The sequence below is a fragment of the Leucopleurus acutus genome (genome assembly GCF_964270905.1).
Source record: "Leucopleurus acutus genome assembly, chromosome: 11".
NCBI lineage: Eukaryota > Metazoa > Chordata > Mammalia > Artiodactyla > Delphinidae > Leucopleurus > Leucopleurus acutus.
Window position 1 is genome coordinate 81,155,169 of NC_139152.1, and position 72,089 is coordinate 81,227,257.

At 38.2% G+C, this 72,089-nt stretch overlaps 1 protein-coding gene across 5 annotated transcripts; it reads left to right on the forward strand.

Moving 5' to 3' along the window:
• The first annotated feature begins 20,251 nt into the window (after positions 1 to 20,251).
• On the forward strand, positions 20,252 to 47,610 carry TMPO (thymopoietin). 5 transcript variants are annotated; one of them, XM_082850638.1, is made up of 9 exons: positions 20,252 to 20,800; positions 26,855 to 26,981; positions 29,224 to 29,382; positions 34,791 to 34,888; positions 42,615 to 42,734; positions 42,834 to 42,929; positions 43,345 to 43,455; positions 44,483 to 44,571; positions 45,356 to 47,610. In XM_082850638.1, the coding sequence occupies exons 1-9, from the start codon at positions 20,522 to 20,524 to the stop codon at positions 45,639 to 45,641; spliced, it is 1,365 nt and encodes a 454-aa protein (XP_082706764.1). In that variant the 5' UTR covers positions 20,252 to 20,521; the 3' UTR covers positions 45,642 to 47,610. The 5 variants fall into 5 exon arrangements, with proteins under 5 accessions (XP_082706764.1, XP_082706765.1, XP_082706766.1 ...); XM_082850639.1 differs by lacking the exon at positions 43,345 to 43,455; XM_082850640.1 differs by lacking the exons at positions 42,615 to 42,734; positions 42,834 to 42,929.
• Positions 47,611 to 72,089: the final 24,479 nt, after the last annotated feature.

Sequence of the window (72,089 nt, forward strand, 5' to 3'; positions counted from 1 at the left end):
TGAGATCATGATGATGTCACCATCATCTCAGTTGCTGTTCTAAAATGATTTCACCAGGAAACTCTGGAAGAAAAGTCAGACCAAACTAGCTCTGGAGAAAGTACAAATGACAGATACATATGAAAAGACACTCAACCTCTTTAATTATGAGGAAAACTGGAATTAAGTCAGTAGTAAGATGTCTTGAAAGAACTTGAAATAGAGGAAGGATGTAGTCAGAATGCTTTCAAAACATACGCACCTTTGTTTGATTTGAAATTTTAATGCAGTATGTAATTTTCCAGGCATATCTCCAGACATAAAACTGATTAAAACATATTGTTAAATTAAGGAAAAACAGTATTATACTAACAGATTTCAGTTCTTATTAATAGCACAGAACACTAGAATACCAAAACCTATATTGTAATCACTACTCATTTGTACCAGGTAGTCACTTTCCCAGACTGCTGGTGACCCAATAGGAGTTAGAGAAACATAGGGAAACAATGGTCAGAGTACTTCTGGAGAGGCTTTCTTAAGGGACAAATTCAAAAGGAGAGTTTACTGGAGCTGCCTCTCCTCATGCTCCAATGTTGAAAGTGGCCATAATGCCCGGAGCTGCAGCAGCTATCTTGTACCCATGAGGTGACAATCATGAAAAGAAAAATCAATTTGCTATGGGTTGCACAGAAGAAGACCCAGAGGAATGAGAAGAAAGAACCTAGAGCTCTTGACAACCTTGCTGAGCTGCCAGACCACTCCTAACATCACTTGAGAATTGTAGCTGTGGGTCAAAGATGGGAGAGAGACTTTCCTCTGCATACCCTTCAGAACTTTTTGAATTTCATACTATGTAGTTTCATACTATTTCACCATATGCCACCCCAAATAAGTACTATTTTGAGATTTTTACTTGAAAAACAACAGGAGAAAAAGGAGCTCTGACCTCCCCTTTTTTCTTCTTGAAAGCAAGGGGTAAAACTCCATGTGAAAACATGACCTCCCTATACCAGGAGGAAAGAAACATTCTTATCACCAGAGATGAGGTGTCAAGGCCAAGAGAATTCTGTACAAATAAACCTTGTTAAAATAACTCCCATCTTCCTTTGGCCTCCCCATGTATTTTGATTCCTTGTCCACAGTTGCCTCTCTTTGTTCAACCTAGTATAAAAATATTCAGATTTTGCCACTTCTATGTTCTTCATTTTCCTATGGGGGTTCCCAGATATATGTAAAATCTGTATACTTTTCTCCCCTAAATATGTCTTATGTCAATTTAATTCTCAGGCCCAACAGAGACCCCAAGAAGGTAGAAGTAAAGTTTTGTCTTCCCAACACCTATTCAAGTAAGACTGTAAAGCCTGGGACCCCATCAATCCTTAAACACTTAAAACAAAAATATTCTTTGTCTACATTGGTTGGTTTGTTTGCTTTTTAGTGGAAATATACTTTTAAAAAACATGTGGTTTGATGTTTACAAAGAAGTAAATTATAGGGCTTCCCTGGTGGCGCAGTGGTTGAGAGTCCACCTGCCGATGCAGGGGACACGGGTTCGTGTCCCGGTCTGGGAGGACCCCACGTGCCGCGGAGCGGCTGGGCCCGTGAGCCATAGCCGCTGGGCCTGCGCGTTCGGAGCCTGTGCTCCACAACGGGAGAGGCCGCAGCGGTGAGAGGCCTGCGTACCGGGAAAAAAAAAAAAAGTAAATTATAGACAAAAAGGTCCTTCGGTATCAACTCTCACGTTATATTGACAAAGCTCAAAGTGGCAGAAATCATTATCACCAGTCAAGCTGAAGCCTAGGTATCCAGACCCCTTTCATCTAATTTATTTGCACTCAATCCGAAGTACTGATTTATATTTTAATTATAGAACAAAATTTGACTTTCCTAGTTTTAGAACCCAGAAACCTGTGCCAAATCCTTTGAGAATTTACTTTATTACAAGATTTTTTTTAAATACCCAGATGCCGACTTTGTCTTTTAAGAATCACTTTCCACACCTATGGCTTCAAAGACTAAACCTGTCAGGCTTGTTGGTGTGTGACTCCTTCCTCTAAGATTCCAGACATTCTCGTCTGCGGCATCACGCTGTGGGGAGACCGCAGTGTGAAATGGCCGTGATCTTTGTGGGTTACTGTCTGGCTATACCTCACTGGGACACCAGAGGGCGCGCGGAGGGCTGGCACTTGTTTTTCTTTAAATCCTGAATCTAAGTCCGCGCGGAGAACAACAAAAGACTGGGAACACAGGGGCCGGGAGACAAAGGGACAAGGGAAAAAGGCTGCACGCCCTGTTTTACTGGCGTTGAAGTTTGCTTACTCATCCACCCACCTCCCCGCCTTAAGGAACTAGATATAAACAACTTATGCTGCAAAATAATGAAATCTTGGGCTAACAAGGAAAATCAGAGAATGGATTAGTCACCCTAGTTCTATGAAAGACTATCACAGGTGTGCGTTTGAGCTATTTGCTTTGTTTGATATTAGTAACTTACCCCCCCAAAATTTTTTTTTCTTGTTTTTCTGCGTTCATGAATAATACAGGTACATAGCAAAAAATTTAGAAAATACAGAAACGCAAAAAAAAGAGAGATCATCAACATACTCTAACCTAACATTTTCACATATTTCTTTTCAAACTTTTTTCAGTATATAGAAACGCACAGAAAAACAGTGCACTTCATATTATTTTGTGCTGGCTTCCTTCTCATTTACTATATCATCAACTTCATTTTTATCCATAAATTCTGATAACCTTGCTAGTCACATGAGTGAACCACAGAAGAATAAGAAATGTCAGAAGCTTTTTCCCTAAAATAGCAAATTGAATGCCAAACCCGAGTCGTGCATATGAAGCGGGAATTTTTCTGTTGCTTTGCATTTAGAAAAGGAAACAGGTAAAGATTAAAGAAAAGAAGTAGAAACTATGCCATCCCACCCCAAAAAGGGGGAATGAACTTGTCCTTCCCGGCTGTCTGAGGATGACTTAAGGTCAGACAGATCAATCTACACAGCCACTAACCGACAGGTCAGCAGGTGGCCAGCAAGACCCAAAAAAAGTTAGAAACAGGAAGGTCAGTGACCTTGAGTCTTGGGGCCAGTGCCAGCAGGTGGCTTCCTCAGAAATCGGAACGGAAGCTGAGACCAGCCCTGGGGCCGATAACCACAGCCAAGGTGATACCGAGATCTGATGCTCTGGAACACTGCCCGCATCACACACACACACCGAATCACTCAGCTCACAGATTCCCTTGCATTAGTACAGCAACAAAAAAAGAAAAGAGTGGTGTTCTCAGCCCTGGGAATTTAGGAAAATCACTGGAGCTCTCTGGGTCTCAGTCTCCTTACCCAGATAACTGAAACGGTGGAAAAGATCCAAGGTTCCTGACAGCCCCTCAAAGTCTGTGATCCTTTATGATCCCCGACTGTGCATAACAATGAAAAATGGAGACATTCTCTGCCTTCTGCAGCCCAGGAGCAGCAGACCCTCTACTTGCTGTTTCCCAGATCCCCACATTCTCCTTCACAAGCTCTGTGCCTTAACCATTAGTGCTTCCCCCTCGCAGAAGTGCTGGAAAACTTTTCCCCTTCTCTTTCAAAGTTCATCATCCTTTGAAGGCCCAGCTAGGTTTTCCTCAAGCACCTCAGGCAGAGGTAGTCCTCCCTTCTCTGTAATTCCATACTATTTTGGACATACTTCCATCACTTTCTACCTGTGTGACCGTAACCTTCCTGTGCCTCAGCTTCCTCATCTGTAAAAGGGGGAGAATTATTGTACCAAACTCAAAGGATTGTAAGAGGATTAAACGGTTAACAGAGCCAACATTTATCAGGTTCTCAATAGGCCTGGATTATGCCTCCACCATAACACTTAACAAAGTGTTGAATAATGATCAGTTAAAGGTCTACCTCCCCCATGATCTGAGTCCTCAAGGCAGGAAGTGAGTCTTATCCATATCTTTGTCCCCACTGCCTAGCTCCATGCCTGGCACAAAGAATAAATCAATAAAGGTTTTTGTTTGTTTGTCTGTTTTCTTAATGAGAAGGAAAAAAAAGACTGAAGGGTTGATTGAACTAGAGGGGGACACACTTTTGCCTCTCAGTTTTAACTTTGGATTATTGTTTAAATAAATTAGGCTGGGAAACAGTGAAGTATGACTTTTTTCCCCTTCATAATCTAAACATGTACCCATCCAGGCCCAAATCATAAACATTTATCTTTGAATTTTAATGTTTATGAAGGGTTAATTCCCATATTTGCAGGGGAAGTTCGGTGTTTTAATAGATATAATGTTTCAGTGAATGAACGATTACAGAATCCAAAAACTACTCAGGAGCAATTTAGGCTCTTTAATTATGGGGAGAAGGGAAGAAGAAGGTTGGGTAGTGAGCTAGCCCAAGTTCTTGTTTATATTATGTTCAAAGGCTGGGTTGAGGAAGTGAGCATAACAGAAAAAAGGGAAGAGACACAAGAAACTAGGTCATGCATCCTCTGATAAAAACAAAAAGTTATTTAAGAGAATGAAAAGACAAGGCACAGCTTGGGAGAAAATACATCTCCCAAGATATATATGTGTTGATATATATATGTATATGTGTATGTAGATATATATATGTGTGGGTGTGTGTGTGTTGATATATCCCATGATATATATCATATATGATATATCTGACAAAGACTAGTAATCAAAATGTACAAAGAACTTTCAAAATTCAATAATAAGAAAACATCCAATTTTTAAAAGGGCAAAAGATTTGGATACTTAAATAAATCCATAGAAAAATGCTCAGCACCATTAATTATTAGGGAAAGGCACATTAAAACTACAGTGAGGGCTTCCCTGGTGGCGCAGGGAAGAGAGTCCACCTGCCGATGCAGGGGACACGGGTTTGTGCCCCGGTCCGGGAAGATCCCACATGGCGCAGAGCGGCTGGGCCCGTGAGCCATGGTCGCTGAGCCTGTGCGTCTGGAGCCTGTGCTCCGCAACGGGAGAGGCCACAACAGTAAGAGGCCCGTGTACCGCAAAAAAATAAATAAATAAAAACTACAGTGAAGGGGAAGGGGGAGGGGAAGGGGAGGGGGAGGGGAGGGGGAGGGGAGGGGAGGGGAAGGGGGAGGGGAGGGGAACGGGGAGGGGAGGGGAGGGGAGGGGGGAGGGGAGGGGAGGGGAGGGGAGGGGAGGGTTAATTTGGGAACGTGGGTCTAGCAGATGCAAACCATTATATATAGAATGGATAAACAACCTCCTACTGTATAGTTCAGGGAACCACATTCAATAACCTATAATAAACCATAATGGAAAAGAATATGAAAAAAGAATATGTATAACTGAATTACTTTGCTGTACACCAGAAACTAACACAACATTGTAAATCAACTATACTTCAATTAAACAAAAAAATTAACACCGACATCACCAAAAAAACAAACTACAGTGAGATCCCGCTACACGCCTATTAGAAAGGCTTAAATAAAAAATACTTACAATATCGTGCTAGCAAAGATATGGGACAAGAAGAACTCTCATACATTGTTGGTAGAAATGCAAAATGTTACAGTAGAAAGGCTTAAATAAAAAATACTTACAATACCGTGCTAGCAAAGATATGGGACAACAAGAACTCTCATACACTGTTGGTAGAAATGCAAAATGTTACAGCCACTTAGGAAAACAGTTTGGCAGTTTCTCATGAAGGTAAACATACACTTACCCTAAGACTCAGCAGTCCCACTTCTAGGTATTGACCCAGAGAACTGAAGATCTATGTCCACACAAAAACATGTACGCTAATGTTTGTAATAGCTATTTTTATAACAGTCAAAAACTGGAAAAAATACAAATGCCCATTAACTAGAGAGTGGATAAACAAACATCCACACAATAGAACACTAATCAGCAATTTTAAAAAAAACTACTGATACATACAACAACTTGGACGACTCTCAAAAGCATTATGCTAAGTGAAAGAAGCCATATTCAAAAGGCTACAAACTGGGTTTCCCTGGTGGCGCACTGGTTAAGAATCCGCCTGTTAATGTAGGGGACATGGGTTTGAGCCCTGGTCCAGGAAGATCCCACATGCTGCGGAGCAACTAAGCCCGTGTGCCACAACTCCTGAGCCTGCGCTCTAGAGCCCGTGAGCCACAACTACTGAGCCTCTGCTCTAGAGCCCATGAGCCACAACTACTGAGCCTGTGCTCTAGAGCCCGTGAGCCACAACTACTGAAGCCCACGCGCCTAGAGCCCGAGCTCCGCAACAAGAGCAGCCACCGCAATGAGACGTCTGCGCACTGCAACGAAGAGTAGCCCGGCTCACTGCAACTAGAGAAAGCCCGCGTGCAGCAATTAAGACCCAACGCAGCCAAAAATAAAATAAATAAAATAAAATAAAAGGCTACAAACTGCACAGTCCCATTAGTACGACGTTCTGGAAATTGAAATCTCATCAGTGGTGCCTGGGACTGGAGACAGAGGACTCACTGCAAAGAGGCATAAGGGGACTTTGTGATTAAAGTGGTGGAAAGATTTTGATTATGGTCAAAATTCATAGAATGCTATGCCTAAAAAAGAATGAATTGTACTGCTTGTAAATTATATCTCAATAAACCCTAAAAATAATAAATAAATAAATAGAAATGAATAAGAGGCCGAAGTTCTTAACACAGCCTGCGAGACTTTGTCCCACTCCGGGTTGGCCTTTCAGCCTCGTCTCTTCCGTGACCTTCCTCTTGCTTCCTGATCACATCAGCCTTCTTCCAGCCCCTCTGCTCACCACATTTCCTCATTTCCTATAATCTTTGCACATCCAGTTCCATCTACCAAGAAAGCTCTTCCCTCTGCATCTTCTTCTTAGTAATTGTCACAGTGGTGATTTTACATTGTTGTTGTTGTTGTTACTATTCTGTGTCTCCTCCACTAAAATGGAAGCTCCTTGAGGTCAGGGTCTGTCTTTGTTCATCACTGTATCTCCAGCCCCCCCGCACTGTGCTGGTACAACGACCTGTACAATGAATACTCAACTACTACATTCAACTGCCTTCTCTATGTCTCAGTCTTAACACATCCCAAACTGAAATGCTTCTTATCCCCCAAAAGACTGCTCCGCAGGCAGAGCTGCTTCGTTGCACAGTTCAAGGAGCGCCAGCCACAGAGCGTCCATGGGAATGGCGCCGTGCTTCCCCCAAGCTGTGCCCTTCACGTGGACTCTCCACATGGATGCAGTGCTCCGAGCATTATTCTTCTCCACTGCAGTTGATGGCAACTCTATCCTCCCAGTTGCTCAGGCCAAACATTTTGGAAGCATCTTTGATTCCTCTTTCGCTCTCACACCTCACAGTCACTCTATCAGGAAATTTTACTGGCTCTACCTTTGAAATATATCAGCTCCTCTCACATTCCCAACCACTCCCACTCCAGCCTGAACCACTATCACTACCGCAGTAGATCTCTTTGGTCTCCCTGCTGCTGCTCTTGTCCACTACAGTCTATTCTCAACCCAGGAGCCAAGAGTCCTTTAAAACATAAACCAGACCGTGTCATTTCTCTTTTCAAAGCCCTACAGTAACTCTCTATTTCCCCTCAGAATAAAAGCCAAAGTCTACAATGAACTTTAAGGCCCCAAAGGCCTCCCAAATAGTTATACGACTACACCTCTTACCTCCCTCAAGTCTGTTCAAATGTTACCTTCTTAAAATAAAGCCTAGGGCTTCCCTAGGGCTTCCCTGGTGGTGCAGTGGTTAAGAATCTGCCTGCCAATGCAGGGGACACAGTTTCGGGCCCTAGTCCGGGAAGATCCCACATGCTGCAGAGCAACTAAGCCCGTGCGCCACAACTACTGAGCCTGTGCTCTAGAGCCCACGAGCCACAACTACTGAAGCAGGCGCACGTCACCATCTAACTTATTTATCTACGATCATCATTGTTTATGGTCTGTCCTCCTTCTGTTAGGAAATAAGCTCCACAAGAACAGAATGTGTTAACCGAAACCTCCTCATGCATCTAAAGCAATGTTTGGCATATTGTAGGTTCAACAGTGAATAAATAACTACAGTGTCTGCTAAGTAATTAGAGGTTAATAAATATTAGTACAGGAACAAGTGTGACACATACAAAGTGATAAAACTTTTTCTCTCCATAACTCATATTTCTTTGTTAATATACATGTATGTGGAACTGTGCAGCAGGGTGAAAACTGCACAAGATTTGCAGTCAAGGCTTGGGTGATTCCTGGCCTCTCACCACTTCCTACCTGTATAACTACACAAGATTCACGTATAGGGATAAAACACTTGCCCTGTTAACCTCCCAGGGCTGTTGGGAAGAGAAAATGAATGTGAATGCTTTTGCAAGCTGTGATAAGCTCTACAGTTACTTAGGTAAAGCAAGATTTGAAACTTTGAATCACATCAATTGCCATCGTGCTGTTTACCTCCAAGGAGAGTTCTATGCCCTCTGTACTGCCAGTCCGATTGTAACCTTTACTTTCTCCCAGTGCTGACAGTGAGGAATCTCTGAGCTGCCTTATCCTGTTCAGGTTAGTTACCCTCTCCTTTCCTTCCATTTTAGGAAGATGGACAGCAGGTGTTGTGTTCCCTGCTCCATAATCTCTGCTGACTCAGGCTGCTTCTTCCCATCCCTAGGGAGGATAAAAGAGGAGCAGTAACAACACATGTAGAGCCACTGGCATAGCTTTACAGAGCTTAGGTGGAGAGGATGGTGTCTCTTCTGAAGAGACAAAGATTAAGCCTCTTCTCCCACAGTGTGGAACCTTGTGCAAACAGTTCAGAAGACCTGGCTTCCCACTGCCCTGAAGCCTCTCCAACTGAGAGACCAGAGGGAAGTCTCTTCAATCCTACCCAGAAAAGGACATCAGCATAGTTATCGCAGGGCCCTTTGGACTTTACAAGAGTTAATGGAGGGTCAGAAGTAGAAGGAGGCCCAGGGACAGAGTTTTATTGAGGCTTTGGGTGTATTTAAGAGTGAAAAAAAATAAATGTGCCAAAACAGGCCTCAGAAATTGCCATTTTTTTAAACTCAAGATGGATTAAAGACCTAAATGTAAGGCCAGACACTATAGAACTCTTAGAGGAAAACACAGGCAGAACACTCTATGACATAAATCACAACAAGATCCTTTTTGACCCACCTCCTAGAGAAATGGAAATAAAAATAAACAAATGGGACCTAATGAAACTTAAAAGCTTTTGCACAGCAAAGGAAACCATAAACAAGATGAAAATACAACCCTCAGAATAGGAGAAAATATTTGCAAACAAAGCAACTGACAAAGGATTAATCTCCAAAATATACAAGCAGCTTATGCAGCTCAATATCAAAAAAACAACCCAATCCAAAAGTGGGCAGAAGACCTAAATAGACATTTCTCCAAAGAAGATATACAGATTGCCAACAAACACATGAAAGGATGCTCAACATCACTAATCATTAGAGAAATGCAAATCAAAACTACAATGAGGTATCACCTCACACCAGTCAGAATGACCATCATCAAAAAATCTACAAACAATAAATGCTGGAGAGGGTGTGGAGAAAAGAGAACACTCTTGCACTGTTGATGGGAATGTAAATTGATACAGCCACTATGGAGAACAGTATGGAGGTTCCTTAAAAAACTACAAATAGAACTACCATATGACCCAGCAATTCCACTACTGGGCATATACCCTGAGAAAACCGTAATTCAAAAAGAGTCATAAAAAAAAAAAAAGAGTCATGTACCACAATGTTCATCGCAGCTCTATTTACAATAGCCAGGACATGGAAGCAACCTAAGTGTCCATCGACAGATGAATGGATAAAGAAGATGTGGCACATATATACAATGGAATATTACTCAGCCATAAAAAGAAATGAAACTGAGTTATTTGTAGTGAGGTGGATGGACTGGAGACTGTCATACAGAATGAAGTAAGTCAGAAAGAGAAAAACAAATACTGTATGCTAACACATATATATGGAATCTAAAAAAAAAAAAAAATGAAGAACCTAGGGGCAGGACGGGAATAAAGACGAGACATAGAGAATAGACTTGAGGACATGGGGAGGGGGAAGGGTAAGCTGGGATGAAGTGAGAGGGTGGCATGGACATATATACACTACCAAATGTAAAATAGATAGCTAGTGGGAAACAGCCACATAGCACAGGGAGATCAGCTCAGTGCTTTGTGACCACCTAGAGGGGTGGGATAGGGAGGGTGGGAGGGAGACGCAAGAGGGAGGGGATATGGGGATATATGTATATGTATAGCTGATTCACTTTGTTATACAGCAGAAACTAACACACAGTTGTAAAGCAATTATACTCCAATAAAGATGTTATAAAAAAAAGAAATTGCCATTTTTTAATGTCTGCGTTTAAATCCAAAATCACTTTCATCAGATGGAAAACACCATGTAACCTATGATCTATAAAAATACTAATTCCTAGTACAAGGAATGGATTTCTTAAGACACGTAAGTTTAAGTTCTATAATAAAGACATTTAATCATGTCAGTTTGTGACTCTATAAATTCACTTATTTAGAGTTAACCTTAGAAGTTTGTAAGTGAGGCCCTCTTGGTCCCCCTGGGAACAGGCTTGATCCTGTTTATGAAAAGGCTCAGGATAATATAAATTATTATATTAATGTACTTTCCTAACCCTGTTTAATCAATGGCACATCCTTGTTTTGAATTATTTAAATGTATTATTATTTAACCATTTAAGTGTTTGTCATTTCCAAGTAAACTGTAGACGCCTCAGGAAAAAGACCTAAATACAGGAAAAATCAGCTAATAAAATTTCATTTGGCCTGCGTGAGCCCTTTTGTGTCTGAAAAGCTTACAAATAGTTTGAAGAGGCACTAGACTGTGGGGCAACTCCGACTGCCCCTGACATCTGGCAACCATATGATACCCTTGAACTTTGACTAAAGAAAAAATATATAAATTTGTGAAGGTAAAACTCTGCTTCCTAACACAACATTCTAAATCAACCATACTCTAATAAAATTAAAATTAAAAAAAAAAAAAAACCCTGTGTCAACTCGGTATTCTTGGTCACTTAAAACAAAAATCTCCCGCCAGAAACCTAAATCATCTGGAAAGCATGAAAAGTCCTGGCAAACTATGTTCAACAGTTCACCATCACTAAAACTGGAAGCGCATTTTGTTTCATTTATTCTAAACCATTTACTATTTTCAGGGACGAAAAGAGTCCAAGGCGCCCAGAATGGATAATGTGAGGAGCAACAGGCTATTTTCACACTCGCAGGTGAGTGGTAGGGGAAAAAAAAAATCTCTCCTTACCTTGAAGTAGTACTTGAGAGAAAGGGAGCGAACAGCTCCTCGTTAGTATAGTGGTTAGTATCCCCGCCTGTCACGCGGGAGACCGGGGTTCAATTCCCCGACGGGGAGAAAAGATTACTTTTACTAACCACTACTACTATTTTCTGCGTAATTCAACTGCCCAGCATGGCTGACAAACACAACATGCGGATATTTTTTATAAGTGCGTCTTTTCAAAGTGGTAACTTTTAAGCTTAATGCTCACCGTGAGATAAAAGCCAACTCCGAGAGTAAACGCTTTACACTGTTGTCAGAAGGGTTAAGAAAGACGAAAACGTTCGTTAAAAACCCACTGCGCGCTCCCAGCCGGTAGCTGACGAAGGCCTACGCATGCGCAGTAGCGCCCCCGCCAAATTCCAAACGGAGGTCACGAACTCAGCCCACTGAACGGGGAGGGGGTGGGGAAGATGAGGGCCGAGTCTCCGCCCCTAGCCGGGCAGGTTAGAACGGAAATCGCTTGCAGAAGAAGGGGAAGGACCGGTGTCCTTTGACCCTGGAGACTCGACTAAAAGGGAAACTCCATTCTCCCGCCTCTGCTAGTTCCATCCTTGCCTAGGTAGAGGGATAGCTGTGAGGAAAATCTTGGCACTAAAAGAATCAGTCTCCAGTCCGACCTAAACTGGATGGAGGGGCAGGGAGAGAATGGAAGACAAGGCGAGGCGTGCCCGGAAGAGACGCCATGTTACCGGAGTTCTAAGAAATTGCGTGAGCCACAGCCCAGCAGGACCTCGTGGCGCAACGGTAGCGCGTCTGACTCCAGATCAGAAGGCTGCGTGTTCGAATCACGTCGGGGTCATGGTTTTTATTTTCAGGCCCACTGGTTTCTATAAAGCTAGATGTGTTCCCGCCATTTTTTGAAAATGCCTTTGATTTTAGGATTAAATCTTCCTCATTCAAATGTTATCCCAGTAATCTTTAGTCTGCAAAAAGACAAGAATCACTATATATCGTGAAACGTTAAGGCTGGGGTTTTTTTTGTTTTTTTTTTTTTACTGTTTGGCCTTGTGAGTTCTCTGTCATTCAAAGTGCATAATGCATAGAGATGTGGGCTATTACTGTCGTGCATTCGTGGGCATATCAGCCCATGGTGGTCCTTAACAGGAAACATACGATACATATACCGTACAAGCTGTTTTTCCAAAAACAATTTTAGACCCGTTTGCCTTCGGAAAGCAAGTCCAACAGGGTACAGTTTCTAACTTTGTGTAATAGTTTACATGCTTTAGCCCATGTGCGAGGCACTGTAGACAACCCTGCAATGTGTGCACATTGTACACGCTTACGGATGAAACTGTGGCACACAGAAGAATAGCTACCCACCCGAGACTCTGAACCGCGTGACTGACCCCAGATCCTACTCTTTACTAAATGTTTTATAATAAAGGTGGAAACTGTTGAAAAAACTTGCTAGAATCCATTGGACCTAAGTGATACCAATGCATCTTTTATATTTTCACCAATTAATGTGAGTGGTGACAAATCAGGTACCACTTTCAACTATTAATCTCTCATAGCAGGGAGCAAAGTTTACTCATTCACCTTTGTAAGCTCCAGTACTCTTAGTAGTGAATAGTGCCTTAAGAGGCATGTGTCAAATGTCTGTTGTACAAAAAATGAATAGCAAGACTAGGAGAAATTAATTTTTTTTATTATTGGATATGTTCTGTGGAAGTCACCAAGTTTTCCTGCTCAGTATTTTGAAAATAGCAAATATTAATTTCTTATGTTTCAACCTAATATAGCATGGGAAATTGTGTTTTTATTCTGTGTAGTTTGTTCTTCCCTTTCTTTTTTGGTGGTCACTCATTTCAACAGATATTTATGGACCACTGATACTGTGATAAACACTGAGGAAAAGGATACAGAGTGAAAGTGGGGGTTTTTTTGAGCAGCAGGAAAAAGATACATTAAGTAACCAAACACCGTAATATGTTGGGGTGAGTGCCATGAGAGTAGCATGAACAGAGTGGTGTGAGGGTGCTTAAAATAGGGACATTAACTCCGCTTTGGGTAGTTCAAAAAGTCCTCATAAAGGAAGATCTTGAAAAATAATGGAAGTTTCTTTGTGACTTTAAGGCATTTATTCATCCAATGGACATACATAAATACCTTCTATGAGTCAAGGTCACCCTGTGATCTGACTTCTTCAACTATAAAAGTAGAGGTTTATATGTATTACCTTGCTAGGGCCGCCATAGCAAAATACCACAGACTGGGTAGCTTAAACAACAGAAATTTTCTGACCGTTCTGAAGGCTAGAAGTCCAAGATCAAGGTGACAGCATGGTTGGTTTCTTCTAAGGCCTGTCTTTGCCTCATAGATGGCCACCTTCTTGTGTTCTCACATGGTCTTTCCAATGTACGCACACTTCCCTAGTGTCTCTCTGTGTGTCCAAGTTTCCTCTTACAAGGACACCAGTCAGATCGTATTAGGACCCATTCTAATGGCTTCATTTTAGCTTAATCACCTCTTAAAAGGCCTCATCTCCAAATACAGCCACATTTTGAGGTAGCAGGAGAGTAAAGCAATATATATATGTCATTATTAATAGTGCTATAGCTCTAAAATTGTCACTTCACAGGTTCCAGCTTCTTTCCCAAGGCTGGACATTTGTAGTTTCTCAGAATGACCCATTTGCTAATTTGCTGTAACTTTGAAATGACCCAAAATCCAACACTTCATTTTAACTTAAACCTCTACGATCATTGTATAGTAATGATATAAGGAAAGAGGCTCTGGAATACACAAATTCATATTTGAATTCCCAAATCCTGACACTTAATAGCTCTGTGATTTTGTTCTATTTCACTAAAAAGTTTCCAGTGTATCTTTTATTCATACAAGTGGATTTATCCACTAGTACAGAAGCACTGAGCATTTATCTCACCTATTTAATAAGCTTTCTCTTTTGAATTATTTTTAATCATTTACCTAAGACTGATGTACTCTGGATAAACTGATAAAATGGAGACTTTGGAAATGAAAACTGAAAAACAGATTCTGAATTCTGATAAGCCAAGTGATTCCCCCGTTTCTCACACTAATTCAAAGTAGTTATGATTATAAAATCGTATGTGTTCATTGTAGAAATCTTGGGAAATACAGAAAAACATAGGGAAGAAAAGAAAAAACACCTGTCCCCATCACCTAGAGGAAACTACTACAAACATTCTGGTCTATATTCATGTAGTCCATTTAAATATACACATATCCATACACATTTCAGTTCTTTATAGAACTGAGATCTTACTCTAACATGGGTCTCTTTTTCTATTTGTATTTTACTTACTGCTGTGTTGTAAACATTCTCTCATATTCTTAAATAAATGTCAAGAACATGATTTTCATGACCATGTAGTATTTCATCAACTGCTGTTTCTTTATAAAACTGAGATCTTACTCTAACATGGGTCTCTTTTTCTATTTGTATTTTACTTACTGCTGTGTTGTAAACATTCTCTCATATTCTTAAATAAATGTCAAGAACATGATTTTCATGACCATGTAGTATTTCATCAACTGCTGTTTGAGGTGACATCCTTAAATCCACAACCAAGTCCTATACAAAACAGGATATGAAAAATAAAAAAGTCACCTGTATGTTAATAACATTAAGAACTCCAAAAAGGGAAATGAAGGCAGTTATCAAGTGTTTTAGGGAAAAAAAAGTTTTGGAAGAGTTTTCTGACAAATAGCATCATTAAAAAAAAAAAAATCTGTGGTTTCACATAGAAATATCCTTCCACTGTTTCCCAAAGTTTTGGGTACCAGAGCTGTAACATTTTTTTTTTTTTTTTTAGGTACGCGGGCCTCTCACTGCTGTGGCCTCTCCCGTTGCGGAGCACAGGCTCCAGACGCGCAGGCTCAGCGGCCATGGCTCGCGGGCCCAGCCGCTCCGCAGCATGCGGGATCTTCCCAGACCGGGGCACGAACCTGTGTTCCCTGCATTGGCAGGCGGACTCGCAACCACTGCGCCACCAGGGAAGCCCCCAAGCTGTAACATTTTAAAGATTTTTTTAAAAAAAATCTCTAATACCTGTTTCAACATCAAAGATAATTAAAATATTTGTTATATTGGATGACCGTAACACAAAATAAAACATCGTCTTTTTTTTTTAATTCAGAAATTTCACAGGAGATGACTGAAAGAATCAAGTCCTTGAGGACAGAAGGGTGAGATCCAGAGTACAACTGGTGGAATTCACTCTGATAGAAGGACACCACTTCAATTTAAGCAAGAAAGATGCAAGAGAAAATGAGTGCAGATTTGACCGTCTGAAGTTGAGGCATTCCTACAGATGGTTTCTATTTTCTCAAGTATGAAGCAAGGTTACCAGCTGAAAATGGGGAGAGGTACGGGGAAGGGATGTGAGCAATTTGAGAAGTGAAGATATGAATGGTTAATCCAGAGAATGAAGAGCTTTGTCAGCCAGTGTCGAGTGCTCCTGTGAGGTCTGAGGTCATGAATTAAAACCAGTTGTTGTATGATTTTTCTCCAGCAATCTTTGCTACTTGGGCGCAAGCAGTGAGAAAGTTTGTTCCAGCAAGGTTCAGTCCCAGCAAGGTTGAGGCTCTTCCAAGCAAGAAAGATAGAGACATTGGATAAGAGAGTTGAAAATGTTTGCAAAAGAGTGATTATATGGATTGATCAGGGAATCTACTTCAGTTGAGTTGGAATGATTATATGATGGCAGGAGCAGGATAATAGGTTTTTCTTTAAAGTGTTGGGGTTAATGAATTGCTGGTCAGTGAGAATACGATAAATGAGCTGAGGAAAAGAGGCTAGTGATTGACAATTGGGATGCTTGAATTTGAGATTTAGAAGGTAAAACAGCTATTGATGACAGGGTTCAGAGTCTTACCACTGGAGTGGATGGATGAGATGGAATAGAGGAACAAGTTATTGGAGATGAAGAGGTCAAAGACCTAAGAGGCCCAATGTCAGTGTTACATGGGCCGTCTGTTAGAATGTTGAATTCACAAAGAACGTAGACAAAAGGGATGGTGAGGAAAACTTAGAGTATGGAGCAATGGTCTAATTTCTGAGGGAGATTGGCCAAGGGTTGAGAAATTATAGCAGTAAAGAGGATGAGGTGTGATTTATGATGATATGAACTTCCAATGTTTTTGAAGGAGGAAAGAGGAGAAATCGTTTGGAAGTGGTAACCAGGAACAAAGAGGCCACCCAAACTCTGTAGCCCAACCTCTCGGCCTTAAGGTACATAAGAGTATGAAAAAAAAAAAACCCTCTACTTCGGAGCTCTACAGCAGAGTTAAAATCAAAATTACCTTCATCACTAAAAATAGTGGTGCTGGGGATATACCTGGATGCATCTAGGATAATTCCAAGTCAGAATTTGGTAACTCATGGCTTTGTGGATGATGTAGAAAGTCAATCTCACTGTCTGATAGCTACAACATCAACCATGTCTCCTGAGAAATGTAGAATCTGCAAGTAACCTCCTTTTGATAGTGTCCAGGGATAAGAAAAGGAGACAGAATTAATGAGAGGGAATGAGAATGTTTTTACTCAGGGAACATTGATTTCAGGCATCTAGAATGCAGTTCTTTGTGAATTATTTTATCTTTAATGTTGGCCTGTAGCGTACAGTACTGTGTATATTTAAAAGAACTTTCAGAAGACATACAGATGGCCAACACACACTGAAAAGGTGCTCAACATCACTAATCATTAGGGAAATGCAAATCGAAACCACAGCAAGATACCATCTCACACCTGTCAAAAGGGCTATTATCAAAAAGACAAGTATTGGCAAGGATGCGGAGAAAAGGGAATTCTGGTACACTATTTATGAGAATGTAAATTGGTACAGCCACTATGGAAAACAGTATGAAGTTTCCTCAAAAAATTAAAAATAGGAGTACCATATGATCTAGCAATTCCACTTCTAGGTATTTATATGAAGAAAACAAAAATACTAATTCAAAAAGATATATGTACCCCTATGTTTATTGCAGCATCGTTTACAACATCGAAGATATGGAAGCAAACTAAGTGTCCCTCCATAGGTGAATGGATAAAAAAAATGTGATATACATTGATATAGACACACACACACACACACACACACACACACTGGAATATTACTCAGCCATAAAAAAAATGAAATCTTGCCATTTGCAGCAACATGGATGTACCTGGGGGGTATTAGGCTAAGTGAAATAAGTCAGACAGAGAAAAATACTGTATGATTTCACTTATACGTGGAATCTGAAAAACAAAACAAATGGACAAACAAAACAGAAACAGACTCTCAGATACAGTGAACAAACTGGTGGTTGCCATAGGGGAAGGGGGATTATGAGGTACAAACTTCCAATTATAAGATAAATAAGTCATGGGAGGGCTTCCCTGGTGGCGCAGTGGTTGAGAGTCTGCCTGCCAATGCAGGGGACACGGGTTCGTGCCCCGGTCCGGGAAAATCCCACATGCAGCGGAGCGGCTGGGCCTGTGAGCCATGGCCGCCGAGCCTGCGCGTCTGGAGTCTGTGCTCCGCAACGGGAGAAGCCACAATAGTGAGAGACCCGCGTACCGCAAAAAAAAAAAAAAAAAAAAAAACGATAAATAAATCATGGGAATGTAATGTACACATAAGGGAATGGTCAAAAATATTTTAACAACTTTGTATGGTGATCATTTCATAAAGCATAAAAATATAGAATCACTGTTGTACACTTGAAACTAATATTGTATTGATGTGTTTATTATAACTCAATCAGAAATAAAATATAACAACTTTCAGACTCAACAGGTGACTTTTTTTTTTTTTTGGCTTGTAAAAGGTAGAATTAAACTGCCTGGAAAATTTCTGGTACAATGGCCCTATGAAAAAAGCAGAGTTCCAGTGCAGCACCCTCAGATGTCCCTCCAGGTGGCTCTGTGATTCCAGCATTGTACTCTACTGGCATCAAATTTACGTAGATTATTATTTTCAAAGTGTCAGTGATGCCTCCTCCTCTGAAGATCCACTTCAGGAACCTAGCTGCCCAGGTATCCTCAGACCATAGGGCAGCTATCAGAGGCTGGAGATTCTTCTATGTACTCCACCCTCGTCAGATCAAATACTAAGCCCTGGTAACTCTGACCCTTTTCAGTTAGAGCGGCAAAACCTACCTCTTAAAAACTGTTAGTACAGTCAAGTCAACCCCTTCAACTAGCAAGGTAACGATTTAACAGGATAACTTGCTAATTCAAATAGGATAGAATAAACCCGTTAACTGTGGCCTTGCAGATATTCTGCTCAGGACTTTTGCCTTGCGCGTAATTTGAGACTATACTGGAAGAAATAACTGAACTGTGCCAGGCACACTGCCTGGGACCATCCCACACTCACTGACTACATTTATGGGGTTACCAGTCACTGCGAAATTATGGTCGTTCGCCTGTCAGCTCAGTTCACCGTCTGAAGATGAAACCGTTGCCTCTGTACCTAGTGAAGCTGGGGGTGGATAGGTAATGGTTAAGGTAACTCTTACACAGCAACCTAAAGACCTACGAAACAACTGGCTAATTAAAATACAATTTTTATTTTGCATTTCTGGTCTGAATACTATTGCTCAAATATATGTAAATACTGATATTTTTAGAAAATAATTAGTAAAATTGCCTCTAGGAAAATAGACTATCGTTAAAAGAAATGTCTCCTCAATTTCTAAAAATAAAATGGCTTAATTCATAGGAAACATTTTTAGTATTTCCAGTAAATTTACTGGAACTTAAACAACCATGCAGAAATCAGATAACCTTTTTTTTAAAGTAGCTTATGAAACATAGTTTGGAGGTCAGAATCTGGGGAAATGATTAAGACACCCTAAATCCAAGATCAGCTTCTTTCTTTTCTTGGAAGAAAATATCTTGAAACATATAAATTCGAAAGGTATTTAAACGTTTGTCGTTAATGGTATTTGTTTTCAGAAAGACATTTTTACTGTAAAATTTCTGAGACTCCACCAAGTTTTAACTCGGATCTGTAATAGGGGTTTGATTAGGGTTTCCGGCCTAATTATTAGTCACTAGGCTTCCCCTAAGATTAAAATCTAGAATGCACCTGTCTCAGTTGTAAGTTATCCACTAAGGAATTCCTAAATCATTTCATTTCGTTGTATTATGAAGCATTAGGTTTAAGTTACGGGTAAGATACTTACGGGTGGAGGGATCCAACCCAGAGACGGCTCTGAACAAAATGCAATTGAGCCCCAAATAACTAAATGAAATAATTTAGAAAGGTCCCAACCTTCTTTAGGGTAGGAGGCAAGTGCAACATTTGGCAATACAATTTCGTCACAAATTCAAGGGTAGTTCAAAGTGCCCCGTAGTCAAGGTCTGGCTTTTTCCGAATTTCGGGAACAAAAGCAGCGTTCGCAAGCAGAGACGGAGATTTAACTGCCCGCTTTCCCCTTGCCTCCCCCAAGTAAATCAAATCGAGGAAGATGAGCGTCCACATGAACGCCTCACTCCTTTTCTTTCCCTTCAAGGCTAGCTTTTGGAGAGGAAAGGCTGCGGCTATTCTTCGGTGAACCAGTGTCCCGAGATTGAGAAAGGCCCAGACCCGGGTCCTCGCAGCTGCCGTGAAATCCGGCCCATTCGCCGGCGACCGACCCCGGAGAGAAAAGCCGCTTCGCCAGAGGGGCAGGGAGAGGAAACGGCGCACAAAAAGCAGTACGACTTGCCTCTTATCGCCATCCTAAGAGGAAGGACGGGGAAATGGGAAACAGAAACGAGCCGCGCGACGGAGCTCCCGCCCAAGCGGCTTTTAAACTGCGTTTCCACCACCTCTACCAGAGCGCCGCGGCTAATGGAACCCGCGCGAGGCGTCCCGCCAATCACCGCCGTGCTTCCTACGGCCGCGGGCCAATGGCGGCACCCGTTCTTGGGGCGTGGGCGAAGAGGCTGCTCTCGCTTGGCCGTGGGGTGTGCGCTGGGGTTGGTGCGGACTCCTGGCTTGGCTGCACTGGGCCCCGCTTGTTCTGCAGGGGCTTTTGTGTCCGGCGTTGGCTTGGCTTTGTGTGCGCGAGTTTCCGCTGTGCTCCGTGGCGCAAGTCCCGGCCGAGAGCTGTGAGACTCGGAGGCGGTAGCGCGGCCCCCCCACCCCCCCCCCGGGCAAGGAGCGAGCGCGCCGGCGTGAGCGGCGGGTGCAACGGCTGCGGGGAAGGGGATTCGCCGCCGCCGAGATGCCGGAGTTCCTGGAAGACCCCTCGGTCCTGACGAAAGAGAAGTTGAAGAGTGAGTTGGTCGCCAACAATGTGACGCTCCCGGCCGGGGAGCAGCGCAAAGACGTGTACGTGCAGCTCTACCTGCAGCACCTCACGGCGCGCAACCGGCCGCCGCTCGCCGCCGGCGCCAACAGCAAGGGGCCTCCGGACTTTTCCAGCGACGAAGAGCGCGAACCTACCCCGGTCCTGGGCTCCGGGGCCGCCGCCGCGGGCCGCAGCCGCGCCGCCGTCGGCAGGGTAAGGACGCACGGCCGGGGCCACAAAGGCAGGCGTTTAGCGGTGGGCGCCCCCCCCCCACCTCGCGCGCGCGCAGCCCTCTCTCGGCGGCGGGGCTATTCCCCCACCCGCCCGGGGGGCTGGCCTCTGGGTCTGCGGACGCCGAGCTCGGCCCCTTCGCCGCGGGCTCTCGGGCTCTGAGGGGGAAGGGTGCCGGAGAGGAGATCCCCGAAGTTAAGGCCGCGGGGCGCGCGTTTTAGCCGCGGTGTGTCGGGGGGTGTGAAGTTGGCCTTTGCTCTCGGGTTGCGCGCGGGTGATGGGCGCGCGCAGGCAGCTCTGTGTCCCTGGACGCCCGGCCGCTGGAGGTGGGCAGCTGAACAGGGACTTCCCTGCCCTTTTCGAAAGCCCTAAGGAGGGTCAGTTCGAAACGGCTACAGGTTACGTTTGAGCGTTTTCCCGCTTTATTAACAGAAATGACTAGTAACCGGGTCTCAGAGCGCTCCCTGGAGGGCAATTTGTGACATACTGATACCTAACCAAAATTTGAAATAAAGAAATTCCCGCCTTTTTATGTTTTTTGCATATGGAGGGCTTTTTGAACGGTTTATGTTTTTCTTGTTCGTGTTACTCCTTTCCAGCAGCAGGCCGTCTTTTGGCGGGGCAGCGTTACTCAAAATTAAACGAGCATTTTAAAATACACCTTTGAGTGGTTATCATAGACGCGCAAATATTTAAAAATTCTAGTTACTTAGGGCTTGGGTTTTAGGGGTTTGGGGGGTTGTTTTTCCTTTTGGTGTATTTGCATGAAAAAAGGAGAAGCTTCGGAATCAGGAGAAATGTTTATTTCATGACATTCTGCTCTGTCATTGTTGCAATTTGGGATATCTAATCCCGGGTAAACTCAGATTGGCTCCAGCAAATGCATATTTCGTTCGAGAATAGTTGGGTTTTGTTCTCTGGGGTTTTATGTGCTATTAGTATGAATCAGCCTGGTTATCAGGCTACAAAGCATAATAGAATGTAGTTAAAACTAGTGACTGGTGTAAAGTGCAATGCTTTGTAAAACATGGAAAGTGGAGTTTAGAGTTGTACTGATTACTAGTATAACTCAAAATGACTGTTTCTTTCGAAGTTATCTTAAGTTTTAAAAAATTTATCCAGTGTATTTTCTGGACTACCCAGATGGAAATGAAGAAAAGATATAATAGACACATGTAGATTTAATTAAATCTTAGCCTGGGCTTTAGAGAAATTGAAAACCTTATGTCTTAAATCGATGCATGGCACATAGTAGTGCCAAATAAATATTGGTTTGTTAAGTAAAAGATGGATCGCACCTTCTTGTTTCTCATGTCTTGTTTTTGAATTTGAAGAAAGCCACTGTACTCCATAAGAAGAAATTTATTTTTGAAATAAAGTATATCCCTTACCTGTTTCTCCCCAACCCCTCTGAAAACGAAAGTAATATTCAAACTATTAGTAAAAATTTGGTTGAAAATGAAATATCTTCCATTTAAATCAGCACATTTTTTTTTAAGTCTTCTATAGAACCTTATGTTGGTCTCCTGTGCAAATGTATCATTCTTGAGCTGTGGAAGTATTTGGTTGTATGTTTATGATAGGATTATTCATTCTTATTTTGATGATGATTCGCTGTCGACAGAAACAGTTGTCTTGGTTTTGATGTTTTTCCTTCAACTTTTTCAAAGAGTGTATGTCCCGATCTACCCTGTGTGTTCTTTGGGGTGTAAGAAGAACCTGAATGTAAAATTTTTTAATTTCAGTTCAATTATCCAACATTTTTGAGTTCCTATCATGCGCTCTTAACTGCAGGAGTTTGATTTCTGCAGACCTGCCAACCACCATAGTTAATTTTTTAAGAGAACCTCCTATGTCCAGTAGCATGTATCTCAATGTTTGAATCCATATAGATATCAACTGTGTCAAAGACAGCTTTAAGTTTTTTCTACCTTGTGTATTTAAAACTCAAAAAAGTGTACCCTGGGTTGGGTGCAGTGGTGTCAACAACTTGAAAAAGCTAATAGTGGTAGTTGGTCACTAACGTCACTTTCCTCTTTAAAGCACATTGAGTAAAAATGAGTCCTAATTTAACTAAGGAGTCTGATAAATTTTTTTATCAGGCATAGGAAAAAAATATATTGAATTTATAAGAAGACAACCTTAGACCATTTATAATAATTGGTATATAAAATTATTCTCCTTTTATATGTACAGTGTTTTATGTTCTAGTCATTGTTAGCCCTATGTGTAATAACAATATAGAGTCACATTTCTTAAAGAATATTTATGCTCTAGGAGAAAGCCAAATTATGTTTGACAGTTTCAGATAAGGCAGATTTTTTTAAATGGTGAATTTTTAACATTTTAAAACAAACATTAACATGGATTTGGCCAAGGACATAGCGTATACCTTCGATTTAAACATGGGTTTATGAAGAGTATTTTTAACTAAAGGAGAAATTGTTTCATTTCAGCCATTGCCATGGTCAGGTACACTTGATGTGATAGGGCAAAATATTTGCATGTTCAAAATTTGGTTTTAGTTTTCTTATTTCTATGCTTTTTATGCATCTTGATGGTAACCAGTATTTTCCAGTGATGAAATTATCAGCATTGTCAACACAAAAATAAACATTTACATACAGAGTTGATGGTCTGCCTTTTCGTTGAGGGTGCAAAGCAGTGTAGCTGTTTGGAATCCATTGGAGCATAGCATTCTTGAATGGTCTGATCTGATGAATTATGAATTCTTAACAGGAAATATTTAATGACATGGAACAGAACAGTAAAGAGTGTGTTAGGTAGTAAAAGTTAAATCATAAATTGACCACTATATTCTACACTAAGGTGTTAAGTATACAGACTTCTGAATCAGAATTATAGATTCAAATTCCAGTTCTGCCCTTATTCAGATGACCTCGAACAAAGAGCATTGCCTATCAGATGCTCAGTTTTCATCTGAAATAGGAATAATCTAATAGCAACTTAGAGAATTACTTGAGGTTGCATTTGTGAAGATGTCTAGTGCTCAGCAACTACAGCACATGTTAGCTATTACAATATGTGATTTCTGAATTTTGTCGTTTTTATTTAATGCCAGAACAATACAGTGCTACCATAATGTATTCAGAAGTGGATGAGGTAAGTTTGTGAAAGTGATATGTACGTAAAGTCTGCTCAAATGTTACCATATAACTGGGTATGCAGATTGCCTGAGTTACCTGAACAACTTTGGACTTGTTTCCTCTCTTGTAAAATGGGGATATTAGTATCTATCGCATAGGATTTTTAGGATTCAATAAGTTAATACATATAAGGCACTTAGAACACAATTTGGTATATATATGCTCAATAGAATCTGTTCTGTAGTAATAATTAGTTATACTTCAGCATCTTTGCTACTAATGGTAGAGATTTAAATAAGAGTGGTTCATAGGTGATATCACAGAACTTTTGGATTTTAAAGTTGAAAAAGAAATTAGAGATCATCTGGTAGTTGGGAAGAAACTGGAGAACAGTGCCTGGCATGTAGCTGGTACTTGGTATTTTGACCGAAGGAAACTACGAGATTACATGATTTGCTTAAAGGAACAAAGCTCTCTGGAGGCAGAAATCATTACAACTAATGGCTCCTTCTTCCTGGTTGAAACTGCTGGCTTGATAAATATGTATACTCCCAATTTTTATTCTTATTAAATTTGATATTTCATAGAATGGCATTACTTTTCTGGAGCTTTTCTCCGTAAAAATAAAACTCAGGTGGCCCGTTATGAGCACCTGCTCTATTTGACTTACCTTATGCCAGTTTATTGGCCTTTACTTAAAATTTCCTTGTACAGCTGTAGAGTTTCAATATGTTTTAAGAAAATGTGAGGGAGTTGGTTTCCTGCTTGGATATGCTAAATCTTTGTTTTTTCTTAATAAGAAATTGGTTTTTTAAAATAAGTGGCTAATTTCCCCCTCACCAGATGGTACTTTGATTCATTCATTCAACAAAACATGTATCAGGTACCTATTCCTGTGTCAGGCACTCTTTTTAATTTTAGCTGCTTGGGATACAATATGACAGTGCTCCTGCTTTGTGTTACCCTCTTAAATGCTACATCTAAAATCACCTGAGCTGTACATCAAAATACAGATTGTCAGGCCCAATATTAGGACTCAGAATGGGGTAAGACTTTTTAAAATAGAGGCAACTTTTCCTAAAGTTTTGAGGTTTTGATAACAAACCAGGCTTAAGGACTATTGTTCAAGGAGTTTACCATCTGGAGAAGGTAAAACATATGTACAGATAACTAATAAAAAGCAGAATGTAGTTAGTGCCAAAGACAGATTATTTCTTGAAAACCTCACGCTGCTTCAGGAAGTTGAAATTCCTGGATGTTTGGTTATAGGAGTAGGATTTGAACATTCTTATGGTTAGAGGGATTTTTTTCTACAAGTAATCTGTACCTGACTGCCTTTTTTTCTTTAAAGTATTTATGTTACACAATGGGGTTTTTCTTCCCAACCTGTCCACACTTTTGGAATATTCAAGTAGGTCACAGGATTAGGTCTCTTTGATTAAAAAAAAAAAGAAGTCTTTTCTAAAGAATTCAAGGATTTGATATATAGAACTCTTAGACTCTGGGCAGCTATTTTGACATCAAGGTGTGAGTTGCTTAAGATTTGAGCTTAATGATCCTACATTAGTACAATATTAAAGCCTTCTGAAAGTACCCTTGGTAACTTTTCACAGACATTTAAAAAATTGTATTGAAGATTTCTCATGAGTTGACATCATTGTTCTTATTATGTTCTTTATATGAAGTATTTCACATTTTTATTTGATTGAGAAACAAATTCTAATACATGACAAATAATGCCTGATTTTTCTTTCCCCCTCAGCATCACTGGAAAGTAAACAGCCCATACAGCTCTATGATTTTTTTTTTTCTTTTTTTTAAATTTATTTATTTGGCTGTACCGGGTCTTAGTTAGGGCACGCAAGATCTTTAGTTGCAGCATGTGGGATCTAGTTCCCTGACCAGGGATCGAACCCGGGCCCCCTGCATTGGGAGCCTGGAGTCTTAGCCACTGGACCACCAGGGAAGTCCCCAGCTCTCTGATTTTTGCTATTTTCCATAAAATATTTCTAGGATGCAGTATTGACTCTTCTGCCTTAAACAGTAATTTGGGCCTACATTGACTTTGATGTTTGTGGCCATTATTTAAACAGCCGTTTATATTGTCCTCTGATGGTTACTGGGATTACTGAGACATTTGTAAAGCTATTTGCCACAACCCTAAAAGCTAACCATACTTTTGCTCCCTTACCCTGTTTAACCTTGGAAGTTTATATAGTTTTTCCAATAAAGAATGCCATTGCTTAAATTATTTTAAAACCTGCCTTTAAAATTTTTCTCAAAGCTTGTTCCACGCTTTTCAGCTAGTCTTAGTGAAATGGTCATATAGACTATGTGTGGCAACAAAGCCATGTCAGAGGTGATATGTAGCCATAGAGTCTGGCTGCCTTCATGAGTCAAAAACTGGCTTTTAAAGTCACTGTATTACAAGAAGAATATTCATTTGGGCTTCTTAAATTTTGATATGCTTGTTTAAAATAAATCATTTTTATATATAACATGTATTAACCTTTATGGTAAAATCTTAAACTTTCCTGGATTAATTTAAACTTTCAAGGATTATAGAAAAACCAGTAGTAAATTGTATTTACAGTTATCTGGATGAAAATGTTGAGACTCAGACTTTTTGCTCTTTTGAATTTTTGATGCCGTCACCTCTTTAGATAGTTAACCAAAATTGACTATTTTAACAGTAATATCTAAAATTTGAGTTACTTGCTTGGCTTATTAGGTTTGTATAATTACAGCTGAACTTAGAAAATACTTTTGAATAATAAGTTGCTTTTAATTTAATCAAATTGCTAAGCTCTACTATAAGTCAACTTGAAGGTAAATTTGCATGTTTATTGTATGCAGTGTTATTTATATAGTATCAATAAATGAACATTTAAAAATTCATGTGGAAATGACAACTGGACTTCCTTTACAGAAAGCCACAAAGAAAACTGATAAACCCAGACTAGAAGATAAAGATGATCTAGATGTAACCGAGCTCTCTAATGAAGACCTTCTGGATCAGCTTGTGAAATATGGAGTGAACCCTGGTCCTATTGTGGGTAAGCTGATAAAATTTCAAATATCTTTTTATGAAGCAGTACCCCACACTGTTTTCCCTTCTTGTCTAGCAGGTAGAGTTTTCGTTCTAAGGACCAGTCTGTCATTAATCATTTATATGACCAGGACCTTAGTTTCCCTAACTATATAAATGAGGGAAATAAAACGAGAGAATTGAACTAATTAATCCCCAAGATTACCTCTGTTGAGATTGTTTTGTATTGTGCCCGTTGTCATACTACTTGATGAGACATATGGGTCTTATATGACAATTGAGGAAAATCTGAGGTAACATAGCTGGCCAAATTAATCCAAATCAGTAAGTTAGTGACAGACTTCTTAAAAGAACTCAAGTTATTCAATTCCCAGCGTAGTACCCACTTTCAGTTATCATTAAAAGTACCTATTAAAAAGTCTTGTTTTGATTGGAATTCAGGAACAAACTGAAAACTAAAGAACAAACCGAAAAGGAAAACTTAAAAGTGAATACCCTGGATTTTCATCATTTGGTTACTGTTAAGTCAGTGAGTTTGCAAGGCTGATGGTGCCTTAATTTTGGAGGGTCTTGGCAATAACCTCAAGATGAGAAAGTTCTATTTGATCTTCTAAGTTGTGTAAAAAAAAATTTTTTTTTTAATTGACTGCATCAGGTCTTAGTTGCAGCACGTGGGATCTTCGTTGTGGCATACGGGCTTTCGTTGCAGCACATGGGCTTCTCACTAGTTGTGGCACGTGGGCTTAATTGCCCCACAGCGTGTGGAATCTTACTTCCCTGCTCAGGGATTGAACCCACGTCCCCTGCATTGGAAGGCGGCTGCTTAACCACTGGACCACCAAGGAAGTCCCTGTAAATTTTTGAGTACTGTAGATTTGGGGGTTGTTTTTTACCTATAGGTGTAGTTGCAAATAAGAATTTAGAATATTGTCTTTCTTTTGTCTTATTTAATGTACGGCTTCCCAAGAGATGATAATAAACCTATTAGTATAATTACCAACAGACATTTGATACCCTTTTTATATTTTTCATTTAAAATTACAAAAGGGAGGTGCTGAAGACTGTGTATTGTGTATTAACATACATTAAATTACATGTTGATATACCAGTTGTTTATTTTTTCCCCAGCTTTATTAAGGTATAATTGACAAACAAACGTTGTACATTTAAGGTGTACAACGTGCTGTTTTAATATACATGTACATTGTGAAATGATCACCATAATCAAGCTAATTAACATATCCATCACTTCAGAGTTTTCTTTTATGCATGTATGTGTGGTGAGAGCACTTAAGATCTACCTTCCTAGCAAATTTCAAGGATGTAATACAGTGTTGTTAACTGTAGCCCAAGCTACACTTAGATTTCTAGAACTTATTCATCTTGTGTAACTGAAATTTTAAGGCCAGCGTCTCCTTATTTCCCCCTCCCCAGCTGTTCATCTTAAGACTACTTATCTGTAACATTCTGAGATACGTATTGTTTCTAAAAAATATATGTTTATCATTTTATTCATCTTATAGAAATCAGGGAAAGACATATAGCTAGTGTAAAACAGAAAGTAAAAGCTATTTTTAGTTTTAAATTGTCATTGAAATGTTACTGAATTATTTATAATCAATTTTACTTTGCTATCTAATTGGCAAATCATTTCTCTTTGTAACACACATTTTCCGTAAAAGGTCATTTTTACTGCAGCAGTATATTGAAATATGATTTAACATCGTAAATTTACTCAGTGCTAGGTGTCAGAGATACTCAGTTTTAAAAAATGTGACTTTTAGGACTTTTCCCATAACTAAATGGCCTTTATAGGCATATTAGTCTCTTAGAGTTGTGGGATTTTAATCATAATAATTCAGAGGAGTACACTCTGTTTATAAACATGATTTTTCTACAAAGGCAAGTACTATTAGTACTAGAGAAATTACACAAAGTTCAAAACTTTTCAGTCAGAGATACTCAGTCGTACATGGCTCTTCAATAGGTTATCCATAGTAAGACTTAAATCAATCTATTATGTATTCTACCAAAAAAAAAAAAACCAGAAAACCATTGTTATAATCATTTATTAACATCCCAGAAAAACACCTATTTTAGAAAAGAATCCATTATGTAGTATTTTTAAGCATTTAAGTTTAGAAAAGGAAACAGTGAAAAGTAACACTTTAATGTTTCTAAAGCTAATGTCTGAGCTGGATCTTAAATAAGACAATACAAGTAATAAAGCAAATTCTGCCTTAATACAGGAACAACCAGGAAGCTATATGAGAAAAAGCTGTTGAAACTGAGGGAACAAGGAACAGAATCTAGATCTTCTACTCCTCTGCCGGCAATTTCTTCTTCAGTGGAAAATACAAGACAGAATGGAAGTAATGACTCTGACAGATACAGTGACAATGAAGAAGGTAAAATTTTATATGATGTTAATAAAGTATATAATCAAAAAAATCAAATTTTTTTCAGACTCATAAGATACAGTAACCATGAAGAAGATAAAATTTTAAATAATATTACCAAGATATATGTAAATTTTGTTCATATCATTAGAGTAGTCCTCCAAGTAATTTGATTTAAATACCTTTTGTTGAGAATTCTAAGAAACAGAAAAGTAGAAATGTCTAATTTTTTGTCACGTAAAATCACTCTCTATCTTTTTTGCTGCAAATTTCATCTTTCTAAGAGAAAAAAGTATTACAAGTAGAGACAAAGTTTCCCCAGTTATCCCTTTCTAAGTATCATCTCCAGAGAAGCAACCACTATCATTAATTTGATGATTATCTTTCCAGCCTGATTTTAAATACTTTTTCATATGCATCTGCCTAATACATGGTATTATCTTGTACTTGAAAAAAAATTTGTGTAAGTGATATGCTAAATCTTATCACTTGCTTTTCTTTACTCTGTTATATTAAGATCTCTTACTGATTCATTACATGTGTCTGATTTATTTCTCGTAATTGATATGTAGCAGTAGTATTTACATACGGCATGTTTTCTCTGTTCTCATATTGATAAGCATTTAAATTTATAGTTTTTGCTAGAAGATCTGATTTCAAGAAAACTTTATAGTAAATATTTTGACATGTTTTTAGTAGACTATTTTAAGAAAATTTGGCCATGGTATATAAATATTTTTCGAGTAGTACATGAAATAAACGACCTTTTAAAATTTATTTTAAGAACAACTTGACACTTATAAATTTTTAATTCATATGACTTGTTTGTTAATTTCATGACTATTTAATGACTCAAATTGTTTATATCTCCATAAGCATTGCCTGCCAGGGCACAGTCTGTCAAATTGGTTGTTCAGAATGTTCCTTCAACAGCACTATGTTATTAGCAAAGAGGCAAAGAATAGAATCAGCTTAAACACAAGTAATGCTTAAACTTCCTGCCTCTTTTGCCTCTACAGGAAAGAAGAAAGAACACAAGAAAGTGAAGTCCACTAGGGATTTTTTTCCTTTTTCTGAACTTCCAACTACTCCCTCTGGTGGATTTTTTCAGGGTATTTCTTTTCCTGAAATCTCCACCCGTCCTCCTTTGGGCAGGACTGAACAACAGGCAGCTAAGAAAGTACATTCTTCTAAGGGAGACCCACCTAGGGAACCTCTTATTGCCACAGCCTTGCCTGGCAGGGAACAGATGCAGAAGTTAGCTTCTGGAGGGAATTTGTTTGTTTCCTCCAAGTCTAGCCATGATAGATGTTTAGAGAAAAGTTCTTCGACATCTCCTCAGCATGAACTCGCTGCCATGTTGGTCTCTGCTGCAGCTTCTCCTTCACTGATTAAAGAAACCACCAGTACTTGCTATAAAGACATAGTAGAAAATATTTACTGTGGAGAGAAAAGTGGAATTCAACCATTATGTACTGAGAGGTCCCATGTTTCAGATCAGTCAGTTCTCTCCAGTGAAAGGAGAGCACTAGAAGAGTCTGAGAGATCACAAGTAATTTCTCCACCACTGGCTAAGGCAATCAGAGATTACGTCAGTTCTCTGTTGGTCCAGGGTGGAGTAGGTAGTTTGCCTGGGACTTCTAGCTTTACACCCCCACTGGATGTAGAAAATATATGGAAGAGAATTGATGCACCTAATTTTCGAGAAACAGAATCCCTGTCTCCTCCACGAAAATTACCTAGACTCAGTGAAAAGTCAGTAGAAGAAAAGGATTCAGGTTCCTCTGTGGCATTTCAAAATATACCTGGATCCGAACTGATGTCTTCTTCTGCAAAAACCGTTGTCTCTCACTCACTGACTACCTTAGGCATAGAAATGTCTAAGCAATCACAGCATGATAAAATAGATGCCCCCGAACTATCTTTTCCCTTCCATGAATCTATTTTAAAAGTAATTGAAGAGGAGTGGCAGCAAATCGGCAGGCAGCTGCCTTCATTGGCATGCAAGTATCCAATTTCTTCCAGAGAGGCAACACGGATATTATCAGTTCCAAAAGTAGATGATGAAATCCTAGGGTTTATTTCTGAAGCCACTCCACCAGCAGGTATTCAGCCAGCTTCCCCTGAGTCCTGCGATAAACAGTTGGACTTAGCACTTTGTGGAACGTATGAAGCTGCAGCATCAGCATTGCAGATTGCAACCCATACTGCCTTTGTAGTTCGGGCTATGCAGGCAGACATTAGTCAGGCTGCACAAATTCTTAGCTCAGATCCTAGTCACGTGCACCAGGCACTTGGGATGCTAAGCAAAACATATGATGCGGCCTCATTTCTTTGTGAAGCTGCCTTTGATGAAATAAAAATGGCTGCTTATACCATGGGATCTTCCACTTTAGGTCGCCGGTATCTCTGGCTAAAAGATTGCAAAATTAATCCAGCTTCTAAGAATAAGCTGGCTGTTACTCCCTTTAAAGGCGGAACATTATTTGGAAGAGAAGTATTCAAAGTAATTAAAAAGAGTGGAAAAAAACACTAATAAAATTAAGAATAAAGACATCTATCTTATCTTTGATATGGGGAACTTGGCAGCTTTTCTAGGAATTTAAAGTACTCTTATGCCAGAATTTTCTAATGTCTTTTTAGTCTCCAGAATAGGCTAATTTCAAAGTGTCAAACTTCTACCAATTAAATTTTAGTATAAAAGTAATTGCCTACATATATCTGCCTTTTTTTTTAGTTGCACAGAAAGAAAGCCTGATACTAACAGTTTAAAGCTTTTCTAGATAGCATTTTTTTCTCAAATAGTTCAGTCTTTCCTATTTTAAGATTTTACAACTCTTCAAAACTAAGAAAATTCCATTAACTAGATTATAAGTTGAGTCTCCATGGTTTTAAATATTACTAAATATTTTATTACTTTCCAGAACTTGTCTACATATTTTCTCTTATTTTCTCACTTGTGTTGTTTTTTTACTGATATCTACAGTATCGTTTGTAATAGTCCAAATCAGTGCAACTCAAAGTGCCAGTCTACAAACTGTTACTGATCCACAGATAAGATAAACGTGTACCAGAATTTGAATCTAGATGAATGACAGGTTTTATTTTTGTGGTAAAACTTTATTGGTAGAGGAAAGACAGTGCGCTGATTTACATTCTGGCGCAAATGCCTCGTTTTTTCATGGACTGGTAGCAAGCAGTTGGTGGACTACACTTTGAGAAATACTGCTCTAGACCATAGTATTCTGGGATAGTGCATTCTCACCATCACTGTAAAACTATAGTCAGATGAATTAGGAAAGATGGGACTTTTTTTTTAATAAGTAACACTTTTAAGGTACGTTGTAATTCATGTATGATTAGGCTTAATCTAAGCTAAATTCTAAAAGCAAATTTAAGTTATTTTTTTAAGTCATAAGAAATCCTACTATATCCCAGTTTCTGTGTGTCTATATAAAGCAATATATTATTCTCTGTTTTCATTTCTATGATTGTAAGATGAGAGAGTCTAACTGTAGAGGCACTAGATAATCGAATTTCTTTGTATTTTTATGGAAAATAGTAGTATTAATTATAAACAAAATATAGTCCCTTGGGACTTATAGCCATTACTATATTCTTAGACTAACCTATCCATCTTTGCAGCTTTCTGGGAGTAATTCTATTTGTTATTTGTCTTCTGAAATGTACATGTATACATGTACCTACTAAGTACTATGTGATTTTTTTTTAATGTATTACTGTAGAATGCTTTTGCAAATTCAATAAAGTTGTTAAATTTGAACAGTTTTGTGTGGTCTCCACAAACATGTTGTATGTGTGTTTTATTCTTAGAGTTGCAACGTTAGATATTTGTGGATGAACAACATCCCTTTTCCATTTCATCACTGAAACTCACTTGACATTCCAATGGTTTAGCTGAACATATTCAAATTATTATTAAATGTTCGGGTTTTTTTTTTTTTCCCTATTTGAGGACAATGGTTTTGGGGTGTCTTTTTTTTCCTAATTGAAGTATAGTTGATGAGGACCATGTTTTTATTGGCTATTGGAATTTAAGTTTGTAAGAGGAATTATTCTGTAACCAGATATCTTATTTGTTTAATCAGTTTCTGCTCAACTACTATTGGGTTCTTTTTGCTTTCTGATTCTTAGGTTCTGAGTTAATGTAAGACTTTATAATGCTAAAGATTGTCCCATAGATAATAGAGCCATTAATAGAATTACTGGGAAGTGGGGGATGGAGTTGATACCTTAATCCTAAATAAAGATGGAACTATTTGAACTAACATGGTAAAAAAATCACTGTTTATTTTTGGGAAACTTGCAAGTAGACTGGACTGACTGGTACTAGGCTAGATATTTAGCAAGACACATAACTATCTTGACTACTTTTTAGCACAACTGCATTGAATTCATGCAAAACTAAGCTTTTGTTTAAGAGTTGACTCCATTTCTGTCTCATAAGAAAGTAACTTTTTGGTAATAGAAGTTTTAGAAGTGACAACTGACATTAATTTTGCTATACTATGATAAATGGCCACAAAAATGCAGAAGCTAACTAAAATTTTTATCAAGTCTCTTGAAAAGTCTGGCCCTTCAAATGGTGATAAAATCAAAACTAGGAGAGTGGGATATTGAAGCCTATGATAAAAGATATACGTATTTGAGTTGTTATGGTAATAACCATCACGGTGATTTGCTATAATATACATGCACTAGCTTCTCTTCCAAGAAATGGTACTTTATTATGGGGGAGGCTGAGGAGAAGTGACCTGTGGTTGGTTGTACTTTTCTGTGAACAAGTTTCTTCCATACCTCTTCAATTGTACCCAGGGTTTTTATAGTCACATCAAAAAAGGACAGACTTCTAAAATGCACTTATGTATAAACGTCATTGTACTTATTGTTATTAGCGGCTTGATACCATACAAGTTTTTTTCAGTCTTAAAATTCTCTATAGCTTTTTCCCTTCCATATTCTAAATTTTAATTTAATAACTAACCTTTGTTTATGTAGTAAAAATGCACTGTATGGACAAAAGAATGGTAACAACTATGTATTCTAATGTACTTTTCCCACTTCCTAATTGTTTTCAGTGAAAAGCCTCCATGGGTTTTTACTTTGTTTCAGGCTATTAGTCCCAGAAAAAAGAAAGAATAAACAGGAAGAAGTGGTGATCATATTAAGGAGTGGGGGAGATAAATAAAAATGGAATGAAATAAAAATGGAAAAGAAAAGTTTTTAAAGACAGAAATTGCAGTTAACAAGTTTGGGTCTGTTGAGGTAGTACTAATATACAGACTTATTTTATGTATCAGTGTGCCGAAAAACCAGGGTTCCAGAGTAATGTTAGGATGACATTGTAGTTTATTGTGTGTCTCAGAGAGTAATGATTTCTCCGATGTTATTTCCAGACTCTAAAATAGAGCTCAAGCTTGAGAAGAGAGAACCACTAAAGGGCAGAGCAAAGACTCCGGTAACACTCAAGCAAAGAAGAGTTGAGCACAATCAGGTATCTTTAGCTTTATGGTCGCTGTATTCAGGTATAAGTAATCTTCTGACAACACTGATGTGCCTGGTCCCTGCCTTTAGTTCATAGTTGACACCCAAAATCCAGCACACTCGATAAAGCATTCATTAAATGGCACTAGAAATCTAAACTTTGTGTGTTTTGTCAGTAGTGTAGCCTGTGTTTACTGCAAAAGCAAGTGTTTAATAAATGTCTCATTTGTGTTTGACTCTATGCTAAGCATAGTTCAGAGCCAGTCATACTGCTTTTTAAGAGACATATTTTAAAAGGTGGAAATACCTAAGCAATTCTGATATAATAAAAAACAGGGGAATGGTTTTATATTTGTGTCTTTGTCTCTAGATTTTTGACTTTGCTTTTATTTTTGCCTGTCTTATAATAATTCTGTGGCTTTTCCCTCAACTCTGAAGCTAGTCTGATCCTAAGACCACACTGTTTTCTTTCCTTATTCTAGACAAAAATTCACCTTTTTATGGGTGAGGCAAGATGCAGTTTTCCAAAAGGAAAATGTAGGAAACTAAGGGGAAAATAAGCACAGGAATAATGAACTCAGTTTACAGCAAACAAATTATTGACTAATCAAGCATTGATTTGGCTGACGATTTACAAGTCAGCTATCCCTAGAGTCATTTTCCTTACCCTTTTTCTGTCCAGCTGGAAGATTTGTCTAGTTGGCTATTTATCTTTTCCATTTTCTCTTTGTCATTTTAAAGTCGCACATCATCAGTGGAAGTATTCTTGATTTCTTAAGCCATGTGTCTTTCTTAGTTTGATGTAGTTAAGTTGAATTTCAGAACTATTTGTTAGAAATGAGCTTGGTGACTGTATGGAGAATGTATAGAGCTTTGAATGAAAGAAGATTTGGTTTAATATTGAACCAAAGACTGAAATAAATATTTTGTTGTCTTTTTATCTGGTGTTGCCAGGGAAGAGCTGCAGGGGCACACCAAAGAATAAGGAAATAACAGAGCAAGAGAAACTAGGAAAATCTGGTGAAGGACACTGAAATGGACAGACATGGAGAATCTTGGTCCATTTTATGTAGGCAAGATGGTATAGTGCTAGCAAGAATGCATTGACTTGTCAGATAAGAGATTAAAAGGAGGGTGGGAAAATGGTTTTAAATATGGTTTAAGGTGTAATTGTTTGACCTGAGGAATCTAAACTGAGGGACAGGATAAATAGTCAAAGGAGAGAGTAGATTTAGGAGATGAGAGGCAGGATTAGACAACGGCCTTATTATACAAATTTTTTTTTTTTTAATTTTGGCTGCACTGGCTCTTCTTGGCGGCGTGCGGGCTTCTTCTCTAGTTGTGGCATGTGGCATTTGGGATCTTAGTTCCCTGACCAGGGATTGAACCCATGTCCCCTGCGTTGGAAGGCAGGTTCTTTTTTTTTTTAAATAAATTTATTTATTTTTGGCTTTATTAGGTCTTCATTGCTGCCCACAGGCTTTCTCTAGTTTCAGCGAGCGGGGCTACTCTTCGTTGCGGTGCACAGGCGTCTCATCGTGGTGGCTTCTCTTGTTGCGGAGCATGGGCTCTGGGTGCACAGGCTTCAGTAGTTGTGGCTCGTGGGCTCTAGAGCGCAGGCTCAGTAGTTGTGGCGCACGGGCTTAGTTGCTCCGCGGCATGTGGGATCTTTCCAGACTAGGGCTCAAACCTGTGGCCCCTGCATTCAGGTGGATTCTTAACCACTGGACCACCAAGGAAGTCCCACAAAATTTAAGTCATATGGAAGAGTAAAGGGAAGAGTTTACTGACCCTTCAGTCACAGAACCTCAACAGCTGTCAACGTTCTGCCAGTTTTATTTTATCTTCACCTGCACCCTGCGGCGTTTTTAATTCCTTTGGTTTTGTTGTTTGTTGCTGAAGTATACTAAAACAAATCTCTGCCATCATCTCATTTCACACATTAAAATTTCAGTATATATCTCTAAAAGACTGGAGCTGATTTTTGTGTTTTTTTTGTTTTTTGGGGTTTTTTTTTTTGGTTTTTGTTTTTTTTGCACAGGCTCTGGACGCACAGACTCAGCAGCCATGGCTCACGGGCCCAGCCGCTCCGCAGCATGTGGGATCCTCCCGGACCGGGGCACGAACCCGTGTTCCCTGCATCAGCAGGTGGACTCCCAACCACTGCGCCACCAGGGAAGCCCTGGAGCTGTTTTTTATTTATATATATTAGATATATATGTTAGATATGAAAGAATTATTAATTTTATTTGGAGTGATAGTGGCATTGTGTGTGTGTATAAAATCTTTCATATCTGTGTTCAAAGCTTTATACATTCTCCATACAATAATCTCCAGTTTCAGGAATGTCTCTTTTATGATTGAATTATTCAAATCAGGTTCCATACAAACTCCACATATCATTTGGTGTTTTTGATTTTGTTTTGTCTTTTTTTTAATTAATAAATTTATTTAATTTTAGCTGCATTGAGTCTTCATTGCTGCGTGTGGGCTTTCTCTAGTTGTGGCGAGCGGGGGCTACTCTTCGTTGCGGTGCACGGGCTTCTCATCGCGGTGGCTTCTCTTGCTGTGAAGCATGGGCTCTAGACACACGGGCTTCAGTAGTTGGAGCATGCAGGCTCAGTAGTTGTGGCACGCAGGCCCTAGAGCGCACGGGCTTCAGTAGTTGTGGCCCTTGGGCTCAGTAGTTGTGGCTCACGGGCTTAGTTGCTCTGCGGCATGAGGAATCTTCCCGGACTAGGGCTTGAACCTGTGTCCACTGCATTGGCAGGCGAATTCTTAACCACTGTGCCACCTGGGAAGCCCTTGTTTTGTCTTTTAAGTCTGTAGCTATTTCCACTAAAACGGTTTTCCGTCCCTCCGTTTATTTGGTGAAGAAACCAGGTTAGTTCTCTATAATATTTCTCACATTGTGGATTTGGCAGATTGCTTCTTCAAGGGTCGTTTAATTTGCTCTTTCATACCCTGGATTTCCTGTAGACTGGGAGTTAGAACTATAGTGGGGCTGTGCAATAGACCTTTCTGTGATGATGAAATTGTTGTATATCTGCTGTTCATTAAGTAGCCACTTAATACTTGGAATGTGACTTGTATGGCTGAGAAACTAAAATTTTGATTTTATGTTATTTAAATTTAAATAACTACACGTGGCTAGTAGCTATCATTTTGTACAGCACAGATCTAAGGGGTTGGTTAGATTTGAGTTCAGTTACTTTGACAAGAATACTTCACAAATGGCGTTGTGGCCTTCACATTGCATCATTTCAGAAACACATGATGTCCTTTTGATGATGCTAAAATTAATTAGTAATAGGTTCAGGCGTTGAAAGCCTGATTCATCCGTTATAAAGTTCCACATCGCCCTTTCATTTAATGGTTATGACAGCCATTATGATTATTTCCTAGATACATTATTTCATTACTTCAAATGAAATAATGGATCTAGGAATTCTCTGATTCCTTTACATCTGTAACTGGAATTCTTTTATAAAGAACTTTCCCTTGTGAATTGCCTAGTTACCTTGAAATAAAATTCATATAGGAGAGCCAGGATAAATGCTTACATGCCTTTTATTTGCCAGTTATCAAGTTAAAGTGCTTTAGTCATTTTGAAAAGCGATCAATAATATCTTTTTACTACTGTGGTTTTTATATATTTGATTTATGATCAATTGCAGTCATTATTCTTTTTTCACATTCAAGTTACTGAATTGAGTTGAGTTGATTCCTGTATCCTTTTAGTGACCCCATTTGTCTTTGATACTTTCTTGTTTGCTGGCACAATAAGAAGTCCTGGGCTGTATATTTCCGGCCTCTTATCAAGTCAGTCATTTTTCTTAAGAACCCCTTATCCTTTTAATAGAAAGTATTATTTGGAAGCTACCTACAGCCTGGATACTAGTGTGTTCATTCCTACTGGGTTGTCATTGTTCTAGGCTTTTTCAGTAGGTAAAGCTAGGAGTACTTACTTTTTAGAAAGAGAAGATAGGTCATGAATTCCTCAAATTTATGAATGCAGGCTAATTTCTAGGTGTCACACTTGTATCACTTTTCTCTTATGCTGAGTATCTTGGTTCTTAAAATAATATTGTTTCTTATGTAATTTTCACTATATATATGTTTTTAAATAACAGTATTACTACTAATAGTAAAGCTGCTAATTGTATCTTCAGATGGGGGGGCAGTTTTTCTTATGTTAAGGAGATAAAATCAAAATACTGTGCTTAAAGTCACTTGAAAGAATTTTTTTCTTTCATATTTATTTTTTAATTTTTGAGAATATATATGTGGCTTTATTTGGGCAAAAGAAGAGTCAGAAATCTGGTTTCTATCTTTGTTCCTTCTATCCATAGGTTACTATTTTTATTAAGTTTCGGTTTATATTTTGTTTCTTTTTGAAAATATAAGTAAATAATAGATTTATATATTTATTTATGCTCCCCTCCATATATGAAAGACAGCCTACATTGCACATCTCTATTTTTCTGTTTTTAATCTAAACACTTATCCTGAGATCATGTCAAGATATAGTATAGCCTTCTTCCTCATTGCTTTATACCACTGCATGGTATTGCATTTTATGGATTTACTGTAATTTATTCAGCCACTTTCTTTTTGATGGATATTTTGATTTTTTGTTATTGATTATTCAGTTTTGTGCTATTCTGAATAATGCAAAGTTACACCAGTGAACAGCCTTTTTACATGTGTTGTTTCATGTTTTAGCCAGTTTATCTTCAGGAAATCTAGAAGTGGAATTGCTGGGTAATTTTGCTAGATGTTAGCAAATTGCCCTGTGTAAGAGTTGAAGCATTTCACATTCCCACAAGTAATGTATGGGAGTACCTTTCTCTAATGGAGGAATATGATGCTGTTTTTTAAAAAAATAAAAGTTAATATGAATAACCATATTGGTCATGTTTTACTTAAATTAATAGTTCATTAAAGTAAGGTGGCTTTTAATTATCTTGATTATTTTTTTATAACCTAGTTAAAGCTTGTATTTTTACTGAATGAGATTTATAGCCTCCTTTAATAACCCAGCTCCTGCATTCTCATGTGCCTCAACTGCCTGATGTCTTCTGAATAACTTTTTACCTGATAGGGTTATTTTGTTTCTTCCTCCTGTTGTCTCCATGATAAATTGAGGACTTTCTATAGAACATCTTGCTGAAAATAGATGACACTACAGTCCTTATTTTGACCACAGAGCATATAGCAGTCGCATTACTAATTTTATGTAGCAATGAGTTTTTCTTTTCAGTCAATAATTGCTTGGTCCATCTTACTCTAAGTAGTTACAACACTGAATTGTAACTATGTTTTTTATTTATATTTTCTTCTCAAAGTCACTTGTTGCATAGTGAATTCTGGTAGAAAAATTTTTTTTCAGTCTTCAAGGTATCTTTTCTGGTTGTATGAAAGATAGTTTTCTGTGCAGATGATTAATTCTAAATTAGATGATAGGCAAGAACTAATAAAATTGGTTGACAGTCCTCAACCAAAGAATTTAATAAACCTGAGCAAAAGAAAGCATAAATGATTTATAGTTAAAAGTGTCCATCCTACCCCTGTTCCCAGCTATTTCCACAGGCAACCAATGAATTTCTTGTGTTTTCTTCCATGGGAGAAAATTTAAAATGGAACTTGGCCTTTAATTTCAAAGATAACTAATTAAAATGTAAACTTTTTTTTGTATTAAGTGTAATAGTTTCAATAGATGTTTGGTAAAATTTTTGATGAAGAGATTATTTCAGTTATTTATTCAGAATAAAACATAACAAATGGAAAGTCCTGGAATTTGGTAGATAACCAATTTTAAGCGAAAAGTATGTCTCTTCTTCCCCCCTCCTTACCTTCATGGATGTAGGTCAAATATCTAGGCTTTATATTGTATTAGTTGCATAACTGATAACTTTATTAGCCCTTTAAAGTAATGTTCTTTTTAATTCTTTGAGGAGTTTTTAAATACTGAGTATACATTGATAATACCAGGTAGACTATCAAACTAGAATATTTTTTAAATACTCTCATTGTTTTTATTGGCATTGAGCAATTGATTATTAAAGAGGAAGCAGTGTTGGAAGTAGTTTGAAAAAAATACTTGGCTTTGAGACGCATCATAAGTCAGTTACATTATTCTCAACCCTGGCTGCACATCAGAATCCCTTCGGGAGCTACAAAATTTAATTAAGCCCAGGCCGGTCTAGAAGAGATTCTGACTTAATTGGTCTAGGGTGGGGTTGGGGCACTTGGTATTTTTTAAAAGCTTCCCAGATGATACTGTGCCACCGGGATTGAGAATTTAAGATTAAAACTAGTGTTCCCTTCTACTCAAATAATCAGGAATTTATTAATAAGCATCTATTATATGTGTATGTAATTTGTTTACAAATTTGTCTTTTGACTAACAATGTTTGCATTCAGCAAATTTTTCCTAATTGATAGCTGGAAAAGAAACCCAGAGATTCAGATTGAGAGTCAAAGGGGAAACTCTTATAAAGTCAGTTCCAAATATAGATAAATACAAAACCAGATGTATGAAACTATGTCTGTATCTTGTGGTGTTTTGGTAGTAATGCTTCCAGCCAAATAAGTGTACTTATTGGATGACTGCTCTTGTCCCGAGATAAGAGTAAAATATATCTATCTTTAAAATTAATAGACACTAACTTAGATATAAAAATATCAGTTATCTACATAAAATATTAGCTTGAAAGCAAATGTGATAGTATAAGCATATTCTAGTATAACTAATCATTGATGGATGTCCTCTAGTTAAAAGAATTTAAAAGAATCATCTGGTAATAAAAGTTTCAAAAGTTGAATAACTTGATCCTTGGAATGTAGAATCTCAGGCCTCACGCTGGAGCTACTGAATCAGAATATGCATGTTAACAAAAGCTTCAGGTAGAAGCACTAGTCTAGTGCTTTTCAAATAGTTATGTGAGGACTGCTAAATTATTTTTTAAATGAGGAAAAATCAGTCGACTTTTCCAAGGAGAAATAAATCTGGGACTGGAAATGGACAGTGGTCTATCCCTATTACCATTTTTTCTTTTTTTTTCAGTAGTGAGGAGTGAGTGGCACTGAGTCCTGGCAGTGACATTTTAGGCTTGCCTGTTCACAAAAAAAGATGACCATCAAGTTTTTGTTGCTGCTCAATTTTATTACCTGTTTCTAAGATGAGTTTGACACCTGGGAACTTTTAAGTCAGATAGCTGTGTATAGATTATTGAAACTGATTCTATTTAAATAGTCCTAACTGCACGACAAGAATAATGTTTAATCTGTGCTAACAATTACAAAATTTGTATTTTGTTTTAAAAGGAAACTGACTTGTTTTATATAACAAATGACTATCTTACAAGTCATGATCAGCCTGCTTTTTTGTTTAGACAGCTAGAGATGCAGCTATGATACTGGAGCCAGATAGTAAACAGCAAGTCACAAAAGGAGCCAGTGATAAATTGATGTCTTTTTTTCCCCTCTCACTTTTATCATAATATGTGAGCTCCTATAGTTGGACTCTAATGTATTTTACCATATTTTAAGTGTTTTCTTATGCCTACATATCTATTCAGTCAATACATTTGAAATAGTTTGAGGGCATAGCATTATTTTCAAATGCTGGCATTTGGAAACTTTTCATGGATTCTCAGTATGCTAATATGGCCATCATTATTAAGGTGTTTGATATTAGAATATGACTTTTTAATGTGTTGATGCTTGAATAGAGCTATTCTCAAGCTGGAGTAACTGAGACTGAATGGACAAGTGGATCTTCAAAAGGCGGACCTCTGCAGGCATTAACTAGGGAATCTACGAGAGGGTCGAGAAGAACTCCGAGGAAAAGGGTGATGCAAGGCTTATTGCTTAGAATGGGGTTCTCAGATTGGCAGGGTTTTAGTGGTTATTTTATATTTATTGTTTTTGTTTTGTTTTCAAACTAACAGGTGGAAACTTCAGAACATTTTCGTATAGATGGTGCAATAATTTCAGAGAGTACTCCCATAGCTGAAACTATAATGGCTTCAAGCAACGAAACTTTAGTAAATATGTTTCATAAACTATACAAGTGGTATTCTTTGTCAATTATCCTTTACTTAGAATTGGGGAGGTGGCGAATTTTGGCAAACCTCAAACACATGTTTTTAAACATATTTTAAGCTCATTTTCCCCATATAATTCTGAATTTTAGAAGTTTTCAGTGTAGCCACTTTAATATATATATAATTCATTGTGCAAGAATACTTAGTGTTATAAGGATACTTTTTTGCTAACATGTTTAAAGAATAATAAGGCTTCCTTCACATATGAAACACTAATGTATTTCTAGGTTCTTATGCCTAAATTTTTATTAAGGGAAAGTTTCAAATATTAGAGAAATCGACTATCATTTTTTCTTTTAACGTGTCTTTGTTATGTTTGGATAATTCTGAGTCTGAATAATTTGAATCTTGGCAGGTTGTCAATAGGGTGACTGGAAATTTCAAGCATGCAGCTCCTATTCTGCCAATCACTGAATTCTCAGACATACCCAGAAGAACACCAAAGAAACCATTGACAAGAGCTGAAGTAAATGAATAAAATTTAGATCGATGCTATCATTGATCTTTTAATGAAGAAATATTTATATTTGTTTTTTGGAGTGGGAGGGAGCAGAGCTTTGTTGGGTGGGGGTGTGTGTGTCTATTTATGTGCATATATTATCTTAAAGACATACTTTATTAGTGACAATGGAAAGTAATATCGTATGACATGCTAATACTATCCTCTTGCTACTACTGTGTGCCTCTTTAAGTTCCAGTTTTCAAGGGAGTGCTCATTTGTGTGCTGCTTGTAATATGTTCTCTTTGTTAAAATGGACGTGAGTGGAAAGTGTTACTTGGGCTGTGGGGGAAGCTATACTTACTACCTTTCATTGAAAGGTCAGATAATGGGACTTTAAAGTGACTTTGTATTATACTTGAACTGATTAACTCCTGTAAAATTAAGCTTTAAAGTACTAACTGCATGGATACATTATAATTTTAATGATTCTTTATCAAAGATTATTTTGATCTGGGCATAAATGTAATTTAGCAAAGCAATCAGGTTGTTTAAAAAATTATTTTATGTTTCTTAAATTAGGAAGATTGGATTGACTCTCTAGTTAAAAGCATATACTAAAATTTGTTAAAAGATCCATCTTAATTTGATATCTTCTATATTTGATCATTTATTTTATTACAAAATTAAGAGGAAGAAACAATGTACTTTTAATGTCAATGAAAAGCATTGGAGGGAACTTACACTGCCATATTAGCTATACTAGAAAGAAATAAAAAAATTTTATTTTTTGTTTTTTTTGTTTTTAACTTACTTGAATATGTGCCCCCCATTACAACATGAACATATCTTCACACTGAGGAAATTTGAAGAGAGCCATGGAAATGTATGGATAATTAAGCAATAATGAATTCAGAAATGGCAGTTGTAAAAGTTGGATAGATTAAGTGCATTCTGTTCTCCAAAGCTTCTGTTTAAAATTATGTTCTAATTATTGCATATTTACACTAAATTTTAACTTCTGGTTTTTTTTTGTTTGTTTGTTTCTTATTAGGTGGGAGAAAAAACAGAGGAAAGAAGAGTAGAAAGGGATATTCTTAAGGAAATGTTTCCCTTTGAAGCAGCTACACCAACAGGAATTAGGTATTCAGATACACTGAAACAATTATTTAGTGTATTCAATTAAGGCATTTTTATTTATTTATTTGTTCCCACCTTTATTGAGATATATTGACACATTAAACTATATATTTTGGGTATACAACATAATTATTTTATATATACATACATAAATGAATTCTAATTTTTAATTCTTCACAAAATTACTGTACCTCTGCTCTCTAAGTAAACTGTTCTTTTTGGGAGCACTTTAATTCTTCTAAGCACTAACTAGTTCATATTCTTGAAAGTTGAGTCAGTTTCAAAATTAACTTTGTTAAGCTGAAAGGTTGTAAATAAATCATTTACCTACTATTAATTCTTATTTTTAAATCTAAACTGAAACCTGGTAAGAAGGAAATCTGTTTTATTCCTGAGAGTCTCTCTTTTCTAATTGAAAAGACTGCTTTTAGGTATCTGTTGAATTGTTTCCTGACTGAAGGAATCACAACCAAACTACCTTATTTTTTTCCTCTTATCCCCTAAATATATTAGCTTGAAAAACCTTTAAGAAGGCAAATTTAGTGAATATTTATAATACTCTGAATATTATTTTCTAATAAAAGATACAAATCTAACTCTTTAAATGAAAAATGTATAGAAGTTTTTAAATAGGTTGACTGATCTCACTGTTGATATTATATGACAATTTTCTACTGTTACCTCAAGGAATGTGTTTGGAATTAGGAGTAATAATGTCATTTTATGTTATTTAAGTTATGACTTTATCTAATAGTTGTTTTTCTCTTCCTCCTTTCACTCCCAACAGTGCTAGTTGCCGCAGACCAATCAAAGGGGCTGCTGGCCGGCCATTAGAACTCAGTGATTTCAGGATGGAGGAATCTTTTTCGTCTAAATATATTCCTAAGTATCTTCCCTTGGCAGATGTCAAGTCAGAAAAGACGAAAAAGGGACGCTCCATTCCCATGTGGATAAAAATTTTGCTCTTCGTTGTCGTAGCCTTTTTTTTGTTTTTGGTCTATCAAGCTATGGAAACCAACCAAGGAAATCCATTCTATAAGTTTCTTTCTAATGACTCTAAAAAAGTCAACTGAATGATATCTCTTTGGCACATTCAGCTTGGTCTCCTATTTTTAATAACTGTATTAAAAAAATTTGTGTACACTTGACTCAAGAACAAAAAAAAATGTGATTTCACCTCAGTAAATGTAGTATTCCATTGAAAAGCAAGCAAGATATATATAAATGGACTTCATTCAATGTTTTGGACTTCGGACTAGTAGGAGATCACTTCGTGCCATATGAATAATCTTTTTTAGCTCTGGAACTTTTTTGTAGGCTTTATTTTTTTAATGTGGACATCTTATTTCTTTTTTGAGAAAAAATGTATATTGTTTTTGTGTATTTGGGAAACAAGAAGGGCAAAACGTGGTAGTATAATGTGAAGCTACACATTTAAATACTTTGAATTCTTACAGAAAAGATTTTAAGAATTATTCTCTGCTGAATAAAAACTAGAGACATGTGAAACGTGAAATTCGGTAAGAGAAAAAGTAACTTGAGATTGTAGTTTTGGTGACTGCAACAAAGTTTGATGGTGTTTATGGGGAAAAGTACAGTGATAATCTCTTCTGTAACTTTTATTAATAGTAATAATGTTATTGTTGTAGCCCTATTGTACTCACTTTTTAAAAGATATCTAGTATTGTGAATGTCCTACTTCGGTAAGACCCATTTAAATGCAGTTGATTTTTAGCAGGGATCTATCAGTGCAACTTACACATGTTTTAGAGAACTGTTAGCTGGCTGTACATGTTTTTAAAGACTGTTTAGCTAGCTATAAGGCTATAATTGGAAACTTGTACTTTTTATTTAAAGCAAAACATTTATTCTATCAATCCATTACCAAAATATTTTTTAGATAAATAGGTGTGTGTGTGTGTTTAGAAGTTAGAAATTTTAAACACCAGTCTTAGGTTCCATTTGGATTCATTACTGAATTATCTTCTGTTACCAAAAATGCATTTTGCCAAGTGTTTTTTTGCCCTATATTTCCCAACTTAATTTGATTTGAAAGTATGTGCTTTTAAAAGCAAAAAGTATGTGCTTTTAAACTACATAATAAACTTTCCTTGGATACACAATAGTTAATACATAAATTTTTAAACTCTGAAATTGAGGCGGGCATTATGATTTTTGTTTACTTTTGAAATGTTTAACTTTATCTTTGTGGTTGACTAATTTTTTTTTTAGCTAAAACTTACCTCATGTATAACTTTGTTCGGTAAAGTAGTAGGTAATTGAAATTTCAGTAGAATCAAGTAAAACAAAAATTTTGATTGAATCATGTGAGTTTCAACTTTACAGTCATTGACAGTAAAGCACATTAAAAATGTAAGTTTTTTAAAAATATCTTCTGAAATAAAAAAGATACTTTTTAAAAAGGAAAAGCTGAAGATGTATATTTAGACCAACACACAAGTTTGATTTGCATCAGCCATAGTCTGATATTTAGCTTTTAGATATTTTGTAGACAGTTTTCACTTTGCAGTTGACCAGAAATATTCGTAGGTCTCGTCTCTGCAAAGGCAGTGGGAAACTTACTCCTAGATCAGAAATGCTTGCCTCTCCAAGTAAAAGTGTTTTGAGATGAGCCACAGAGGGAGCACATTTTATTCAGCGTTGCCTCTATACAGTGATAGCAGTCTACTTTTACTTTTTTTGTTTTTAAACTTTGATTCCCATATTGCTTTCAATCTTTCGTTTATAATTAGAAATTGTGAGAAACTGCATTTAATGTTCAGAAATGTGGGAAGATAAATCAGACTTAATATGTACATGAGATCAATTTTCTAATAGGAAAGGTATGGTCCAAAATAGCAAAGTAGGACCAGGTAAAACGCGTAGTCTTTTTAATTTTTTAAATGTGTACTTGGTCTTTTGTCTGTGTCTGTTTTCTTCCACTAGAATAAATGTGTCCTTGATGTAAATGCAAAGCATTTCTTCCTGATTAAACTTGTAGATGTAGACTTTACAATTTAATTCAATAATAAAAAAGTAATTAACCTCTAGTTTTGTCATTGCAATAAATACTTTTCAAATAGCACAAACTGTAAGGTTTCCTGATAACGTTTTGTATGTGAGATTTATGGATTGTTGAATTTTAGTTCTCTTTTCGGTCTACTCCTTTATGTTTTGCTTCTAATCATTGTAGTAATCTGGTCCTCTCTTGTTCCTAGGTAAGCAGTGTATAGGCATTATACTCACAGAATGTTGTAGGGAAGCTCTCAGAGGCACCTCTCTCACTTTCTACAGTATAGCAACTAATACTTTTCAGTCCACACTTCCTTTTTTCCATCAGTTTTCCTGTCTTCGTACTCATCTATGGCGCTCATGATTGTTAGTCTTGCTTTGAGACTAAGCAAAGATGTTGCTGCCATATATTCATCACGGAGCTGTGTTCACAAGTTGAAAATGCTTTTCTCTCTCCATCATTCATGTGTCCCCCAAAGGTGATTTTATTTAAATTAGTGATTCTCAAGGTAATATGTACACTGTAATTAATTAGAAAGCAAGTAGCATCAAAGGCTTAAAATAACAATAAAGTATGCTTTATTACATGCTTACTGTGTGCTAGATACTGTTCTATGTACTTAATATGTATTGACTCACTTAATCCTCAAGATAGTCCTATGAAATAGGTATTTTCTTATTCTCTCATTACAAATGAGGAAATTGGTGCTTGGAGGGGTTAGGAAACGTGCCCAGATTTGCACAGCTGAGAAATGATGAGTCTGGTTGCATATGATAATGGCAGAGGACCTAAAAGACCGAAACTCTTAAACAGACTCTGAACCAGTTCTCCTGTTCAGCCTTGCTCCTTCCACAACTTCAGTGGTGCCTCTAAGTTCCAAACCTCTTTAAGGGATCTTTAAGGTTCACTTGTAGTTTTAATCTTTGTCTGTAGCCATTTAACTTTGAGCCTTCTTACCCTTAATTTGTTTTCTATTTATTAATCTGTTTTCCATCTTCATACAGTTTTTTGCAACATATTGTCTTCTGATGTCTCATTTCTCTTCCATTCATGTAGTCAGTCTGTCGCTTTGAATTAGCAGTCACTGAGAGCTATTCAGAGTTCATATAGTATCTTCCCACCAAAGATTTAGGAAGAAAGCAGAGAAGGAAACATGGAATTTTTAGTGTAGGGAGACCCAAAACAGATCAATTCTGTTATGTTCTGGTATAAAGTCATTAGTTGAACTGACACTTCATGACGTTTATTGCTATTATGTTCCCAGCTTTGAAACTGACTGCTTGTAAAATTTTACACCCACTTGAAGAAATATTTATTCATTGCCTCCTCTTGCCAGGTATAATGTTTGGCAATGCTGGATGCAGTTTTTTTGTTTTTGTTTTTGTTTTTTTGCGGTACGCGGGCCTCTCACTGTGTGGCCTCTCCCGTTGCAGAGCACAGGTTCCGTACGCGCAGGCTCAGTGGCCATGGCTCACGGGCCTAGCCGCTTCGCAGCATGTGGGATCTTCCTGGACCGGGGCACGAACCTGTGTCCCCTGCATCAGCAGGCGGACTCTCAACCACTGCGCCACCAGGGAAGCCCTGGATGCAGTTTCAAGAATATCTTTGGGTATTCTTTGGGGGAAGTTTTTGGGGTCAAAAACATTTGTCCCATTAACTAATAGCAACATAGTTTTATTTAGCTGTTTAAGTATTAATGGGGGACTTCCCTAGTGGTCCAGTGGTTCCGACTCCCCACTCCCAATGCAGGGGTCCTCGGTTCAATCCCTGGTCAGGGAACTAGATCCCACATGCCACAGCAAAAATATCCCGCGTGCAGCAACTAAAAATCCCACAATGCCACAATTAAAGATCCCGCACACAGCAATGAAGATCCCTCATGCTGCAACTAAGACCCAACACAGCCAAATAAATAAAAATTTTAAATCTATTGTATTGTTCTTTAGCTAATTAAGAGGAATTAGTACTGTTTAACCCTTGTAAATCAAAGAACCAAAAATTTGTCAGCTTGTTTGGAATAAATCAAAGCTGACTGTGAAAATAAAATCCTAATCAAATGCGTTTATACTAGACCAATACTGACTTTGTTGTCCAGAATTTAACACATTGATCTTGTGGTAGTGAATAATTTGAAATTGTGAAGCAGTGTAAAGGGTACTTGTTTTATTTGTCCCACTGACAGAAACTAGTCAGCTTCTGGTTTGATTGGGAGAAGTAAGTTATCTATTGCTTAATAGCAATTAACCTCAAAACTTATCAGCTTAAAACAATTATTGTAGTTTTTATGTGTCAGAAATCAGGGAGCAGGACTTCCCTGGTGGCACAGTGGTTAGGAATCCACCTGCTAATGCAGGGGACACGGGTTCAATTCCTGGTCCGGGAAGATCCCACATGCCGCGGAGCAACTAAGCCCATGCACCACAACTACTGAGCCTGCACTCTAGAACTTGTGCTCTAGAGCCTGCAAGCCACACTACTGAGCCCACATGCCACAACTACTGAAGCCCGTGTGCCTAGAGCCGGTGCTCCACAACAAGAGAAGCCACTGCAATGAGAAGCCTGCGCACTGCAACGAAAAGTAGCCCCTGCTCACCACAACTAGAGAAAGCCCGCACACAGCAACGAAGACCCAGTGCAGCCAAAAATTAATTAATTAATTAAGGCAGCGACTTAGTTGTGTGGTTCTAGCTCAGGACCTCATGACTTTGTAGTTAGTTGTCAGCGATATAATCTGAAGGTCCAACTGGGGCAGAATGTGCTCCCAAGCTCACAGGGTAGTTGGCAGGCCTCAGTTCCTTACAGGCTGTTGGCTGGAGACATCATAGGTCACCTGAGTGCCCTCATGACATGGCAGCTGGCTTCTCCCAGAATAATCCAAGAAAATGCACCCATGATTGGAGCCACAGCATTTATACAACCTAATCTTGGAAACGATATACCATCACTTTCGCCATATTCTATTGGTTTTACAGGTCAAATGGGGAAGGGACGACACAAGAATGAATACCCAGGAGGCAGAGGTGATTGGGACTCTTCTTGGAGTTTGGCTACCACAACTATCTTAATCTGAGGGGTTATATAGATATTTAGTTTGGACATGCTGTATAGCATTTGAAAACTGTTCAGTATTGCTTTGGAATGTATACGGACATTTCTTTGGAATGTTCGCTTTGGTCTGTCCATCATTCCAAAACATTATATATAAAATTAAATATGAATGAAAAGCAGTGAGACTGGAGAGGGGGGTAGATTTGAGTTATCTTGCAGAGGTAAATTTAACAGACTTGATTAATACATGGTCAGAGAGAGAGAAGTACAAAGTTACCTGGAGATTTTCTACTTGGCTGACCTAGTGGAAGGTGGTTCCAGTCACTGAAAGAATTCTGAAAGAAGACTATGGGGGAAAGAAGATAGACTTTGAATACATTCAATCTGATATTTCTGTGAGAAATTGTAGCAACAATATTTGACCCATAGTAAGCACTCAGACACTGTGTGAATAAATCCAAATGCAGGTCATCTGTTGGCAATTAGGTAACTATCTGAAGCTTAGGAGAGAAACTAGAAACAGTTGGAAGTCCTTAGCAAATAGATATATTCAGAATGATGGAAATATATAAGATTATACACAGATTTGGAAGTGAGAAAGAGCTAAGGATGAGAGTATCAGTGTTTAAGGGATGGGTAATCAAGGAAGACCAAGAGAATGCAGTGTCATCGAAGAGGGCATTTTAAGAAGAGTGGTCAACAGTTATGCTAAGTAAAATGGGGGCACAGAACGATGTCTACTGAATTTAGTCAGGTGACTGGTGAGAATAATTTCAGTGTTAAGGCAGGGGCAGATGTGTAGACAACTCTTAGAGAACAGGGCAGTAGCTTGAGAGTTGGCAGTATGTCAAGAAAGGTGGGTGCTTCCCTGGTGGCACAGTGGTTAAGAATCCGCCTGCCAATGCAGGGGACACGGGTTCGAACCCTGGTCCAGGAAGGTCCCACATGCTGCGGAGCAACTAAGCCTGTGAGCCACAACTACTGAGCCCAAGGGCCACAACTACTGAAGCCCGTGCACCTAGAGCCCGTGCTCCACAACAAGAGAAGACACCGCAATGAGAAGCCCGCGCACTGCAACGAAGAGTAACCCCCGCTCACCACAACTAGAGAAAGCCCACGCACAGCAACGAAGACCCAATGCAGCCAAAAATAAATATAAATAAAATAAATTTTATTTTTAAAAAAAGGCGTTTGTTTCTAAAATGAGAGACCATGCAGCCATACATAGATCAAGAAGCCATATTACCAATCCCCCAGAGATTCTCAATCTCCCTTCTAGTTTCTATCCCTCTCCAACCCTCCACCTAGAATAACCACTGTGCTAACATAGCATTATGGATTTTTGTTGTTGTTGCTTTATTAATAAAATCATACATTATTTACTCCTTTGAGTGGCTTTCACTTTGCATTGTGTTCATGAGATTAATCCATATATGTAGTGATAGATTTTTGTCACTGCTGTATTTCATTGTGTGGCTATAGCATAACATCCATTTAACTTTTAATGGGCATTTGGGTAGTTTGAAGGTTTGGGCTATTACCAAAAATGCTGCTGTAAACATTTCTGTACATGTCCTTTGTGTGTATATATGTGTAGTTCTGTCTTCATTTTGTTACAGGGTTTGCTTATATACCAGTTGTCCATCTTTCATAATGATTTGTGGAAGTTCTTTATATGTTCTGGACTCTAGCCCTTTGTCAGTGTATCAGATTCTAATCAGGAGGCAAAAATGACATCAGTTACTTGAACAGAAATACTTTAAAGAATTATTAACCAGTCATAAAGTTAGGTAACTGAAAGAGTAACAAAAGAATTTTGAAGTATGGAGAGAGCACTGCAGCAACTATAGAACCTAAGGTCAAGAGAAAAAAGAGAAGAGGTTGGAATTATTAAAACTTAGAAGCTTGGGGCAGGAACCCTTGGGGCTGAAACTCAGACCTCTGAAGAGGGCATGCTGCCACCTGAAGGGAGAGGAAAGGCACAAAGAAACTCCACACTGGATTCTGAAACTGATATAGAAACTGTAGCACCACAGAGAAGAAACATCACTGGGTTGATACTCAGAGCAGCTGCAAGAAGATCGTCCACAGGAAGAACAAATCTTTCTCCAGCCTTTCAGTCTCAAGTAACCACTATAAGCAGAGCCTAACAGGGAACCAGCCTGCAAAGTAGAAGTGTGGTTGCAGAGTCCTAACCTCAGCATCACAAAGCAGAATATGTAAGGGGTTGCTTTTGGAGCCAAGAGACAGGAATTGGTACAAGGCAACTGACCAAAATTAACTTGAGAAAAAATAATAGTACTATATCTATTAAATTGAATATGTAATTTTAAACTTCACACAAAACTCAGTGATAGCATTCACTAATGAATTCTATCAAAATATAAGGAAGATATCATACTAATCTTATACTCCCAGAGGACAGAAATAAACACTTCTCAACTTGTCCCATGCAATTCTGTCAGTGAAAGGATGATTTTTAAAATAGTGCTGGAGAAATTAGATTTCCATATAGGAAAGAGATTAACCTTGACCCTTAACTCACACTGTGCAGAAAAAATTAATTTGAGGTGGATCATTGACCTAAATGTGAAAGCTAAATCAAGCCTCTGAATAGAAACCGTGAGAATATCTTTCTGATCTTAGAGTTGGCAAACATTTCTTTTAAAAGACCCAAAAAAGCACTAACCAATTAGTAAATTGGATTACATACTAAGAAGTGTGAATCAAAAGACACTTAGAAAACAGGTCAAAGAATGGCAGAAGATATTCCCAATACATATATCTGACAAAGGACTTAAACAGAATGTTTTGAAAAGTCCCACAAATCAATAAGAAAAAGACAACTCAAACAAAAAACTAACAAAAGCCTGAAAATCTCATCACAAAAGGAAATATCCAAATAAGCATTTGAAATTGTGGTTAAAGGCTGACAGCAGCAAATGTGAAAAAGCTAATGGAGCAACTGAAACGGCAACAGCATTACACTGGAATACTATTCGGTAGTATCTACTAATGCTAAACATGCCTATCCTGTGACCTAGCAATTCCACTCAGGTATTTACCCAAGAGGCATGAAAACATAACCACAAAAAAGAATTGTTAAATGCTCATAATGATGTTTTATTCATAATTGCTCCCAACTGGAAATAGTTCACACATCCATCAACAGGAGAACAGATAATCTGTAGAATACTCTTATAATGCAATACTATGTTGCAATAAGCAAACTACAGCTACATGTAACAATGTGGATGAATTGCACAGACATAATGTTAAAACAATCCTGGGGCAAAAGTATTTAGTGTATGATTCAGTCCAAAATTCCTAAAGTAGGAAAACGGGCAAAAATATTCTATGGTGATAGAAGAACAAGGCATACATACCTTTGGGGAAAGGGTAGGTATTAGGTGAACATGAAGGATTCTTTTGCAGTGATAGAATGTTCTATATATCTTGATCTAGGTTGTGGTTAACAAAGGTATATACATATGTAACCAAGAGTTTCATCAATCTGTACACAAGATTTTGTGCAATTTACTGTGTTTTAAACCTCAATAAGTAAAACAAAATTTATCAAAGAGATTGAGAAAATTAATTTAAAATTAATGCAGCTTTCATCTAGTAATGGTCTTTTAATCTCATTTTTATTCATTGCCCATTTGTATTTTTGCCCACTTTTGGTAGTTGGGAGGCTTGGATGTTATTGACAGGTGGGATCATTTTAATATTTTATGTTTATATTTCAAGTTTTTCCTAGCCTCTTTCTATTGGTCTACAGTGTTTTTGTCTATTATTAGTTAAAAAAACAAAAAAAAAAACAAAAAAAAAACATTGCTTTTCACATCTGTCTCTGGACGTGACAGAATAACCAGTAACAGATTTGTCCTTCCATTGTAAAAAGTTAGAAAACTAGGCAAAATATCAATATATGAAACAACTGCTTTTCGACATTGGATAACAGACAGTATGTGACTGATCCCTGAGAGAAGAGAAATAAAAGTAGCCATACAATTACACTTTTTTCCTACAGCACTTTCCAGCTGGTGACAAAAGGAGGGTGAGTCTGAAGCAGAGCACAGGGTCTCTGGTTAGTTGAAGACACGGAAATCAAAGTTCAAGGAGGCTAAGGCAATTAGAATTTGTGGGAAAGAGTAACAGGAAAGGGAACTATGCAGGAAAAGAGCTCCAGAAATTTGCATAGGAGTCTCTTGAGTCTGGCTAAATACCAAATTGTGTGCATAGGTTGAAGAACACCTCCCCAGAGGCTCTGAGCTCAACACTTTCCAGAACTCACACAGGGCTGGGAGACATTCTCATCACAAAAAGCCAGAGTGGAAAGACCTTGTAAAATGCCCAGGATATTTAGTATAGATCCCAGAAGGGCCACAACTGATTAGTACTAAACAAGCTCTAGAATAAAAGCTACTCTAGATACATCCTAACAGAACTTAAAAATAAGCTTTGAAAGGATTAAGCTGACCTCCTAGTAAATTAAGTCTTCCAGAACACAGTTGAACACTCTTCAAAGGAAGACAATAAAATGCACTCTCAGTAATATTCACAATATCAAGGATCCAGTAAAATATTAAATAGAGATGCAAAGGAGCAGGAAAATGTGACCTATAAGCAGAAAATAAGTCAATAGACACAGACCAAGAAATGATTCATTACTAAATTTACTCAAAAAGTTGAAAACATGAACATAATGATGAAAGTAATGGGAGCTACAAAAAAAAAAAAAAACTTCTGGAGATGAAAAATTACAATATCAAAACACAATTTTATTGGATGGACTTAGCAGATTAGACAGTGCAAAAGAAGACGAATGAACCTGAAGACAGAGCAATACAATTATCCAAACTGAAACACAAAGAGGAAAAGCCTCAGTGACCTGTGAGATGATATCAAGCAGTCTTTCATACATGTAATTGGAATACCAGAAGGAGAGGAGAGAGAGCAGAAAAACCATGTGAAGAAATGATGGATGAAATTTTACTAAATTTCACAAAAACTATAAACCCAGTCATGTGAGTAGTACCAAAGTCAAGATATAAAATATTTCTATCACCCCAGAAAGTTCCCTTATTGACCCTTTGTAATCAATCTCCTGCCTCCAACCCCATACCCTGGCAAGAACTGCTTTTTGTTCCTACAGTTTTGCCTTTTCCAGAGTGATGTAAATTAACCATACAGTTTGTAGCCTTTTGAGTCTGGCTTCCATCACTCAGCACACTGGTTCTCAACTGGTGGTTTTGCACCCCAGGGGACACTTGGCAATGTCTGGATATTTTTAGTTGTTACAGCTTTGTTTGGGGGAGGGCACTAACAGGTAGAGGCCAGGGATGCTGCTAAACCTCCTACAATACACAGGACAGCCCCCATAACAAAGAATTACCAGGCCTAAGATGTCAGTAGTGCTGAAGCTGAGAAACTTGACTCAGACGACTAAATCTTCTGAGAATTGTCGCATTTAATTTGTTCCTTTTACTTTGGAATAGGATTTTTATGTCCTTATTTCCAACTTACACGTCTCATTTGCTCAAGTGTCTGTTCAAATCTTTTGACCATTTTAAAAAGTAGTTGAGGGACTTCCCTGGGGGTCCAGTGGGTAAGACTCTGTGCTCCCAATGCAGGGGGCCCGGTTCGATCCCTGGTCGGGGAACTAGATCCCACATGCATGCCGCAACTAAGAGTTCGCATGCCGCAACTAAGAGTTCGCATGCTGCAACTAAGAGTTCGCATGCCACAACTATTAGCCCACATGCCACAGGGAAGACCCAGAGCAGCCAAAAAAAGAAATACAAAGCACTATTATCTCCATTCTATATGAATCTAACTTCATGGGAATATATTTTATAGTATATACAATTTATGTAGCATATATCAATTTCTTGATTTTTCCCTTTTTTAATGTTGATTGGAAAATTAGAATTGTTCCATGAAATAGATAACCCTTAAAAGAAAAAAAAAAATACTGAGAAGCCAGTATGCATTTGGATGAAAAGAAAGTTAGATTGGTAAAAATCAAGACATTTTTTATAGATTAAAAGACTTAATCTTAGACATTATTTAAAAAAAAATAAAGGATACTGTATGTACAGTCCCAACTGTTCTAGTAAGAGCTTGCCTTCTGTTAAGTAGAAGTCCTCTTCCCTTCCCAGTCAGGATAGATTTAGAGGTACAGGTTGGAGAAAAGTCTGGGACAGGTGAATTATTCTGTGTAAATAAAGGAGATGAATAAAGGAGGGGAGAGGGCCACTGCATGTGGAGAGAGGGAAGAAGTGAGAATTCTCAGGGTAGAGCAGCCCAAAAGGGTCTTTGGGAGAGAAAATAACTAGGAGATATTTATTTTATTTGCTCTGAGGAGTGCTGTGCAGCTCTTTCGTTATCAGACTAAAAATGTCTTTGATAAAGGCTACATTGCTCACCAATTCTTTTTTTTTTTTTAGTATATTCAAAATTGCTAGCTAGTCATATTTTTAAAATTTTCTGTACAATTTTTAAAGGTTACTTTCCGTTTATAGTTTTACAAAGTATTGGCTGTATCCCTCGGGTTGTACAACACATCCTTGAGCCTATCTTACAACCAATAGTTTGTACCCCCCACTCCCCACCCCTATGTTGCCCCCCTTCCCCCAATAACCACGAGTTTGTTCTCTATATCTGGCTCACCAATTCACTTTTGTGAAAGTGAACAATTTTGAGTGAAGTTAAAGATGGGGCTGGTTCTCTGGGTTGAGGAAAGGCAAAAACAGATTACACAGGGAAGCTGGACTTGAGGACAGAAGAGATCAAGAGTGTATAATTTCTTGGAATTTAGCAAAAAGTCCTAGGAGAACTTCAGACTGTGGAATTAGTGAAGTATGAATTTGGATCCCCAAGGGGTAAATAATCCGGCAAATATCTGACTTATAGCTGGATATTCAGCAAATAGCTGACTTATAGCTGGGAGATATATACATATATATTAAAAAAATATATATACGTATATACATATATATATATCTCCAATCTGTGGCCACTGAACCACTGTATTTGGTAGTTTAACCTAGAGCCATCTGCCATACCTACATAGATGTCTGAATGTATGTCAAAAGATTATTGGGTTGGGCTTTCCTGGTGGCGCGGTGGTTGGGAGTCCGCCTCCTGATGCAGGGGACACGGGTTCGTGCCCCGGTCTGGGAGGATCCCACATGCCGTGGAGCGGCTGGGCCTGTGAGCCATGGCCGCTGAGCCTGTGCGTCCGGAGCCTGTGCTCCGCAACAGGAGAGGCCGCAGCAGTGAGAGGCCCCCGTACCGCAAAAAAAAAAAAAAAAAAAAAATTATTGGGTTTTTTTTGGTTTGTTTATTTATTTAATCATTTATTTATTTATGGTTGTGTTGGGTCTTAATTGCTGTGTGCGGGCTTTCTCTAGTTGCAGAGAGCGGGGGCTACTCTTCGTTATGGTTCGAGGGCTTCTTACTGCAGTGGCTTCTTTTGTTGCGGAGCATGGGTTCTAGGCGCTCAGGCTTCAGTAGTTGTAGCACTCGGGCTCAGTAGTTGTGGCTCGCAGGGCCTAGAGCACAGGCTCAGTAGTTGTGATGCAGGGGCTTAGCTGAATCGCACCCTGAGACTCCTCAGGGCTCACTGTGAGGAGTGGCTGCAGTCTGATGGCAAGTATTCTTTGTTTCCTTCCTGAGTTCCCTCAGGGCTCACCAGCTCACCCATCGGCTGGTGGCTGCAATCTCAGATGACTGTGACATCCTTTGTTTACTGATATGACAGGCAATATTCCATTTCTCACATTAGAAATTAGGAAGGCCCAGAAAGGGTAGAGGGATCTATCTACTAGACTGAAACAGTGGGCAAGGGCTACGGATTCACCTTCCTCTCTCTGTCCCACCCTCAGGACCCCTTTATGACTATTTCATAGCTCTGTGATAGGGGCCTGTCTAACGCATGCATCCTCCATGCCCAGTTGCCTGAGGCAGAGTGAACTTCAGATCATGAAGAACTACTTTTTTCTGAGAGGCCTTGCCACTCCACAGCTGAGCTTGAACTGAATATGGTACCAACTTCCCATTGCTCCGGAAGTTGGGACAAAAACTGTTGGGCAGGGCAGGAGTTGGAATGAGAACTAGGGTCTGAAGCATAGAACATCTGTGTAGGTGTGGTAGATGACTCTAGGTTAAACTACCAAACACAGTGGTTCAGTGGCCACGGATTGGATTACTGAGAGCGTTCAGGCTCCCTGCAGAGCAGAGTCCCTCGTACACGTTTATCAGCTACCTCCCCTCAGGTGTCTCTGGGCCAAGCATTTCCTCGGGCTGGTCTCCAGGCCAAGGCAGAGCCTTTGAAAGTCTCTAAAGGAACATCATGGATCTGTAGGACTGAGAGTCTGTGCCACTCCTCAGCGAAGGATCACTGACTGAAAACCCGATTGACAACCCCATAAAGAAGACCTTTTCTGAGTTTTTCAAAGAAGGGAAATAGAAAATACTTGAATCCACTTTTAAAAAATGAACGAAAGGGAAGGAACACAGACCTCCATTAATTCACTTGACAGTGATGCTTCCCCATGTTGGTTTTTTTTAAACCTTTAATATCCACCTACAACCATATAATTTTCATTTATTCTGTTCTTCTGATTTTATATTAATCCTTTCTTCTTTTCAGATCAGACACTTATGGCTGAACATATCCCACAAATAATTGCTTTTGCTGCACAAATGTTAATAGGTAAGGTATAAGCATTCACCTACAAGTATTCGGGTGGACATGTCTTCATTTTTCTTAGATAAATACTGAAAAATGCAATGGCTGAGTCTTATGGTAGGTGCATGTTTAACTTTTTAAAACATTGCCCCACTCTTTTCAAAATGGCTGTAACATTTCACAATCCTACCAGAAATTACTGCCATTAGTATTGTCAGTCTACTTAATTTTGGCTTGTCGACTGAAAAAAAAAAGCACAACATAAAAGCTGAGAATTATATTTTATTCAGCAGACTTTCTGAGGCCTTAAGCCTGGAAGACAGCCTCTCAGATAGATCTGAGGAGCTGTTCCGAAGGGGTAAGGGAGGAACCAGACTTTATAGTAGTTTTTGCAACAAAAATGAGGCAGTTGGCACATCAAAAGACTACTGTTAATTGAAGAAAACCAGACATCTCAAGTTAATGAATTTAGTGCTTTTCCATGTCGGAGAAGATGCGAGAGTCTGGGCTCATTGAAATCGTCCCTTTGGTATGCACCTTAACTATCTAGGGCCAGTATCCAGTTCTTTCCCATCCTGAATCCCCTCAGGGTGCACCGTTGGGGCGGCTGTGTGGCCAAGGAGGCAACCTGTTTGTCTCCATCCTGAGTTCCCTCAGGGCTCACAGTGGGGGCAGCTGTAGTGGCTGACGGCTAGATGGCTGCGACATCCTTTGCTGATATGGGAGGCGGCATTCTTTGTCCACAGGCACAGGAGGTATGTACCAATATCTCATGGTGGGTTTCATTTGTATTCCCCTGGTGACTAAGGATGTTGAACATCTTTTCATGTTCTGATTGGGCATTTGTATATTGTCTTTTATGAACTGTTTATTTCAATCTTTTGCCCATTTTGGGGGTTGTCTTCTTATTGAGTTGTAAGAATTCTTTATACATTCTGAATGCATCCCTATGTTGTTTTAAACAACTACGTTTTGTATGTTTTTTGTTGTTATTGTATAACAATTGAAAACTGATATAACACATATAGAACACCTCATACAACAAAGACAGAATCCATGTTGTTTTCATTTTCTATTGCTACCGTAACAAATTACCACGGATTAGCGAGTTAAGGCAATACCCATTTATTCTCTCACAGTTTCCATGAGTCAGAAGTCTGGGCACACTGTGGCCCAGCTGAGTTCTCTGCTTATGGTCTCACAGCACCAAAATCAAGGATTCAGCAGGGTTGTATTCTTTACTGGAGCCTCTTGGGAAGAATCCACATCCAAATTCCAGTGCTCCAAGGACAATGGTGCTTCAAGGACAAAGGACAACCTTGCCTGAAAAAGTGTCAGCGTTACACCCCCTACCAGACTCTTAGTCACCCTCCCTGCCATGTTGCGATGGTTACGAAATTCCTGAGCCCACCTGGCCAACAGGACCTGTCCCAAATAAGGAAAGACATTTGCCCTGTCCCACTCTAACCCCATAGAAGGAAGGTGTATGTGCCTCGACCATCAGTAAACGAAATTTTCACCTCGGACCATTTCTTTGTTTTCTGGCTATAAAAACTGATCAATAGCACATGTTCGGGCTCGACTCTTCCAGACTACTAGGAAGTCGGACCGCTGTTCTAGCAGCGACACTTCCCTCTAATAAATTCTATCTTCTTTACATTCTGCCTTGTGTCTGGAAATTCTTCTCCAACCCGCGTTCAGACCAAGACACAACATTCAAGAATGTGGGAGAATTCAATTCCTTTTCATGCTTTGCCTTTGGCCCCTCCATCTTCAAGCCAGCAGAGGCAGCTGAGTCCTTCTTATGTTTTTAATCTCTGCCTTCCTCTTCTGCTTTTAAGGGCTCATGTGATTATAGTGGACCCATCTGGATAACTCAGGATAATCTTCCTATTTTAATAATTACATCTTCAAAGTTCCTTTGCCATATAATATAACACATCTGCAGATTAATACCAGGAGGTAAAGGTCATGAGAGTCCGAACTCTACCACACATGTTCTCTTCAACCAGAACTGGAACATTATTCAAAATTGACTAAATGCCATGCCATAAAGCAAGACCTCCAAATTTTAAAAGATTGAAATATTTCGCAGCATAGTCGCTGACTACAGTGCTATTGAGCTAGAAATAAATAACAAAATCGAGAAAACCTCCAACTGCCTGGGAATTAAACAGCACGCTTTCAAATAACTCATGAATTAAAGAAAGAATTGCAACAAATTAGAAAATATTTTGACTTGAGTGATAATAAAGATACAACTATGAAAACTTCTGTGGTATTATATAATTAGTGATTAGAGTAAACATACTCAGTGGTAAAATTTTGAAAGCTTTCCATTTGAAATCAAGAATAAGGCAAGATGTCCACATCACCACATTTACTCAACATTGTACTGGAATTCTTAAAAAATAATAAGGCAGGGAAAATAAATAAAAGTCTTGAAAGGAAAAAATAAAAGTATTCCATTATTAGAATAGGTTTACTTAGCAAGGTCTCTGAATATAAGATTTTAACACTAAGATCGGTTGTGTTACTGTATATCAGCAATAAACAAAAAATACCCTTTACAATAATCTCAAAAACATGGAACTACAGCTATCAAACAATGTCAAAGACCTTTCACTGGAAACTACTAATTTTGAGAGAAATTAAAAGAAATCCAAATAAATACTATGTTCATAGATTGAAAGAGTTAGTGTAAACATGTTAATTCTTCCCCAACTCATCTATAAATTCAATGCAATTCCAATCAAAATCCCAGCTGATTTTTGGTGTGAAAATTGACATGAAATTTTGATTTAGGTGATTTTAAATTTTAGATAGCAATGCAAAGAGACAAGAATAGCTCTGGCAATCTTACAAAAGAACAAAGCTGAACAATCACACTGCCAGTGAACATGACCCATTATAAAGCTGTGGAAATTTATTTATTATTTTAAATTTTTTATTTATTTACTATTGGTCGTGCTGCACGGTATGCAGGATCTTAGTTCTCTGACCAGAGGTTGAACCTGTGCCCCCTGCAGTGGAAGCATGGAGTCTTAACCACTGGACCATCAAGGAAGTCCTATTTATTTATTTTTTAAGCTTGGAAATTTAGACAGTATGGTTTTGTTCCAACAATAGACAAATAAGCCAATGGAACAGAACAGAGCCCACAGACAAGTTGAAAAGAGTCACCTTATAGATGACAAAGGCTATATTGCTATGTAGTGGAGAAAGGACAGTCTTTTTAATGTGAATATCCTTATGGGAAAACATTAAACTTGATCCCTACCTCACAATAATATAAAAATTAATTCCAGGTGGATTGTCCATAAAATTGGAAAGATAAAGCAATAATGATTTTAGAAGAAAGTATAGGAAAGTAATATCTCTGTAAACTTTGAGTAGGTAAAGCCCTTTAAATAAGACACAAAAAGCACCAACCATAAACAAAATAACTGATAAATTGGACTCTAGTAAAATTAGGAACTTCTGTTCACCAAAAGACACCATTAAAAGGGTGGAAAGGCAAGCCAAAGAGTGGGTGGAGATATTTGCTATACATGTGTCTGACAAAGGGCTTATATTCAGAATATGTAAAGAATTTTTAAAAACTGATCTGAAAAAAAAAGACAGGCAGACAACGAATAGAAAAATGGGCAAAAGATTTGGCGTTTCACAAAAGAGGATAAATGTGGAAAAATGATCAACTTCATTAATTAGCAAGGAAGTACAAATGAAAACCAGAATGCCATATTACCGCACACAGAGTAGCTAGAGGAAAAAGACAGAATACCTAGGTTTGGTAAAGTTGAGGAGCAATTAAAATTCTTATGCATGGTGGGTGGAAGTGAAAAGTGGTAGAACTACCTGGGAAAAGCATCTACTAAAATAGAACATCTCTATAACCAGCAGTTCTACCCCTAAGTACATACCCAACAGAAATGTGTTCACATGCTCACCAAAAGCATATATGAGAATATATATGTGTAGCAGCACTATTCATAATATCCCAGAACTAGAAGCAACTCAAATTTACTTCTACAGTAAATGGATGATAAATTGTGGTATACTCATACAGTGAAATGTTATAGAGCAATGAAAATGAAAAATCTATAGCCATACACAAAACATAGATAAAGCACACAAAATGTGGAACAAAAGAAGCTCATAGATAAGAAAAGGGCATTCTATTTTTTTGTTTGCTTGTTTGTATTGTGGAACTTGATAAGATGTTTCTAAATTTCTATGGGCAGCAAAATATAATTCTAATGTGTTAAACATAATTCTCATACAAATAATGTGTGTCAAACTTTAATTCATTACAAGGGAACCAAACAGAATATGAAAAACTAGGATTTTAGACTCAGTGGGAGGGGAAAAGGAATGCTAAGATCAAAACTGGTTAATATTTTCTTGGGCGATAAACTATAACCTTTGGGGTTATCGTCTCAGTTAGATAGAAAAGAAAGTCATTTTACCTCAGTTTTATAGAATTGTAGGGGCGAGGGATAAATTCGGAGTTTGGGATAACATATACACACTACTATATATAAAATAGAAAATCAACAAGGACCTACTGTATAGCAGAGGGAACTCTACTCAGTATTCTGTAATAACCTATATGGGAAAACAATCTGAAAAAGAATGGACACATGTATATGTATAACTGAATCACTTTGCTGTACACCTGAAACTAACACAACATTTTAAATCAACTATAATCCAATATAAAATAAAAATTAAATAAACAAAAATGTGAACATGGAGAATCAATAAGACAAACTCATCCACATCAAATCCAGTTTCCATTCCATCTCCAGAATTGGAGCTAAAAATCAAAGCAGGCTGACATAGTTGAGATATAGGAGATCTCATATAGATTTTTCCTTTCAAGTGATTGTACTAGGTTAAATACTCTAGTGTTATATGTCAATTAATATTTCCTTTAAAATGATATTCAGCAATTAGAAGTATTGAAAGAACCAATATCAGAACTGATATCCAATATGGCTACATACCAAACAATGAAAAAGTGCCTTTAATTTGAATACACTAAGATTTCATCTGAGGATAAATGCACAAACCATTTTATCAGACAAACTTCTCCTTCTGTAGAAAAATATCATCAGCTATTTGAAAAATCACATATGCTAGGACATCTGTACAGATTAATTATGGCAGTTTTTTTTTTTAACCAAAGGTACTGACACCTTCAATGAAGTCAACTTCCTTCTTTTTAACTTGGTAACAACTTATTCAAAGTATAGTACTCTCTGTTACTCTGCAACAGTTAATTTGTTGCAACTGACAGAGCATTTACAGATAATAAAATATTTGTAAAAATAAATGTGTATCATCACATGCTTAAATAAATATTCAAAAAATAAAATATTGGGGGACTTCCCTGGTGGCGCAGTGGTTAAGAATCCGTCTGCTAATGCAGGGATATACGGGTTCAAGCCCTAGTTTGGGAAGATCCCACATGCCCACCACAAGCACTGAGCCTGCACTCTAGATAGAGTCCATGAGCCACAACTACTCAGCCTGCGTGCTGCGACTACTGAAGCCGGAGTGCCTAGAGCCCATGCTCCGTAACGGGAGGAAACACTGCAATGAGAAGTCTGCGCACCGCAAAGAAGAGTAGCCTCCCGCATGCAGCAACAAAGACCCAGTGCAGCCAAAAATAAATAAACTGCACTTACCAAAGTTAAAAAAATAAATAAATAAAATAAAATATTGGGATTGACATATATACACTAATATGTATAAAATAGATAACTAGGGCTTCCCTGGTGGTGCAGTGGTTGGGAATCCACCTGCCGGTGCAGGGGACGTGGGTTCAAATCCTGATTCGGGAGGATCCCACATGCTGTGGAGCAACTGGACCGGTGCTCCACAACTACTGAGCCTGCTCTCTAGGGCCCACAGGCCACAACTGGTGAGCCTGCGTGCCGCAACTGCTGGGGCCTGCGCACCTGGAGCCCGTGCTCTGCAATGGGAGAGACCACCGTGGAGAGAAGCCCACCCACCGCAACGAAGAGTAGCCACTGCTCACCGCAACTAGAGAAATCCTGCATGCAACAATGAAGACCCCCCCCAAAAAAAGATAACTAATAAGAACCTGCTGTATAAAAAATAAATAGAATAAAATTCAAAAAAATAAAATGATATGAGGGGAAAAAAGATATTTGCACAACCACGTTCATAATTCACAGCATTATTCACAATAGTCAAGAGGTGGAAGCAACCCAGTGTCCATAAACAGATGAATGGATAAACAAAATGTAATATATACATACAATGGAATATTATTCAGCCTTGAAAAGGAAGGAAATCCTATCACAGGTTACAACACGGATGAAGCTTGAGGACTTATATTAAGTGAAATAAGCCAGTCACAAAAAGACAAATACTGAATGATTCTACTTATATGAGGTATCTAAAGTAGCCAAATTCATAGAAAGTAAAATGGCAGTTGCCAAAGCCTATGGGGAGGGGGTAATGAGGAGTTGTTAAACAGGTATAAAATTTCAGCTTTGTAAGATGAAAAAGTTCTGGATATCTGTTGTACAACAGGGTGAATATACTTTACTGAACTATAAACTTATAAATGGTTAAGATGGCAAATTTTATATTGTGGTGTTTTTTAACCACGATTTTAAATTTTTAAAATATTTTAAAAGTCACTTGTGTCTGAATCTATGAATTTCTAAAGCATATCCTAAGTAGAATGAGTGGGGCTTGCATAGAAGACATTATTTAAACATCCACATAGTTATTTTGCATTAATTGTGCAGTCTTTTTCTAGTTACAAATGTTATACAAAGTTCTCAAGCTTTATCTGGTTTTGTGAGTTATTTCTATCATGGTCCAAAAACCATGGGCTCTTGTAATTCTATGTCTTTTTAAACATGCTGTGCCTTACAATTCCAACCATGTAATCATCTCAAGAGATGCAGAAAAAAATTCAATAAAATTCAACACCTATTCATTATAAAAAATTATAATGGGGCTTCCCTGGTGGCGCAGTGGTTGAGAGTCCGCCTGCCGATGCAGGGGACGCGGGTTCGTGCCCCGGTCCGGGAAGATCCCACGTGCCGTGGAGCGGCTGGACCCGTGAGCCATGGCCACTGAGCCTGCGCGTCCGGAGCCTGTGCTCCGCAACGGGAGAGGCCACAACAGTCAGAGGCCCGCGTACCGAAAAAAAAAAATAAATAAATAAAAATAATACCTACTCATATGGCCACAAGCTATCTCAGAAATAATATCCCAGAATCTAAATAATTTTACCAAAAGGGGACACTAGATGTCACTGTGGAACTCACTGTAGTTTGTAATATATCCTACTATCAGAAAGCTTTAACCAAGTAGTGGGTCACCTGAAAGTAACAGTTGAAATGTTGAGTTGCTATTATTGCATGCTGGATGGAAAATGCAATACAGTTTCAATCCTTATGTTCATACCATTACACTAAAATGAGCATGAAGGTAGTGTAATAGAAAATCAGTAAATGGGAAATAATTGGCCTTAATTTGGGCTTATTATTTCCAATATAATATAACTTGATTATCAAGGTTTTTAAATCAGTTTAGGATAATTTAATTTCTATTGACAACATAACTCTTTCATTAAAACAGGAGCCCTTTACCTTATTAACTTGCACATAGTAAATCCTGAAATATCCAGAAACATCAGGGTAATCTAGTTCTCTACCCCATAGGCAACCAGTCTTGGGTTTTGTGTGTATATCTTTCCAGAGATGTTACATAGACACACAGAAACACACACAATATTACACGATGGTACTATATTCTTTCTATACATGTCTTACTTTTTCATTTAACAGTATTTTGCAGATTTTTATACATCAGTAAAAAAGGGTCCAGTTTTATCTATCAATCTATCCACAAAGTATTCCATGTGTAGCTATATGATAATTTGTTTTTTAACCCTATCGGTGTACTTACTGCATTGTTTCCAATCTGTTGTAGTTATAAATAATGCCACAATGAATCCTCTTGTACATACATAGTTTTGCACAAGTGTTGTAAGTGTGAGATAAATTTCCAGAAGTGAGATGACTGGACCAAAGAGTACATGCATTTGTGATTTTTGATAGATGGACATTGTCAGGATAATATGTCTTGATAAGCTAAGGTATTCTTGCTCTCTTACTCTCTCTACACCCTCTTTTAGCTGTGTGTGTGATAGACAAAGATATATGTAACTGGGTACCATGTAAAGTTGTTTAATCCTAAGTGGGGCTGGAGCCAGCTGTATATTTTCAGTTTATGAGGTTTTTTTTTCTAGTTTTTCCTCTGATTATCTATTATCTGTCCCTCCTTTTAGCTGTCAATTGACTTGTTTGTAACAGCTTCCTGCCTACCCTCTCCTAATTTTCATCTTCTAATCTTTCAGTGCCTTAAAAAGCAGATCTAGGGCTTCCCTGGTGGTGCAGTGGTTGAGAGTCCGCCTGCCAATGCAGGGGACACGGGTTTGTGCCCCGGTCCGGGAGGATCCCGCATGCCGTGGAGCGGCTGGGCCCGTGAACCACGGCCGCTGAGCCTGGGCGTCTGGAGCCTGTGCTCCGCAACGGGAGAGGCCACAACAGTGAGAGGCCCGCGTACTGAAAAACAAAAAGCAGATCTAAAAGTTTATTAGGTTTCTGTCAAGAAAAGATCAAACGACATTCACTAACTGTATGATTTGTTTCTCAACCAGAGATTGAATTCTACCTCTGTTTCAAATTTGTAATCTGAGTTATTCAGATTAGTTGTTAGTAGTGCCAAATAATAAAATACTCAACCATTCATTTTGAATTAACACCTCAGACTTTATAGAATGTCAGTACTCTTTCAATCTCAATTAAAAGGAATGACATTTACTGAAATCACATCCTAGCTATTTAGAAAATTGTGAAAACAGGACAGTCTTGAAAAAGGGACACCAAAAAGTTTTGGCTAAACTGTTGGCTCCTAAAGGTTTCTAATACAATATAAAACATCAAAGTGAAGAGTAGGACACATAAGACTATTTTAAGCTAGGAATCTGCAGCATAAGTGGCCATAACAAATGAATGCAAAGAATGTAACTGCTATTTAGTGATCCTCGAACTTAAAATTGGAACCATATTTCAAGTAGGTTTCTCTTGGCAGCATGTAAACCATTCAGCAAATATTTATGGAACACTTTCCTATGTATCTCTGGCACTCTAGGTGCTGAGAACCCACTGATAAGCAAAACAGATCTTTGTAGAACTTAGGATCTTATAGAAATGTAAAGGAGGTAAATGCTTTCTCAGCCTGAGCAAATGGGACCTAATTCACTTCTGCAGTTAAAACACCCAAAATAGGGCTTCCCTGGTGGTGCAGTGGTTAAGAATCCACCTGCCAATGCAGGGGACACGGGTTCAATCCCTGGTCCGGGAAGATCCCACATGCTGCAGAGCAACTAAGCCCGTGCGCCACAACTACTGAGCCTGTGCTCTAGAGCCCGCGAGCCACAACTACTGAGCCTGTGTGCCACAACTACTGAGCCCATGAGCCTAGAGCCCATGCTCTGCAACAAAAGAAGCTACCGCAACGAGAAGCCCGTGCAGCGCAACGAAGAGTAGCCCCCGCTCGCTGCAACTAGAGAAAGCCTGCGTGCAGCAACGAAGACCCAACACAACCAAAAATAAGTAAATAAATAAATAAATTTATTTTAAAAAAATGCCCAAAATAAGTAGGTTCAATAATGTAAGCCCTTCCTTAAGAAAGGACTAGGTTCCTAAATACTATTACTCTGTAAAAGGAACCAGGGATTCATGGAGAAATGACTGATTCGAAGACTAGGGCATGAAAAAAACAAATGACCCAGGAATATCTTGCCTTGGAAAGCAAGGATATGTGCAGGAAGTGATGGGACATGTTAAAAGAACAAGTCAGCCTGAAGGGACTTTCACTGGGATAATATGAACATCAAAATAACAGTAATGTATTATAACCCAGAATCCAGAGTCTACACTGATAGTAAATAAATTTTTCTACAAGGGAATCTCATTCTTAAAGTAGAATGGACAACTAAAAAAATGTAGAAGGAACAAGGATTTAGAAAATTACCATTTTCAACCATCACAGTAGTCACTCAGGCAAGAATCATCAGTGGGTGTGAAAATGAGTGGGTGTGAGATTTTTCAGAAACAGGCTATTGACATAGTCTCAAAAGTATGAAAAGTATCTCCCCACAAATTGCTTATGAATTACAAAGGGAAAAATAATAACTTTACAGTGAAGAAGCTTGAAGGACACTACCTTAAACCAAGTGATCAAAGGTAATCTCACCAGTAATGGTACAAATCAACCACAAACGCCTCCCAAAGCAGGGCACTGAGGAGAATACATCACTTACATGGCCTTCCTTCCTTCCTTCCATCCCTAAATGCACAACTTTAATCATGAGGAAACATCAGAGAGGGAAATTTTACAAAATAGCTGGCCTGTACTCTTTAAAATTGTTCATGTCGTGAAAGACTAAGAAATACTGAGAAACTTATAGAGCAAAGGGAGCTAAAGAGACATGACCCCTAAATGCAACATGTCATCTTGGATCAGATGTGGACCAGAAAAAAGGCATTATTATAAAGGACACAATTGGCATAATTGGCAGATTTTGAATGTGTATTGTATATTATCAAAGTTAAATTTCCTGATTTTGATAATTTTACTATGATTGTGTAAGAAAATAGTGCTTCTTCTCAAGAAATGCACTCTGAAGTATTTAGGGGTAAAACAGTATAAGTCTGCAACTTACTCTCAAATGGTTCAAATTATAAAGATGGACTGATAGATGGACAAAAAAGAATCTATTAAAGCAATTGTGGCAAAATGTTAAAAACTGGTAAATCTAGATGAAGTACATCGTTGTACTATTCTTCCATATTTCCTGTAAATTTGAAATTATTTCAAATTTTAAAATAATTATAATTAAAGAAGGAAGCACAGAGCTATACCTTGTACTGCAGTTATTTAATGAACACTTACTAACAATCCAAATGCTTACAAGGGTCACCAGGAAGTAGCACGTTAACCTTTGGACTAGAAGTGACTATTATAGAGACATGACCCTGATAACTACTAACTATTGCTAGAAAAAGTATCTTTAAATCAACTAATCCCAAACTGAAATCATTTTTTATAGATGACTGCTGCATTTAACAGTGTATATCTAAGGGCTACATATAAGTCTACTCATTTTTATCCTGGTCAACCTCATTGTTATTCTCCAAGAATGTTCATCAGGAAGTTACATTGTTATCTAAGTACAGATAGAATCTATGCAAATATATCTACATTGGGTGCAGATGAGACTAGGAACTCACTCCTGAATGAGTCCCTGAATATCCATATGTTCTTACCTTTCTCAGTTCTATACATCTGGGTGCTGTCATGAGATTAATTCTCAATCAAGCAACATGAGCAGAAATGACATTTTACTTTCACTCTGAGGCAGCTGAGAGAGGCTGTGACTTTTCCTTGTTGCATCTTATCTTCTGGCCAAACCTGCAGCAGTCTTGTGTTGAGATGACAGAGCCAAAAGATTAAAACACCTTTGATCCCTGAGTCACCACTTGGAGGAGAGCTCCCTGGAGAACCACTCAATCAGCATTAAACTTTACAGAAGCAAGAAGTACACTTTTATTGAGTTACACTGCTAAGATTTGGAGTTAATTTGTTAATAATGATAGCCATAGCTGTTTTCCATTCCTCTTCCTCTTCTCCTTCTATTTTTCCTTTCTTTAAAAAACATTGGTTGGTTTCTTTTCTTTAATTTCTTGGTTTCTATTCTTCATTTCAGGCAACCAGGGCCAGTGAGCTCTGTAAGGTTTATGACAGGGAGACAGCCGGCAGGATTGGGAAGCTGGATATAACCAGAAGGAATAAGCAAATAAGAGACAATACATTGAAGGTAATGAAAACCAGAGAAGGGAGTTACAAATGTGGAAAGGAAAAAAAAAAAAATGCTAGAATGAATTCTGGGGAATTCTGACTTGGAATTGGAAGTATTTGTGTGCACTCATGGTTTTTAAGAGGATATAATTAATGATAGATAGATGGATTGATACAAATGTGTATATATGTATGTATGTATATATACTGAGAAAACCTAGAAGCAATAACACATAGCATTGTTATGCATATTTTGATCCCAGATCTTGGTTCTAAATGCTATTCTCTTAACAGAACCAAAGCTCTTTGGAGAAATGGCTGATTCCAGGGCTGGGGCAGAAAAAGTATAAGGTGAGCCTTGAACATCTTGCTGTACCAGAAAGTAACAAAGTGCTCAAAAAATGATGGGGACTTGTAAAAAGAATACAAGATCAGCTTAAAGGGGTTCCCACTGGCCAAATCTGGGACAATATAAGCATCAAATGAAATAATGTTAGTATTAGATAATTCATTGAATAAAACAGGAATCCATTAGTCCATACTGATACAAATAAATGAAGAATGAACTAAATAAGAGTAAGGAAAGCACTTCCTCACAGAAGAATAAATGTAGGACTGATGGAGTTAGAAAATCACTACTTGGCAATTATCACAATAGTAATTGATTCAGGCAACAATCACTGACAAATGTGAAAATCAGTAGGTGAGAGTTTGTTGAAGAACAGAATACTTAGGTAGTTTCAAAGTATCTCCCCACAAATTACATATTAATTACAGATAAAAATAGTAACTTTACAATAAAGAAACTGGGCAGATGCCACCTTGATCAAGTGATCAAACTTC

Excerpts from the sequence above, each read along its gene's own strand:
- TMPO (XM_082850637.1), top strand. The coding sequence starts at position 20,522 with ATGCCGGAGTTCCTGGAAGACCCCTCGGTCCTGACGAAAGAGAAGTTG. Across the intron at positions 20,801-26,854 it reads GCCGCGCCGCCGTCGGCAGG|AAAGCCACAAAGAAAACTGA; the intron begins GTAAGGACGCAC and ends CTTCCTTTACAG. Across the intron at positions 26,982-29,223 it reads GAACCCTGGTCCTATTGTGG|GAACAACCAGGAAGCTATAT; the intron begins GTAAGCTGATAA and ends GCCTTAATACAG.